A 72,089-nucleotide genomic window follows, 5' to 3' on the forward strand; every position below is an offset into this window, starting at 1 on the left:
CAACAAGCTTATCGTATCGCCACGCTTAACCTCAACACGATACGAACGGCAGTGAAGATCCAGTTGCTGCGTGAGATGCTTCGTTCTTCGGATGATGACATTGCCCTGTTGCAAGAAGTGTATATAGCGGCTCTCCCCGTTTTCTACGGTTATGTGATATATGTGTCACTGGCGGACCGGAATGGCAGCGGTACGGCAATACTAGTGCGCGACGGAATTGCCATCGAAGAAGTGACTTACCTTCCGTCAGGAAGGGGGCTGCCGATCACAGCACTGGGAACGCGCATCATTAACATTTACGCTCCATCAGGAACTGACCAACGCCGCGAACGATCGCTGTTCTACTCGGAGGATATCGCCCCCCTCTTTATCAGCCGCTTCGATCAATATATCTTCGGCGGCGACTTTAACTGTGTGCTCCACCCCAAAGACCAAGTCCCACATTTCTCGACTTGTCAAGAACTTCGGCTCCTGGTTCGAGATCTGCTTCTCACCGACAAGTGGGAGACAGTGCACGGTGACCGTCCCGGGCCGACATACCTTACCAGTCACTCAGCCAGTCGCTTAGACCGCATTTATGTCTCACGAGCTCTAGCGCCGGGAGTATTGGACGCCGAACGTTGGCCGCTTGCCTTCTCCGATCATAGCGCTTTCATATGCACACTCACTCTACAACAGCAGCGGATATGGCGCAGCCGAGGACCCTGGAAGCTGAATGTGGCACATCTTCAAGCCCCGGAATGCCGTCAGATTATCGCCAACACATGGCTGGATTGCGAACGTCGCCTTCCCCGATACCCATCGACTCTAGCATGGTGGGTGGACTGTGCAAAACCAGCGTTTCTTTGCGTGTGCTAACACAATTCGGAAAAGATATCGCAGCTTGGCATCGTAACACATTGGACTTTTACTACACGATGCTTCGCGAACTCGACAGCCAACCACCATCTCCAAACAGACAAATGGAAAGCCGCCGAATTAAAGGTAAAATATTGTCTCTTACGAGGAAACGTTTGGAGGGGGTCGTAGTGCGATCGCGACGTCAAGACCGAGTGGAAGGAGAAAACTCGTCTATGCATCACATCGTGCTCGACAGCCGCCGACGCCGACAGCAGCTGATCACGGACCTCGTATTGCCAGGTGGTAGGGTCGTAATGAATCAGGCGGCGGTTACAGAAGCCTTCGCAGATCACTAGGTGAGGAGGTGAATACAGAGGACGAGGAAGCGGACGATCACGACATACTGCAGCACGTGTCGCACACCCTCGATAATGCAGCAGCGGCGACGCTGTTAGGTGGAATTACAAGGGACGACATCGAGGACGCGCTTAACAAGGGAGCATTCAACAAATCTCCCGGGCCAGACGGACTACCGCTCGAGTTTTATCGGACTTTCCGCGATGATGCCCCAATGGATCATCATGTACCAAGAACTGATGACCCCCGGTTCCCACGTGCCACCTGCATTCGTGGAAGGTCTCCTTATACCGATACACAAGCCTTCCAGAGGTCGGACGGTCGAGGACTACAGGCCAATTACAATGCTCAACTCGGACTATAAAATCTTCGCCCGACTACTCGCCAGCCACGTAAAGAAGGTTCTGCCCCTACTCCTCTCAATGGAGCAAACGACACAGGTCGGAGTGACCAACATGCAAACGGCAACCAGTGAATGCAGGGATTTAATAGCCATCGCGACATCCTGTCGCCTTCGAGCTGCTCTGATCTCCATTGATTTCGACCACGACTTCGACAGAGTTCACCACTAGTTCCTTCTGTCCGTTATGGTCCGCATGGGCTTCCCGCCTGACTTTCTCGACATCTTTCAGCGCCTCTTCCGTGGAGCTGCATCCCGTGTACTGGTGAATGGACGGATCCGACGATCAGTTCGCCAAGGATGCCCACTCTCCATGATCCTTTACGCGATCGCACTCGAACCACTTGTCGGAGGGTTGAAAAACAGGCTCTCGGGCATGTCATTGAGGGATCACACCTTTCACTGCAGGATATATGCTGATGACCTTCTATTACTTGTCCGATCTGGTGACGAGGTACGCTCGGTGATACAATGGATCAATCGCTATGGATTGGTAGCGGGCAGCCTCATGAATGTGGCCAAGTCGGCAGCGATGCCCATTGGGAGAGATCTACAGGACGACGCTTTAGCCCCACTCCCACTAGTTAACAAGATCCGGTTCTTGGGCATAACATTTACACAGGATGTGCGCCGCACGGCTGCCATGAACTATGCACGATTACTACAGGCAATACGCACAGAAGTTCGCCGGAACTTACTTCGACGGATGGACCTCCTACAGCGTGTGGAATACCTCAACCTTCACGTGGCGACTAAGATGATCCACATGGCCCAGGTTTACCGATATCGACAGCGATGGCACACAGACTGCAAGCAGCGTTTGGATATTACCTTACGCTGGACACCTATTCAAAGTCCGCTGCGAAACACTCACCCTCCCACCGCTTGATGGCGGACTGGGACTTATAAATGTAAGAGCGAGGGCTACAGCGTTATACTTGTGCACAATGATGAAATTGTGGACCCACAAAGATGCTTCCCTTACGGGACGTCTGTTAGAGGAATTGCTGCCGGCGTCTCTTCTGCCACCTGTCACGGTTGCGCACATTACACCCTCACTCTCGCACCTCTCGGCATTTATTCTTGAGTATAGTTACGTGCACCCAGACCTTCCCAACACTCGCACTCCCAAGGCGAGAGACGTTTACAGACTGCTGCTAAGGTCCATCCCTCGCAATGTGATTGAGAGGAAGAGCCTTAAGACCCTATGGTCTGCAGTGTGGAGAGCGGTCCAGAAGCCGTTCCTCCCCACGCGAGTAAGAGCCGCGTGGTACCATGTGGTGAATGGGAAGGTTGTAACACGACAAAGGCTGCACGCTATTGGGATGACGGATTCCCCCCTTTGCCCACGTTGCCACCTCGTGGATACTGACGAACACCTTTTAACATGTGGATCGGCGTTTGAGGTATGGCTGCTAGTGCAGCAGATCCTCGCCTGCTACCTACGTATCGCGCCTCGCACAATTGAGCCACGGCTCCTCCTTTGTCCAGAGGATACTTATTTCCCACCTGCCAAGACTCACGCTCTCACATGGTTTAAAGACATGTCCATATACTACCTCTTTCGAGATGATGAGAAGATGGTACTTGATTACTGGCAATTTCTCCAGGACAGTCACAGCACACTTGAGTGTACACCCCGATACCGACAACTATTTGTGAACTATTTGCGCAGTGTCTTCGATAACCCCCCTCACAGTTGGGGAGTACCGGGCAGAGGATGACCGCCTTCATGGGGCTCCACACGCTGCGAAATGTTGTACCAATTTGGAAAATGGAATCTGTACGCAGATGGGCCATGCACATGGAATGGCGTGCGGGATTTGGTTACATTTTTCTTTCTTTATTATCTATCATCACACTATTAGTTTCAAATTCTATTTCATAGTTTAGAAGGAACTCTTGTTCTGTTGTTGCTACGGATGTACATTCTAATTTTGTTTGTCGTAACTGAAAGACGCCTTTTTCCATATATAAAAAAAGGCTGGCAGAGGAAATCATTTACAATTTAAAAAAATTAAAAAAACAACAAAAATAAAGAACAAATAAAAAAAGTTGGTAAAAAAAATGGTCAGCGCGACAAAATGTCAATCCAAAGGGTGCGGGTTCGATTCCCGGCTGGGTCGGAGATTTTCGCCGCTCAGGGACTGGGAGTAGTGTTGTCCTAATCATCGTCATTTCATCCCAATCGACGCGCAAGTCGCGCTAAAGTGGCGTCAAATCGAAAGACTTGCACCCGGCGAACGGTCTACCCGACGAGAGCCCTAGTCACACGACATTATTATAATGTTCGAATACAGTATATGTTCCAAAACCCTACTGTAAACGACGTTAATGATATGGGCCAGTAACTCAACAGATTACTCCTACTTCCCTTTTTGGGTATTGGTGTGACTTGAGCAATTTTCCAGTCTTTAGGTACGGATCTTTCTGTGAGGGGCCGGTTGTATATATTTGCTAAATATGGAGCTATTGTATCAGCGTACTCTGAGAGAAAGCTGACTTGTATACAATCTGGACCGGAGGTCTTGCTTTTATTAAGTGATTTAAGGTGCTTTGCTACACCGAGGATATCTACTTCTATGTGTTTCATCTTGGCAGTTGTTCTTTATTGGAATTCAGGAATAATTACTTTGTCATATTTGGTGAAGGAATTTCGGAAAGATGCGTTTAATAACTCTGCTTTAGTGGCCCTGTCATCAGTTACTTCACCGTTGTTATCGCGCTGTGAAGGTATTGATTGCGTCTTGCCACTGGTGTGCTTTATGTATGACCAGAATCTCTTTGGGTTTTCTGCCAGATTTCGAGACAGAGTTTCGTTGTGGAAATTACTGAAAGCATCTCGCACTGAAGTACGCGCTGTATTTCTAATTTATGTAAAACTTTGCCAGTGTTGGGGATTTTGCGTCCATTAAAATTTGGCATGCCTTTCTCGATGCTTCTGCAACAGCGATCTGACCAGTTCCGCGTACCGTAGGGAATCAGTACCATCACTTATTAATTTATGTGGTAAATATCTGTCAATTCCTGTCGATACTATCTGTCTGAAATCATTCCAAAACTTTTCTACGTTTACATATAAACAGTTCACTTACTTTTCTCACTTATATATATATATATATATATATACCCAGCTCCAGTTGCAGATTGTCGGCCGAGGTGGCCGAGCGTTTCTAGGCGCTACAGTCTGGAAACGCGCGACCGCTACGGTCGCAAAAAATGGTTGAAATGGCTCTGAGCACTATGGGACTTAACATCTGTGGTCATCAGTCCCCTAGAACTTAGAACTACTTAAACCTAAGGACATCACACACATCCATGCCTGGGGCAGGATTCAAACCTGCGACAGTAACAGTCGCGCAGTTCCGGACTGAGCGCCTAGAACCGCTAGACCACCGCGGCCGGCTACGGTCGCAGGTTCGAATCCTGCCTCGGGCATGGATGTTTGTGATGTCCTTAGGTTAGTTAGGTTTAAGTAGATCTAAGTTCTAGGGGACTGATGACATCAGATGTTAAGTCCCATAGTGCTCAGAGCCATTTGAACCATTTGAACCAATTGCAGGTTGCCTGCGTAATGGCTTCCAGAGGAAACGAAAAATTGATTTTCAGTACTTTGCCTATTAGTTGACCTGATTTAAAAATTTAAAATCGTTTCAGAAACTACACGTTAAGGGCTGTATTCTCTTATGTTAAAGGACTAACACAATGAGTCATTTAATAAAGTTAGAAACTGTGTATTTTTCTTTAAGCAGCTAACTGACGGCTCGCAAATACCCGGACTACATTTATCCAGTAGTTGGGGAATGGGAACACTTGTCGAATTCCTACAAATTTTACACATAATTTAGAAGCTCTGTGAAACTTTTTCTCGCAAAGACAGCGCACAAAATGATAAAAGGAAAAAATCTTATTGCTAACTACATTTTCGCTATTCCTGCAGTGAAACCAGCATCAGGCATGACGTTTTAATTAATTACTTCTTTACCTTTGTTCGTAACACATTTTGCACACAATATCTCTGTTGAAAGTACCTGCAAAATTACATCCTTGTACGACGATATGACGTTATAAAATTAGAGATTGGTGAAAAACTAGCTTTTGCTTAAAGTCGAGCTCAAATTACAGAGACCATATTCACTCACTGTATCATAACGGGACCATTCACCGACTTCCAGCCAACTTAGATTATAATTTCAAACCTTTCCTAAATTTTTCCCGGCCGGCCCAAGTGGCCGTGCGGTTAAAGGCGCTGCAGTCTGGAACCGCAAGACCGCTACGGTCGCAGGTTCGAATCCTGCCTCGGGCATGGATGTTTGTGATGTCCTTAGGTTAGTTAGGTTTAACTAGTTCTAAGTTCTAGGGGACTAATGACCTCAGCAGTTGAGTCCCATAGTGCTCAGAGCCATTTGAACCATTTGAACCATAAACTTTTCCCGTTACATATTTAAATATTTAACACATTAACCAATCTGCAAAGTAATCAAGTGTTTGAGGCTGATGTATATGTGACAGTTCCATTCTTTAAAGAATCGGGGGGTTTGCTGATAGTTTGTAAGCTACATTTCTTACTCTTGCACCACTCTCCCTTTTATTGTGCTAAAAAATGCACACTAATGTCAAAAACATTTTTTCTAAATCATTCGTCAGTAGTTTGGTTCATCCATATCTCTCGGAATTTACAAGTCCTGTGTTCTGTTTGGGAATCTGTTCCGCCGCTCTCACCAGTGCAATGACATCGGGGTCACCAGGGTACCCTTGGGAAAAGGATTTTCCCCCTGTGTTTTTTCTAGCCCGTACATCGACGTACTATATCATACATGTCATTTCGTTTGCTGACTTTCTTACCTGAAGAACAAATGCCTTTCTTTATATGAATTCAACATGTTTTTGTGAGCTACGCGAACGACCAAAAACTAAACATCGGATTAGTATATGGCTACCTACGTCTTCCTCATTACTTTTGTTTTATCTTCGTTACTGTTCATCTAAAAAACAAAAAAAGCGTAGTGGAGTGTAGCCGAATTGAATCAGAGGACGGTGATGGAATTACATTTTAAACGGAAATGCCGTGTGGCTAGGGCCTCCCGTCGGGTAGACCGTTTGCCTGGTGCAAGTCTTACGAGCTGACGCCACTTCGGCGACTTGCGTGTCGATGGGGATGCAAGGATGATGATAAGGACAACACTAGACCCAGGCCCTGAGCGGAGAAAATCTCCGACCCAGCTGGGAATCGAACCCGGGCCGTTAGGTATGACATTCCGTCGCGTTGACCACCCAGCTACCAGGGGCGGACAATTGAGACAGTAAAAGTGGTAGATGTGTTTTGTTATTTGGACAGCAAAATCCACTCTCAGAAAAAAAATGCACCACGAAGGAATTTCCCGAATGGTACGAAAATCGGTAGATGTTCTGTATACAGGGTGTTACAGAAAGGTACGGCCAAACTTTTAGGAAACATTCCTCACACACAAAGAAAGAAAATATGTTATGTGGACATGTGTCCGGAAACGCTTGCTTTCCATGTTAGAGCTTATTTTATTACTTCTCTTCAAATCACATTAATCATGGAATGGAAACACACAACAACAGAACGTGCCAGCGTGACTTCAAACACTTTGTTACAGGAAATGCTAAAAATGTCCTCCGTTAGCGAGGATACATGCATCCACCCTCCGTCCCATGGAATCCCTGATGCGCTGATGCAACCCTGGAGAATGGCGTATTGTATCACAGCCGTCCACAATACGAGCACGAAGAGTCTCTACATTTAGTATCGGGGTTGCGTAGACAAGAGCTTTCAAATGCCCACATAAATGAAAGTCAAGAGGGTTGAGGTCAGGAGAGCGTGGAGGCCATGGAATTGGTCCGCCTCTACCAATCCATCGGTCACCGAATCTGTTGTTGAGAAGCGTACGAACACTTGGACTGAAATGTGCAGGAGCTACATCGTGTATGAACCACATGTTGTGTCGTACTTGTAAAGGCACATATTCTAGCAGCACAGGTAGAGTATCCTGTATGAAATCATGATAACGTGCTCCATTGAGCGTAGGTGGAAGAACATGGGGCCCAATCAAGACATCACCAACAATGCCTGCCCAAACGTTCACAGAAAATCTGTGTTGATGACGTGATTGCACAATTGCGCGCGGATTCTCGTCAGCCCACACATGTTGATTGTGAAAATTTACAATTTGATCACGTTGGAATGAAGCCTCATCCGTAAAGAGAACATTTGCACTGAAATGAGGATTGACACATTGTTGGATGAACCATTCGCAGAAGTGTACCCGTGGACGCCAATCAGCTGCTGATAGTGCCTGCACACGCTGTACATGGTACGGAAACAACTGGTTCTCCCGTAGTACTCTCCATACCGTGACGTGGTCAACATTACCTTGTACAGCAGCAACTTCTCTGGCGCTGACATTAGGGTTATCGTCAACTGTACGAAGAATTGCCTCGTCCATTGCAGGTGTCCTCGTCGTTATAGGTCTTCCCCAGTCGCGAGTCATTGGTTGGAATGTTCCGTGCTCCCTAAGACGCCGATCAATTGCTTCGAACGTCTTCCCGTCGGGACACCTTCGTTCTGGAAATCTGTCTCCATACAAACGTACCGCGCCACGGCTATTGCCCCGTGCTAATCTATACATCAAATGGGCCTCTGCCAACTCCGCATTTGTAAACATTGCACTGACTGCAAAACCACGTTCGTGATGAACACTAACCTGTTGATGCGACGTACTGATGTGCTCGATGCTAGTACTGTAGAGCAATGTCAACACAAGCACCGAAGTCAACATTACCTTCCTTCAATTGGGCCAACTGGCGGTGAATCGAGGAAGTACAGTACATACTGACGAAACTAAAATAAGCTCTAACATGGAAATTAAGCGTTTCCGGACACATGTCCACATAACATCTTTTCTTTATTTGTGTGTGAGGAATGTTTCCTGAAAGTTTGGCCGTACCATTTTGTAACACCCTGTATGTGCAGATAAACGAATGATTATAATTTCAGTAAAATTTGATGGTTTATTCGAGATAAAGAGATCTACAAATTGAGGAAGCAGTTAACGCGTTGGTCCACATCTAGCCATTATGCAAGCGGTTATTCGGATTGGTACTGATTGACAGAGTTGTTGGATATCCTCCTGATGAATATCGTGACAAAATTCTGCCCAATTGGCATTACTCTGCAGATGAGTTAATGTGTTAAATATTTAAATATGTAAGGGAAAAAAGTTTAAAAAGGTTTGAAACTATAATCTAAGGTGGCTGGAAGTCGCAGTGGTCCCATTATGATCTTCAAAATCCCGAGCTGGTTGGAGAGCCCTGCCCATAATGCTCAAAACGTTCTCGGTTGGGGAGAGATCTGGCGAGCTTGTTGGCCACGGTAGGATTTGGCAAGCATGAAGACAGAGAGTAGAAACTCTCACCACGTGCAGGCGGGCATTATGCTGCTGAAATACAATACCCGTGATAGCTTGCCACTAAGGGCAACAAAACATGGCGTAGGATATCGCAGACGTACCGCTACGATTTAAGGGTGTCTCGGATGACAACTACAGGGGTCCTGTTATGAAGCGAAATGGCAGCCAGACCATCACTCATGCTTGTTGGGTGGTATGGCGGGCGACAGTCAGGTACATATCCCACCATTGTCCAGGGCACCTCCAGAAACATCTTACGACTGGAATCTCATTGACTGGAGTAGAATGACCTTCAGTGATGAGTTACGCTTCGAAATGTTTCCCAATGGCCAGCGAAGACCGGTCTGTTGATGCCCCGGACAGCAGTGGGATGCCGACTGAGCCGTGTTGTGGCTCGCGTTGGTGCTGTGTGTAGGTTTCCGTCCTCTGTTGGAGGCCAGACCTTATCGTTTAGTTGACATGGTTGCGGTTGTTTCTCTTCTTCTCGTGTTGACTGGCGCCACTTGGTTTCGCAAGCGCTGCCTGTCCACCAGTGGCAGCGGCGGCTGTTATCGATATGTAGTAACTGTGGTCCTATCCTTGGAGCGACGTAGTTGTTCTTCTGGTGGAGTCAGTGTGCAGTTGGATTGGGGACTCAGGAGGAGCCAGGTTCGCGCAGTGTGTGAACACGCCGGGACCGCTGGCAGTGCGTATGGACTGCCCGATGGAAGGGCTGTGGTCACGAGGGTGCACGACCTCGTCGTAAACCGGATCCTGCAAGTTTTAAGTTGAGTGCATTTGGATTCAAGTAGAGAAACCTCCACCATTGTGATATCTTGCGATTCTCCAGTGACTTGAGTTCGTGTTGCTGCTCATAGTGCTGCCGAGGCGAAGAGCAGCGAGTGGAGTGCTTGGGGAAGGCGGATCTGATTAGCCTTCCTGAACTTCTAATTACTATTTATTGCGTTCAGTTTGTTACTATTTAAGTTCAGCCAGCGGTATTTTTCCTGCCTCGTGGCCGCTTACGCCCCAGTTACCTGCCCTGGCGGTTAGTGTATGTAACGGCAGTGTACGTTTCCTCGCCTGCCGCTGCTGTCCCGTGAGGCGTGTAGTTTGGACAGCTTCCTTGATTGTAGTTTGGTTGGAGATTCGTCTACTCTGATGGCAGTGATTCCTTTCTCGTTCCGGGCGCTCTAAGCACAGGATTCTGCGGGCTGTCCAGACCACCGGTTCGGGCTTTGGCGTACTTTTACATCTTTGCATTTGGTTTATTGGACGTCAGGTAGCCTTGGCAAGATTATCATTATTCATTCGTTAGACTGCCACTAGTCTGAGTTACCGTCTTGAGAAGTGACTGCAACTCTTAGCTGCCTATCTCATCGCTCGCGAAAGTGTTTTTTGCCGGACCTACTCAGTGGTCAATCCCTGGAGCACCGTCTGTGAATGTCCCTTGTGTTTTATTATTGTATGTTCAAAAATTTTTATATAATTGCCATTCTTGGCGTTACAGCAGATTTAAATGGTTGTGCTACCAAGTTTATTATCATTTTATCTCACCCGTTTGGTGATCAGTTGCCTGTCTTTTTAAAATAACCATTGCTACTGCATTGCTGTTAAACAATATGTTTGTTAAATTTTTTATAAGTGCCGTTCTTGGTGTTAAAGGCCTTCAGCCGCGACTGTAGTTACTTGCCTTAAAATTCTAACTGGGATCACATTGGCTTGTTTTTAATACATTATTTGCTGTGGTTTTATTTTGTGCTCATTAGTGAATTGTAACGCACCGAAAGCACTATTAAATATACAGTTGTTTATTCCTTCATTAATAACATGTGATAGCTTTATTTATTGCTGAGTCTGGAATTACCGTTTTAAAATAAATGTGTGTAATTGCAAAAGGGAACCAATAGTAACTGATTACGGCCCTGTCCACAATCGTAACCGAATCCTGACTTCCTTGATTATCAGGTGTCACCAACCTAACTGTCGCCCGATATACTGCTCGACAACCAGGATGATGGTCTGGGGTGGCTGTCATATGCGACACCCTTACAGCGCAGCGGTACGTCAACGATGTTCTGCACTCCGTTTCGTTGACGTTCATGACAAACCATCTTGGCTTACATTTCAGTAATATAATGTCCACCTGCACACAGCGACAGTTTTTACTTGTCTTGGTGCTTGCCGAACGTTGGCCAGCAAGGTTCGCCGATCTCTCCCCAACTGAGAATGTTTGGGGCATAATGCACAGTGCCATCCAAGCAGCTCGGGATTTTGTTGATCTAACGTGCCAGTAGGACAAAATGTTGTCACGATATTCCTCAGGCGGACATTCCAACAACTCTGCCACTCAATGCCAACTGCTTGTGTGCGGGTCAGAGGTGACCCAATGTGTTATTGAGTTGTTCAGTTATCGTAGCTCTTTCTCTTGAATAAATCGTCCAATTTTTCTGAAATTAACTTGCATTCGGTCTCTACTACAAGGCCATAGCTAACACAAACGTAGTATAAAACAGGTTACGTTCTGTCTCTGATGATAGGGTTATAACGCGGGAAAAAATAAAAAGAAGTCTTCATATCATTCCGCTACGCTTGTGATCTAAGTTTTCCGGATAAGCGCAGACGATTTTCTACACTACATTTCGTCTTCTCCCTTTTCCCGTTCTCACTTCCTTGTAACGAAGCAAACAAATGCGCACCGCTCTGGAAAAGTAGCTCCTTGGTCATGCACATGACATCTGATATATACTTCACAAATTCAGGGAAACCCAATGAGAACCCAGCCCCATTAAGATCTTAGCGAGAAAACTCAGCGTTCACTAGTGAGACGGGACTCGTCTCCTGTATGCGAGGGTTTCGGTTCCGGGCAGAAAGAACCATACTCTCCTTTTCCAGCTGGCCGCAGCGGAGCATAAATCGTGTATCACCTCTGTAGCCGGCTGGCCGGCGGTCGCGTACGAGGCGCAGTGCCGTTTGTTCTGCACATTACACAGCGGCGATAAATCTTGCCAGTGTCGGCGGAAGAATAAGGCACTTACGAGGAACGGCGATAGTTAATCACGGGGCAGCTGGAGGACTGGTCTGCGCGGTGCTGTCGATGTATCGATACCTATATGGCCTGTTGGAAAATCTCTCTCTCCCTCTCCCTCCCTCTCTCTCTCTCCCTCCCTACATACTTAAGGGGAAGTTGATTCATTTGGTGCTTAAAGTAATGACGCAGGTTTAGTTAACCTGACACTTATATTAATGCCGAACTTGGGATATTAATCTCATCAGTAGTCTGATCTCAAATTTCAAACGGTCGATAGCCAATACACTATCGATGTTTCATCGATTGCATCTACATCTCGCATATTGGAAGTTGTGTCTAGTGTACGAGGGGTGTTCAATGAGTGATGCAACTCATTTTTTCCTCGGCCAGTTTCGGTTGAAAAAAGAATGGGAAATTTGCTGTGGGACATCGTGGAATATTCCTTCTTCAAGTTCTGTTAAGTGGTGCCGCTATACGTAGCGTTCAGAGTGGCGTCTGTAACGGAGGTGCATTCCAAGCAGAGAGACGTCACTGAACTTCTTTTGGAGGAAAACCAGGTCATCGCAGATATTCACAAGCTCCTGCAGAATGTCTACGGAGACCTGGCAGTCAACCAAATCACGGTGAACCATTGGACGAGGCGTCTGTCGTCACCGCAAAAAGTCGCGAAGAACCGTGTGCCACCCGGCCGCTCACAGCTCCTACAATTCTGGAACGTGCGGACATTCTCGATGTGATCGACGGACCACAATCAAACACCTTGCTGCTTCATTGGTAGTGATGACACACTCGTCCACCAGTGGGGCTAGACGGCCAGGGTGGCGGAGCATTTCTAGGCGCTACAGTCGCAGGTTCGAATCCTGCCTCGGGCATGGATGTGTGTGATGTCCTTAGGTTATTTAGGTTTAAGTAGTTCTAAGTTCTAGGGAACTGATGACCTCAGAAGTTAAATACCATAGCGCTCAGAGCCATTTGAACCATTTTTGAACCAGTGGGGATACTCAGATGCGTGTGCCCACTGGCTTCCTCGTCGCCTAATAGAAGACCATAAAAAGCAACGAAGGACACCCTGTGCTCGTCACGAGGCTGATCGTGACATATTTTTGCCGAACATCGTCACAAGCGATGAAACATGGGATCACCACTTCGATAAGGAAACAAAACGGCAAGCCATGGAGTGGCATCACACCACCGCGCCTCCGAAGACAAACTTCAAAGCCGCACCCCCAGCCAGTAAAGTGATGGCGACGGTCTTCTGGGACTCTGAAGAGTATATTCTGTTTGATTTCCTCCATCATGGTCTAACGATCACTCCACTCTGAAGTATACTGTGCTGCCATCACGAAAAAGAAGAAACGAATTCATAGTGGTTGTTTCCACAAAATGCAATCGGAATTCTCCTTCTCCATGACAATGCAAGGCACACAAAAGTCTGTGCACTAGAAAGGAGACCACAAACCTTCATTGGACTGTTCTTCCTCATACACCCTACAGCCCTGATCTCGCACCTTCCGACTTGGCCCAATGAAGGATGCATCCCTCGGGAAGTAGAACATGGATGATGGGGAGATTATTCATGCAGCAAGACAGTGGCTCCGACGTCGACCAATAGAGTGATAACATGGTGGCAAACAGGCTCTCCCAGTGAGGTGGCGTAAGGCCGTCACTTTGAACGCAGATCATGACGAAAAATAGGGTTTTGTAGCCAAAAGAGTAGAGAATAACGTGGTGTATTGGAATCCTGAATTAAACCAACCGGCCTTCAGAAAAAAAAGTGTTGCATAACCTATTGAACCCGCCTACTGATAAAATGGAGTACGAATGAGTTTTAACTGTCACTTTGAAATAAAAAAGATGTGTAATTATTTGGTTATTTCAAATGGCTCTGAGCTCTATGTGACTTAACAGCTGTGGTCATCAGTCCCCTAGAACTTAGAACTACTTAAACCTAACTAACCTAAGGACATCACACACATCCATGCCCGAGGCAGGATTCGAACCTGCGACCGTAGCAGTCGTGCGGTTCCGGACTGAGCGCCTAGAGCCGCTCGGCCACCACGGCCAGCTTTGGTTGTTTGTTTGGTTACATGTACTTAGTGGTGTCGGCACGGTACCCTAGCGTGTCTGGTCAGAGGGCTCGCTACTCTCTCTAATGAAAACACTGAGTGAAGTATTCAACGATGAACTTGAACGTGCGTCATATGACGTCCACCACGACCAAATGCAACGAACACCACGAAAACAACGAAAAAAAGTGCTCAGAGCGTCTGCATAATAAGCAGGAGGCGCGGGTTCTAATCCCAGTTCGGCAAAAACTTTCAACTGTTCCCATTCATTTCAGTCAATGCCTGCTAGCGGCCAGTGTCTGTAATTTCTTTGTGTCTTGTACAAAAATATTCGATCTTCTTAAAAATAAAAATTTACGCAACAGAAAAGTATGAATAATATAATTATCACACAAAACATTAATTACAGTTATAGATCAAATAATAAAATAACAAATACCTAAATGAAAATGTGTCCTCCATTTTTGTGTGATAGTGTACTTGCGTTACAAGCTCTTCTCATATAAAAATTTGTGTATGTATTCTGAAACAACCTTTCGTGCAGAATTAGCCTGAATTCGAAGCTTTCAGTACTGACATACCGGCAAATCGAAATCTTTTGCAGTCCTGTTCGCATAGATCCTAGCCACATGTCTCATGGGATTTTATAAACGCTAAAAACTTTCACCAGTATGTAAGTCTCGTGACACACAAATGCCAACGTGTTGCTTTTTAGCCCAATGCAATTTATTTGCTAACTACTGAAATTCAGTCGGGTATTCTGTATTGATGGAAGATGAAATAGAAGTTTGTTTGGTAGACATAGGGGATCCAAGACTACGGAGTTTAACAAAGCTTTGGAAGAATTGTGATCAAATAAGGCAGAAAGTATAGATAATTTCTAACCCCAGTGGAGGAAGTGGAAACAGCGATTATTCAAGTTGGTTTGTAGTTATGTTCTGTGAGAATGTAGACATAGCAAAAAATAACTTCCCCATAATTCCTAATATATCAAGAGCAGATAAGTGCGAGAATTACCGCATAATCAGCTCAACAGTAAATAAGTCCAAGCTGTTAAAAAAATAATATATAGAAGAATTGTAAAGAAAATCTGGAATCTCCAAGGCGACGATAAGGTTGGTTGAAGGAACGATAACCGCACCAGAGAGGCAGTACTGTCGTTCCGCTTTATAACGGAAACAAGACTTCAGAGAAATCAAACATCTTCACAGGATTTGCTGACCTAAAAGAGCGTTAGACATCGTAAAATGGTGCAAGATGTTCTAAATTCAAGGAAAACAAGTGTAAGCGATAGGGAAACATTATGTACAAGCATCAAGGAGGAACAATAAGAATGGAAATCAAGGATGCGGTGCTCGCATTAAAAAGTGTGCAATCTTCCCTTCCCCCCCCCCCCCCACCCCCCACCCCTCCACCTCTTCATCGCACACATACCTCCACACCTCCCTCCTACTGATCGATCTGTACCTCGAAGAAGCAGTGATGAAAATGAGGCGTTCAGAAGTACGATTCTGGGTGAAAGAATATCAGCACTAACATCCGCTTATGACATTGCTAATCTCAATAAAGGCGAGGAAAAATTAAGATATACTGAATAAATACCGAATGGATTGAGCAGTGTACTGAAAGAAAAATGACTAAGTTATCATTCATTCCGACTAAATATCTTAACATATTATTTTTCTTCATTTTTTAATTAATTTTCGATGGGTTTTTGTGTAGCTTCAACATAATTTGCCGTCATCTTATTCTGCTTTAAATGATTTTCTGCGTAATATTAATAATTTAAGCACACTCGTTGCAGACAATATAAGTGGGTGATAATCTTCGGTGTTAAGAGTTATGACACAAACAATTTACATCGTGCAAAAATTGGTGTTAGAATAACCAGTACTAAGAGAAATTTAGCGAAAAACAAGAAGATCAATAAGAAACCAAATAGCAAAATTCAGTAAAATTCGTGAAAGTGGAAGATAGAACATATCTGTTTAGAAAGTTGGATTCCATAAGAAGGGAAATACAATGCACTTTGTGTAGGGTGTCCCTGACAAAGGTAGTGTTAACGCCAATTATAGTGCACAAGTAGTATTTAAAGAGTTAGAGAAAGTATATGAGGATGTTGAACATGTAATTCAGTATATCAAGTAATAATGGCACTATGGGAAGGAATGGAAGAATGAATATGGAAAAATATGGCCTTGGTAGTAGGAAGGAGACAGTAGAGAGACTAATTGAATTCTGGAATAAAAGTCAGTTACTAACTGTTCAAAACTCGCAAGAGGAGGAGGTACACTTGGAAAAGGCCTGGAGATACAGAAAGATTCCAGACGGGTTACATTATGGTCGGACAGAGATTCCGATATCAGATATTGGATTCTGTGACGAACCCAGTACCAGATACGGAGTTGGATCACAATTGAGTATGATGAAGAGGAGAGTGAAGGTTAAGAGACACGCCTAGAAGAATCAATGTGGATGGAAATGGTACACTGATGTACTGAGGAATGATGAGGTACGTTTAAAACTCGCTAAGGTTGTGGATACTGTGATAAGAAATACCAGAGTTAGCAGTTCAATTGAAAGAGAATGTACATCTATACAATGGACAATGACAAATGTTGGACGGTCAAAAATTGGTGCAAGGAAGGTATCTGCAAAGAAACCTTGGGGAACAGAAAAAATACATCAAGTAATCTACGAAAGAAGCAAATACAAAAATTTTCAGAGGGTGTAGGAATACAGCAATGTAAATCCATTAGGAATGAAATAATAGGAGGGGCAGGGCTGCGAAGGCTAGTAAAGATGTGAATAAGTCGAGAAAGAAATAACCATCGAGAGTACTGGCTCAGCACATATACAAGTCAAAACAAGTGTCGGTGAAATTAAAAGCAAGGACAGTAACAATAAAAGTGAAACTGTAATTCCACTTTTTGGCGCAGAGGAGAGAGAAGATAAGCGGAAAGAACACTGAAGGTGGAATTTAATTATTTGTTCCTAAGTTTATCCCGATAAAAGGCACGCTGTGAAAATCAGTTGGTTGGTTCCTGGGAAGATCTCCGCAATGAAAAATCAAGCGCTACTCATTAAGTGAAATGAGTTATGCATGAATGTCATCAATGAAACAAAGCAGATAATTAGCTATGATTAAGTGAGTGAGAAAATTGAACAGTAAGTGTGCAAATGTTGTGTTACAGATCGCATGACCCATGGCACAGTAAGTAATAGCACAATAATAGACCCGGAAGAGGTAGAAATATGGCTCTACAGATCTTCCACAAATTAATACCACTATAAAACGCGAGAGTGCCATTCATTCACTTTCACCTCCGCATATCTAATGAATCAGAATGTAATGCTCGGCCACTCCATACAGTAGAAACTCATTGCAGTGAAGCAACATTTTATAAAAGCAACTGGTTATCTTTATCACTTAAGGGTCACCTAACCATTTGGAAGTTGCAGGAAAATAGCGATCTCAAAACTCAGAATTGTGAATACAAAACTTTCATTTTCTCTGCTATATTTAAGAACTGACAACAAATGACGTAGAGCAATGTACTGAAAAATTGAGTAAACTCAAGCAAAATGACGCCCAGCACTGTGGGAACTGTATTTAATTGAAAACTGCAGGGAGAAAAAGGAATAAGACGTTCACTTCTGGGCAACTCATATGTTAAAGATAAACAAGACAAATAGTAAGTACAAGGGAATGGGCACAGAACATACGTAACAGAATTAGTTAACTGCGAGCTATTCAGAGAATGGATTGCGCTAAATTTTCCAAGTACACTGAAAGGGCACTAGTCGTGATGAAACGAGAGCCGGAAGTGAACAGATACCAAAGTTCTCCTTATTAGACTTGTAGCACTCCTGTCCGCTACTGCTGTACCATAACCTTAAAGTTGTAGGCAGGTCGTGAAATAAAAGTATCTTGTTAAAGCAATTATGGTATAAAGCAACAGAGCAGTGTTACCCTCTGAGAGGAATTTTGTTATATTGACCGTGTTGCACCTAACGGAGGTGGCTTATCGGAAATGAAAGTCAGAATTACGTAAATATTTGAACAGTAACAAACAAAATTTTGCCTCTCTGCACTGTTTAACTGATAAAGAAAACGGTCGCTAGCCTAACTAGGCAAGAGAATGATTAACATTCTCGTTCAAGAAAATAGTTATTGGTAACTTTAATGGATAAACACAACCTATACTTTGTCACACGCGAGAGCAATGAACTCTGACACATACGTTTACGGTAAGATTGAAACTAACAGTTAGAGCAGCACAAACTTTTTGCAAAATTATAACAGGTACCGAAAAACACTATTACTTTCAGGGCTTATACAAACCGAATGGATATAGGTTAAGTCTCTCTCAGTTAAATACTTTACTATTTAAAATGAAAGTTAATTGGAATACACTAACAGGTTGCTTCTCACTATCATTTGAATAAAGAAATTATGGTTTTCATAATTAGTGGTCTCCCCATTACTTGTTACCCAGCATTAACACAATAGACAAACTGTGGATCCTGTTATATTATTAATATGCACTTCCAATACACAAGAGAGACAAACACTTAGCAAACATGAGTATATAACTTTTCAAAACTGCAGTTTTCCACTTTTACTACATTGAGAGACAAAATTAACATATGTAAGATACTGACTCACCTTCTGCGATTTACAACAGGCAGTAATGTGATCATTTACTAAACAAAACTTTATAAGCCTCAGTCTTAAGAACTTTTAATTTGAAGTTGGCAACAACACATTAATAAGCAGTTTTACTAGGAAAATTATTTTCATCAAGCATCATTAACTTTAACTCACTCTCTTGCCACATTGATTTTAACTTTCTTTTTACTATGTTCAATAGGCATTAATTAGCAAAACACTGGCTTTTAATGTTCTTTCCGTAAGGACGCTCGGATATCACTTTAGCCGGCCGAAGTGGCCGTGCGGTTAAAGGCGCTGCAGTCTGGAACCGCAAGACCGCTACGGTCGCAGGTTCGAATCCTGCCTCGGGCATGGATGTTTGTGATGTCCTTAGGTTAGTTAGGTTTAACTAGTTCTAAGTTCTAGGGGACTAATAACCTCAGCAGTTGAGTCCCATAGTGCTCAGAGCCATATCACTTTAGTTCAAACGGAGAGGAACCTGAGAGGTGTTATTATGAGGAGAAAAATTAAGGTAGGTACATAAATTCAGATATAAATTACCTTATATTTGAGCACACTAACACATCCATTGTAGCATTCTGATGCAATGATTGCGCAATGTGGTGGCAACTGCATGTTGGTAGGTGGAATTGCAGGTAGAATTGCTGGACTCTGTCAGTTCTCGGGGGTGATGATAGATACTAATTCCAGAATAGTTCCAGCTGTTTATCCATCCATCCGAGGCATTGGAAAGTAGCAGAAAAAGCCTCTCTCGGAACCAGCACAATATGCATCTTTTACATGGCAGTGTACAGTTTGGTAGCTCGTCCCCGACTCGTAGCTCGTCCCAGACTGACTGTCAGTTCCACCTTTTCTACTTAGGCCAACCACAATTCGCGCACGCTACACAGTTCCGTTCCTAAGGGGAACCACAACACCTTTTACATACAAACTAACTAAGAACCCTAAGTGAGGATCAGCAGTTTACATAACAGCAACCAAATTCATTCAATAAAACAGAACATTTGCACATATTGACATTTCTACAAAAAAATATTCACACAGAAATTATAATTATATAGAGTAAGTTTTGTTCCCTCCAAATGGTACAAAGAATTTAAATGACAGATATACCACACAGCATAGAATCAAATCATGACATCAAAGTTTTAACAAAGAAACGATATACAATTTTGTGTTATCTATTCAATCAAATACATTTACAGAAGCTTAACGATGTAATATTAAATGAAAGCAAAAGGCAAAATAAATCAGTAGAGTATTAGAGATATGGTGTTACAGACTGTCCACAGTTCCCGAACTACACCTGGACGTGTGACTGAATGCTACTGACAATGTGATGAATGAGAATGTGCCTCCATACACATAAAAACAGGGCAATGCAACAGAAACTTCCCACTCAAGCAGTTCAAATATACGACGAGGGCGTTTGAAAAGTCTGTGCAAGAATAAAACCTGCTGACGTGTTTGGGGCAAACCTTTTTTATTTTTCGACAGTCTCCTTTTAGACTTACACACTTCGCCCAACGCTGTTCTAATTTGTTGATCCCTTCCGAATAATAGGAATTGTCCCAAGTCTGCAAAATAGCTATTAGTTGCTGCAATCACCTCCTCTCTTGAATAAAATCTTTGTCCGCCAGCCATTTATTCAAATTGGGGAACAAATACTAGTCCGAGGGAGCCAAGTCTGGAGAATAGGGGGGATGTGAAACGAGTTGAAATCCTACTTCTATTAATTTTGCGACCACAATTGCTGAGGTGTGTGCTGGTGCATTGTCGTGATGGAAAAGGATTTTTTTGTGGTCCAATCGCCGGCGTTTTTCTTACAGCTCCGTTTTCAAACGGTCCAATAACGATGAATAATATGCACCTGTAATATTTTTACCCTTTTCCAGGTAGTCGATGAGGATTATCCTTGCGAATCCCAAAAGACAGTCGCCATAACCTTTCCGGCCGAAGGAACGGTCTTCGCCTTTTTTGGTGCAGATTCTCCGTTGGTAGCCCATTGTTTAGATTGTTGTTTGGTCTCAGGAGTATAGTAATGCATCTATGTTTCATCCACAGTGACGAAACGACATTTAAAGTCCTGCAGATTCTTCCTAAACAGCTGCAGACCATCCTTGCAACACTTCACACGATTCCGTTTTAGGTCAAGCGTGAGCAATCGCGGAACCCACCTTGCGGATAACTTTCTCACATCCAAATTTTTATGCAAAATATCATGTACCCATTCATTAGAGATGCCCACAGCACTATCAATCTCACGCACCTTAACGTTTCTGTCATCCATCAATGATTTCTGGAGTCGTAACCTCCACAAGGCGTCCAGAACATTCAGCATCACTTGCGCCCATGTGGCCACTCCGAAAATTTTGAAACCACTTATAAACTGTTCTGATCGAAGGTTCAGAGTCACCGTAATTTTTATCAAGCTTCTCTTTAGTTTTCTGAAGCGTTTTGCGTCTCATAAAGTAATGTATAATCACCGCACGCAGTTCTTTTTCGTCGATTTTTTTACAATCACTCGACTTCCTTGATTCACACGAATGCCAAACACAAAGAAATAGACCAATATGGCTGAAACTTGGTGTGCGTTCTTTCCAGAGATGCTATTAACTAAACATGACCTCGATACTCGCCGGTGGTGCCATCTCACGGACTTTGCAAACGCCCCTCGTATAACAATTCAATACGTTGTACTGGTTTCTCTCCGTTCGTTAGCATCGTTTGCGCCACTTATGGTGTTGTGCGCAATATTTGGGATAGGACAATCCATTAATTGGAGGGAAAGCAAGGTTCTGACATGGCAAAGATAGCGCCGGTAGGCACCGTTTTTAGGCGTGCGTACAGAAGAATTTCGCACTCAAGTACTCACAGAGCTACGCTGTGACGACCGGCGGCACTGCGCCTTTTGCAACGGTATAGCGCCAGGAACTGACCATAGTAACATTTCAGGGAACATGACCTTGACCTTCCGCGAAAATTGGGTGCCTCTCTTGAGGCAGGGAAAATCTTCTGCTCACCGAACGGTACACTGCTGAGCACCCCGGATCTGCGAGAAACTGTTTAAATTTCCTATCCCAGCAAAAGTACCAAGTTCACACAATAAATTGTCAAATAACCATAACTGAGCCAAAATAAAAAACGTGAAGCTAGCTGTGACCGTCATGTTACACCATTATCAGACGTTTTCAAAGATCTGGAGAACACGTGGACCAGTGCAACATTCGAACATCCTTTCTATAATGGCAGGTCGTGACAGTGTATCATACAGTTTAGAGTTATCTTGTTGAAAAATAATATCACAAAGATCTTGAAATAGGGTACAGCCACTGGCGTTAACATGGCAGGAAAGTAATCTATGATGTGCAAATTGTCGGCTATGTGAGCCACTGATGACTGCGTCATTTATTCACTGGTGCCCTGCACCGTTACGGTAGGTGTTGGGCCCATAGGATGACGTCGAATGTAATCTAGTAACGTTTGTTCTCCTAGGGCCCTCACAGATGGATACGTCAACCGTTAAACTGCATGCGAAACCGCAGCTAATCAGAAAAGTCTCCGGGGTTGACACGGGGTCCACCATTGTCAGCTCACCTTTCTGTGCTGCCACATCACGGGAAGCCGCATCATTGCCAGCCATACTGTCACTTTGCAATGCTCTGACATCATTTCCCTGCCTGTGTGGATAATTTCTCAAACAAGCCGAATTCCTGAATCAAGGTGTGTGACGTGAATGCATGCTCCCGCAAGGCCAAGCAAACTGTATGCCTCTCCTCTCAGTCGGTAATCACATGGAACCACTGAGATTTTGAAAGGCGCAGAGTGTGGTCTTCCTAAACCCATGCCGGCCGCTGTCGCCGAGCGGTTCTAGGTGCTTCAGTCCGGAACCGCGCGACCGCTACGGTCGCAGGTTCGAATCCTGCCTCGGGCATGGTCCTTAGGTTAGTTAGGTTTAAGTAGTTCTAAGTTCTAGGGGACTGATGACCTCAGATTTTAAGTCTCATAGTGCTCAGAACCATTTGAACCTAAACCCATCAATTCTACGTTTACGTAACAGTCGTGGATCCCAACCAAAGCGTGCAGCAATATTGTTATGATCAACCACAGTCTTTATATGCATGAAATATATTCGCAGTCGCAAGTATGGACAAACATTCGTAATTTAACGAAAGTTGTTTAGTAATCATGTGGAGTATCTCATAATTTTCATTGTATAGTATCTGTTACCACTTTACGTATCATGCAAATATCTTGTCTACATTCTGCAACTGGTTTTGATCTTCTGATGACTTTAATTCTCAGTAAACGACAGCATTATCTACAATCAATCTAAGAGGATGGTTTAGATTGTCTCCTATATCGCTAGTATAGATTAACAACAGCGAAGGTCCTAATAAACTTCCTTTTGAAACATCACACATCATTTCTGTTTTACTCGATGAATTTCCGTCAGTTACCATGAACTGGACCTTTCTGACATGAATTCACGAATCCAGTCGCACAACCAAGACGGTGCTCCATAGGTACGCAGTTTGATTAGGAGATGCGTGAGAGGAATGATGTCAAAAGCCCTCTGGAAACCTAGATGACCCGTTTCGAGTCGATAGGTCGCGGTACGTCTTCCGCATGCCATCTTTACCTCTTGCGGAGGGCGAGCCGTTTTGAGGTAAATTCAAATGGTTCTGAGCACTATAAGACTTAACAAAAAAATGGTTCAAATGGCTCTGAGCACTATGGGATTTAACATCTGAGATCATCAGTCCCCTAGAACTTAGAATTACTTAAACCTAACTAACCTAAGGACATCACACACATCCATGCCCGAGGCAGGATTTGAACCTGCGACCGTAGCGGTCGCGCGGTTCCAGACTGAAGCGCCTAGAACCGCTCGGCTACCACGGTCAGCTTTTTGAGGTAAACAAGTGGAGGGTCAGAAGTGAGTCGGACAGCAACAGACAGCGGCGCAGGAATGACTCTTCAGGCACCGCGTGTTGTGATTTGCGCCTTGCGATTTCTCTATCGAACGACTGCCAGTATTTCTCTTGATGGCGCATGTCCGAGAATAAGTTTTCATCCTGGCGGCTCTGGAGGACAGGAGGCGGGCGAAGTTATATCTACCGCGGAAGTCCGTGGTTAAGACGCCTTGGCTAAGATGCAAGAGTGGCGTCTTAGAACTATGGTGAAGTAACTTACTTCTGTGAGTGAGTTTGGGGACAGCGTGAGGTTCGTAAAGCGTTCCCTTCTATTGTCTTCCCCAGTGCGTAGTTGTCTGCTTTTGCACCTTTCTCGCCTTCATGGCTATTAGAACTCTTAAGAATACCAGCTCAATCTTATTGTTTGCTTAATCCCGGTCGTGGGAACGTTGAGTGCGAGTTCAAAAGGCGTCCGCGTCTTTATACCAACTGCTTATTGTACCACCAGTAAATTTGTGACTGTCTGTAATCTAGACGTACTGATTTTTACCTTGCTATATTGTTAGCTTTGTGGAGGTTGGTTCAAGTTACCTCGTTTATTGCTGTGAAATAGTTTTGATGCTTGCTGATTAGCTTGATAATTCCGGAAGGAAAGGATTAGTGCCAGTTATTTGGTATTTAAGGTACTCTCTGCTAAGGTAATCGAAGTTCGTTTGCCAACCGTGTGCATCCATTCAAATCTTGTTGATTTTTCGTCCCGCGTGGCGGCTCCTTGCTACCGTTACGCCATCGGGCCTTATTCTGAAACTGAATTACGATTAAGGGGTGAACCCTCTTATGTCCTTGCTTAGATTTTGGTGCGTATTTAGTAATAGGGCCCGATTGTTTTTTTTTTTTTTTTTTTGCTATTAATACTGGAGTGCTTGGTTCCTTCCCCTTTATTGATATGTAGGTGTGTAATTACACTCTTAGCCATATTGCGACCATTTTCATTATTGAGAGGTTAAAGATTATTTATGACTTAATTGTTTGTTGAACTTAAAGATCCATATTTGTGCCAGGTAGCCTAGCAGTTACTAGCGACATGCTCAGAATTGTCTCGATTATCCTGGAGGCGTCTACATGTGACTTACGCTGTGATTTATGTCATTTACTACCTGCATGCAGTCGGTTGGATTCTGAGGTCACAGGTTGGGTTGCCTCTCGATCAACAGTACTCGCGTGGACAAAAAAAGAAGTGCTTAACGCAGCGTTGTACCTTTCTTGGCTCTCTTTTTTAATTATGTATTTTTTATTTTTTGAAATGCGTGTGGGTGCTTTTGGGGAATTAAATGTAAATTTTAAGGTCATTGTTTTCGTAAATTTTCATTTCTTTGTTAAGTGGTATTGTGGGACATTCTGTGATACGAAGCAAATTGTAAATCAGTAAACTGGCTGTCAGAAAATACGATAAGCTGAATTGTCATGTTGTTTGCCATAAAATTTTTCTTGTTGTTGCTGTCGTGTTGAAGCATAGGTACTGTATAAAATTTTTGCATCGTTCTGTCACTAAGCTTGTACCAAAAATTTTTGGTGTCCTAATAATTACATGGCATCCGATTATAGGAATTGAAACCTAGTGAGAAGTAATTAATTCTCAAGGAACTGCAACAAATTTCCTTACCTCTGTGATTTGCGTTGTTGAAATTATTCGCTTCCATAAATGTGACAGTTAAGTGCAAAGCCCATATGTTGTCTTTGAACATAGCTATTTTCATAACCATATGCAACATTTTGGGTTTCCTATGTTTTTAAAAGTTTAATGTGGCCGCTGTGACAGTGTATTTAAGTCCTAGTTGCAGGGAAGTAAACACTGCAACACGTTTTGGGGAAGTACATATTTATGAAATTCTCTCAAGATTTGTTGTTGTTGCTCTTAACGTGTTCTTATTAGTTAATTGTTAAAAGCTTACAAGTAAATTTCTCTTAATTGCTTTGATTGATCCTTTAAGTGCAAAAAATTAAATAAATTAAAGCAACAAACTGCTATTGCCCCGTTCTGTGTCTAATTCATGACATAATCATACAAACTGTCAATAGATGCCGTTACGATCGTGTTCTGAACAGAAGATGTCATTCCGGTCAACGGACAAGCACACCAGCAATGACGTCAGGGAACCTATCAAGGGGGGTAATGTATGCCGGGTAGTCCCACATCCACAGGCGCTGTGTACATAATTACAGACGGTGCAGTATGACACAGAGAAGACGCTTACAGACTCTCTGCTGTAGAGGGCCATAGGAAGAATAGAGAGCGGTTCTAGGCGCTAGAGTCTGGAACCGCGCGACTGCTACGGTCGCAGGTTCGAATCCTGTCTCTGGCATGGATGTGTGTGATGTCCTTAGGTTACTTAGGTTTAAGTAGTTCTAAGTTCTAGGGGACTGATGACCTCAGATGTTAAGTCCCATAGTGCTCAGAGTCATTTGAACGATTTTTAGGAAGAATGGAAACAGGAGAGCCGCAAACTTATGGCTTAAGTTAGCCGTTCTGTGGTTTCTTGGATGAGGCAGCAGTTTATAGGGACCGAAACTGTATCACGAGGACCAGGGTAGGCTTCAAATGGCTCTGAGCCCTATGGGACTCAATATCTGTGGTCATAAGTTCCCTATAACTTAGAACTACTTAAACCTAACTAACCTAAGGACATCACACACATCCATGCCCGAGGCGCGATTCCCAACTGAGCGCCTAGAACTGCGAGACCACCGCGGCCGGCTGTGGCGTGTCTTCAAGGAAGGGAACGTCTACAGTGGAGCCGTCAACATGCCACCTGGACGGTCGAACAGTGGTTCAATGTTCTATTGACAGATGAGTCCCGATTTGGTCTGGAGAGTGATTCTCGACGGATTCACTTCTGGTGGGCACGTGGGACACGATTTCGGGACCCAAACATTGTGGAAAGAGACCAATATCGAGGGACCCCTAATGGTGTGGCCAGAGATTACATTGATCACTCGAACACCTCTTCATGGAATTGTGTGGGTGAATCAGCAAGGTACCGTGAGGAGATCTTGGGATCTCATGAGCAGTTGTGCTGTGCGCCCAGACTTCTTATTGATGGACGATAATGCTCGACCTCATAGAGTACCGGTGGTTGGACGGCCTTTGTGGCCGAGCGGTTCTAGGCGCTTCAGTCCGGAACCACGCCGCTGCTACGGTTGCAGGTTCAAATCCTGCCTCGGGCATGGATGTGTGTGATGTCCTTAGGTTAGCTAGGTTTAAGTACTTCTAAGTCTAGGGGACTGGTGACCTCAGATGTTAAGTCCCATAGTTCTCAGAGACATTTGAACCATTTGAACCAAGTACCGGTGGTTGATGTTTTTATAGAAACGGAAAATACTGCACGCATGACGTAGCCTGCTCACTCTCTCTATTTGAATCCCATAGAGCATGTCTGCCATGCACTATGGAGACGAGTTGCATCACGTTAGCATCCACCAACCACTCTCAACGACTTGTGAGAAGTTCTGCAGGAAAAATGGGAGTTATTGCCTCAACATGAGATTGATGATATCATTCACAGCTAGTCCCCTCGTTGTTAGGCCTACACTGGGGTCAGAGGTGGTCACATCCAATACTGAGCACATTAATCAGTTGTCATTGTGTGCAAATCCGTTAAGCTGGAGAAAAAAAATGAAGAACATTTTTGTCTATCGTTTCGTATGTTGCAGTTGATTACGTTCTGTATTCCTTACATTGTTTCTACTTTACTGTCACGCTTTTGTACTGTTTTGTGACAAAATAAACGCAACATTGCAAAATTTCCGTTTGTCACTTTAATTTTGGACACTGGTGTGTTTTGGTCCGAATGATTTTCAATCCTTACTTGGACCTTGTCCTCCCCCTCCTAGACAACCTCACGCAGTAACTGTATACCACTAGAAGTGTGGAATCATTTCCTCGCACTATCCGTGAATGAAACTTGTAACAGGAATAAGGAGAAAGACAGTTGCAAAAGAAGCACCTTCGGCCGCACCGTAACGTGGCTTACGGATAATAGATGTAAATGTAGAATCTGTGTTGTGAAATCTAAATCTAGATCGCTTCACGTTCAGCCCTTCCGAATCGCGAGTTTTTTGCTTTAACATGCTCACTCTATGGTATGTGTATTATTTCTAGCTCCTATTTTTGGAGTCGTCTGTCTTCTGCCTGGTTTGATGCGACCCGCCATGAATTACTACCCAGTGCCAACCTTTTCATCTCAGAGTAGCACTTGGAACCTACATCCTCAATTATTTTCTGGAGGTATATCAATTTCTATCCTCCTCCACAACTGCTGCCTTCTACAGCTCCCATTAGTACCTCGAAAGTTATTCCCTCATGTCTTAACAGATGTACTATAATCCTGTCCCTGATTCTTGTCATTGTTTTTCATATATTAATTTCCTTGCCTTATCTGCAGAGAACCTCCTCATTCCTTACCAGCCCACCTAATTTTCAACATTATGCTGTAGCACCACGTCTCAAATACTGTACTTCTGTTCTCTTCTGTTCATGTTCTTCCACAGTCCATGTCTCAGTCTCACCGCCACACAAATCTGTGCTCCAGACGTATATTCTCAGAAATTTTTTCCTCAAATAAGGTCTATGTTTGATACTAGTAGACATCTCTTGGCTAGTCGGCTTTTTATGTCCTCCTCGCTCCGTCAGTCATGTTATTTTGCTGCCGATGTAGCTGAATTCCTTTATTTTATGTACTTCGTAAACATCAATTAAGATGTTAAGTTTCTAGCTGTACTCATTTCTGTTAATTCTCATTACTGGTTTTCATAACCTTAATTTAACAACAGTGGTGTTCTAAAAACGCAGCCAATAGGAAAACTTAATGAACGTTCTCTTTTCTTCTCGGCTGACAGAATAGCTGATCAGCAGGTAGAGAAATCTCGGCTCGCGCCGTCTGAGAAATGGATATCTTACCATGAAACATTAGCCCCATTAAGTGCTGATGTCGGAATTTAACAAACGAGAGTGCTGCCGGTGTCAGATTTCCGACCAGGATAGACGATAGTCATAAATTAAGTCCAAAAATGTCACCATCGAGGCAGATAACGGGCGACAATGCCAGCACTGTCCCCCACAGGTGCGGCAGTTTAAAGTGACGGAGACATCAGTCTCGTCCGCGTTTAACGAAACAACATTTGCTGGAAAGCAAAAGCGGTCGGAGGAGGTACGCTCGGACGCAGAGGCACTTACCAATGGCCACTGCGATCTAAAATTATCTCCTCGCCCAGAAGCCGACCGGTCATTTAAAACCGGAGCAGCTCTCTTTGTTTTCGTATCTTGTTGGCGGGCACAGGGAAAGGAAAAGCGAGACCCCGGCTGCTGGCACGGGCGGCTTGTCAATAGCTTATCCGGCGCGGTCTGGTCCGCTTATAAATTCGCCCATTGTTGCGTTGATTCACGAGAGGCTCTCGGAACGAGGACAAAGGGTGAAGGGAGGGGGGCGGGTGGAGGGAGGCAATGGACGACGTGCCCGAGGACGCGTGTACACAGCGCATTGTCCGGCGGCGCGCGTACACTACTGGCGACAGAGATACCTGCAGCGCGGCTGTAGTGGCTAGACAGAGATACCTGCAGCGCGGCTGTAGTGGCTACCTGTTCTGCAAGCAAACACTTTCGTTTCACCGAGGCGGACGCCGTCAAAGTCCTATCAGGAAGTACACCGAGGCGACAGAAGTCATGGAATACCTCCTAATATCGTAACGGGCTTCATGTGGCTGACGAAGTTCAGCAACTCGACGTGGTGTGGATTTAACAAGTCGTTGAAAGCCTTTATAGACGCCCTTCATTGCGAAAGTGTAGCCGGTCCAGGATTTTGTGCACGAATTGACTTCTAGATTGTGTCCAGTAAATGTTCTATCGGAATCAATTAGAGCAATATGGATGCCACATCATTCGCTTGAATTAATTGGAATGTTCTTCAGATCAGTCACGAACAGTTGTAGCAGCCTTAATCATAACAACTCCGTCGCTGTTTGGGAACATGAAGTCCATGCATGGCTGCAAGTGGTCTCAGCGTAGCCGAAAATAATCACTTCCAGTTTACGATCGTTTCAGTTTTTACCAGATGAGGTAGTCCATTCCACGTAAACACAGCTCACACCATTCTGGAGCCACCACCAGCTTGCACAAAGCGATGTTGACAACTTGGATCCATGGCTTCGTACGGTCTGCGCCACACTCGCAACCTACCATCGGCTCTTACCAGCTGAAATCGGGATTCATCTGGCCAGGCCACAGTTTTCAACCGATATGATCACGAGAAGAGGCATTGCAGGTGGTGTCGTGATGTTAGGAAAGCCACTCGCATTGGTCATGTGCTCTCATAGCTGGCTAACGCCGAATGTCGCCGCACTGTACTAGTGGATACGCTCGTTGTAGGCCTCACATTGTTTTCTGCGGTTATTCCACGCCGCTACTCTCGGTCGTTAAGTGAAGCTGTCTGCCATTGCGTTGTTCGTGGTGAGAGGTAATGCCTGAATTTGGTATTCTCGGCACTCTCTTTGACACTTGGATCTCGGAATATGGAATACCCTAACGTTTTCCGAAATGTAAAGTCCCATGCGTCTAACTCTAATTACGATTCCGCATTCAAAGTAGCTCAATTGCCGTCGTGCGGCCATAATCACGTCGGAAACCTTTTTTCATGATTCACCCGAGTACAAATGACAACTCCGTCAATGCACTGCCCTTTTATACATTGTGTGTGTGTGACTCTACAGCCGTCTGTATATGAGTATGTCGCTACTGAGTGACTTTTATCTCCTCAGTGGAGAATACGCTACGTGAAAAAGTATTCGGACTCCAATTAGGGAAGACTGATACGAGGTGTGTCCACCTTTCGTCTTTGTGACGGCTTGAACTTTGCTGGGAACACTTTCAATGAGGTGTCTGAATGCTTGTGGGCCGCGCGGGATTAACCGGGCGGTCTAGGGCGCTGCAGTCATGGACTGTGCGGCTAGTCCCGGCGGAGGTTCGAGTCCTCCCTCGGGCATGAGTGTGTGTGTGTTTGTCCTTAGGATACCTTAGGTTAAGTAGTGTGTAAGCTTAGGGCTGATGACCTTAGTAGTTAAGTCCCGTAAGATTTCACACACATTTGAACATTTTTGAATGCTTGTGGAGAAATGGCAGCCCATTCTTCCTCAAGAGCCGATACCAGAAGAGGTAGTGATGCATGCTGGTGTCTCGAGCGAAGTCAACATGCAGACTCATTCCAAAAGTGTTCCATTGGGTTCATATCGGGATTTCTGGCAAGCTAGTCCATTTCAGGAATGTTACTGTCCACAGACTATTGCCGCACAGATAGTGCTTTACGAAAGAGTGCACTGTCATGACGACACGAGGGGCGTTCAATAAATAATATGACACTTAAAAAAAAAAGTTAGTTTTATTCAGTATTCCAACACACCGTTTTATTCCCAATTCTTTTAGCCAGAATGTGACGGCTTACACCACCTTACTCAGAGGGCCTACCTGCCAGCATGGTGCCTCTCTACCGGTTGGCGTCGGAGACAACGTCTTGCATCTTCAATAAGCTCCCCATCATCCACGTACTGCTTTCCAAGGAGTGAAACCTTCAGTGGGCAAAACAGAAGGAAGTGCGAGATACGGGCTGTAGAGTGGATGCCGAAGAACAGTCCGATGAACTTTTGTGAGGTCCTCTCGGGTGCGCAGACCTGTGTGAGGCCTTGCGTTGTTTTGGAGCGGTCAGGTATTTGACTGTGATTCGTCGATCACGTTCCAACTTTGAGGGATTCACAACTTTGTGCTGCCGACTGGCAGGCGTGACTTTATTGCGATGCACCCCTGGTATCGGGGTAGTGTCTTTGATTAGTAATCAAAACGTTCTCGGTTCTGGGCTCGAAACCCGCCACCCCTTACATTTTGATTAATAATCAGCATTGGCAGCCGAAGACTTTCAACATAACAAGTCATCCTCGTTCTGCACCCGGCCTTGTCAAAGAGGGCGGAGGAGTGGACCGAGGTTGAGGCCACTTTCTTGTCCTTGGGGTGGGAAACAGCCCTAAAGACGAAAAAACCACCAATGTTTATCAGTATCAGGATGCACAAGGCAAGGAATTGGTAAGAGATGGAACTGATCCCCCATGGTACACAAAACAGGTCTGGACGCTGTTGCAGAGGCAACGGAAAAAGCATGCGAAGTTCAGAAGAACGCGAAATCCCGAAGATTGGCTAAAATTTACAGACGCGTGAAATTTGGCACGGACTTCAATGCGAGATGCCTTTAATAGGTTCCACAACGAAACATTGTCTCGAAATTTGGTAGAAAATCCGAAGAAATTCTGGTCGTATGTAAAGTACACAAGCGGCAAGACGCAGTCTATACCTTCGCTGCGCAGTGCCCATGGTACTGTTACCGACGACTGTGCCGCTAAAGCGGAGTTATTGAACGCAGTTTTCCGAAATTCCTTCACCAGGGAAGACGAATGGCATATTCCAGAATTTGAAACACGAACAGCTGCTAGCATGAGTTTCTAAGAAGTAGATACCTTAGGGGTTGCGAAGCAACTCAAATCGCTTGATACGGGCAAGTCTTCAGGTCCAGATTGTATACCGATTAGGTTCCTTTCAGATTACGCTGATACAATAGCTCCCAACTTAGCAATCATATACAACCGCTCGCTCACCGATAGATCTGTACCTACAGATTGGAAAATTGCGCAGGTCGCACCAGTGTTTAAGAAGGGTAGTAGGAGTAATCCATCGAACTACAGACCCATATAATTGACGTCGGTTTGCAGTAGGGTTTTGGAGCATATACTGTATTCAAACATTATGAATCACCTCGAAGGAAACGATCTATTGATACGCAATCAGCATGGTTTCAGAAAACATCGTTCTTGTGCAACGCTGCTAGCTCTTTATTCGCACGAAGTAATGGCCGCTATCGACAGGGGATCTCAAGTTGATTCCGTATTTCTAGATTTCCGGAAAGCTGTTGACACCGTTCCTCACAAGCGACTTCTAATCAAGCTGCGGGCCTACGGGATATCGTCTCAGTTGTGTGACTGGATTCGTAATTTCCTGTCAGGAAGGTCGCAGTTCGTAGTAATAGACGGAAAATCATCGAGTAAAACTCAAGTGATATCAGGCGTTCCCCAGGGAAGCGTCCTGGGACCTCTGCTGTTCCTGATCTATATAAATGACCTGGGTGACAATTTGAGCAGTTCTGTTAGGTTGTTCGCAAATGATGCTGTAATTTACCGTCTAGTAAGGTCATCCGAAGACCAGTATCGGTTGCAAAGCGATTTAGAAAAGACTGCTGTATGGTGTGGCAGGTGGCAGCTGACGCTAAATAACGAAAAGAGTGAAGTGATCCACATGAGTTCCAAAAGAAATCCGTTGGAATTCGATTACCCGGTAAATAGTACAATTATCAGGGCTGGCAATTCAACTAAGTACCTGGGTGTTAAAATTACGAACAACTTGAGTTGGAAAGACCACATAGATGATATTGTGGGGAAGGCGAGACAAAGGTTGCGTTTCGTTGGCAGGACACTTAGAAGATGCAACAAGTCCACTAAAGAGACAGCTTACACACTCGTTCATCCTATGTCAGAATATTGCTGCGCGGTGTGGGATCCTTACCAGGTGGGATTGACGGAGGACATCGAAAGGGTGCAAAAAAGGGCAGCTCGTTTTGTATTATCACGGAATAGGGGAGAGAGTGTGGCAGATATGATACGCGAGTTGGGATGGAAGTCATTAAAGCAAAGACGCTTTTGTCGTGGCAAGATCTATTTACGAAATTTCAGTCACCAACTTTCTCTTCCGAATGCGAAAATATTTTGTCGAGCCCAGCCTACATAGGTAGGAATGATCATCAAAATAAAATAAGAGAAATCAGAGCTCGAACAGAAAGGTATAGGTGTTCGTTTTTCCCGCGCGCTGTTCGGGAGTGGAATGGTAGAGAGATAGTATGATTGTGGTTCGATGAACCCTGTGCCAAGCACTTAAATGTGAATTGCAGAGTAATCATGTAGATGTAGATGTAAATGCAGAAAACCACTGCACTAAATACACATAACGTGTATCCACAGAACATGTGGCCCATAATTGAAAAAGTGTCATGATATATCCCCTCACTGGCAAAAGATTCTGGAATAGACTCCCATTCGAATATCTGGGAAGGGACCATGAGAAAAAGATTGAATAATCAACGAAAGGATAACGTTCTACAAGACGGGGCGTGGAATGTCGGAAGCTTTAACGTAGCAGGGAAGCCAGCAAATCTGTAAAGGGAAATACAAAGGCTCAATCTAGATATAGTAGGTGTCAGTGAAGTGAAAACGAAAGAATAAAAGGATTTCTGGTTAGATGAGTGTAGCGTAGTATCATCAGCAGCAGAAAATGGTATAACGGGAGTAGGACTCGTTATGGGTAGAAAGGTAGGGCAGAGCGTGTGTTACTGTGAACAATTCAGTTTTAGGATTGTTCTTATCAGAACTGACAGCAAAGCAATACCGACAATCATAGTTCAGGTATACATGCCGACGTCGCAAGCTGAAGATGAAGTGTATGAGGATACTGAAAGGGTAATACAGTACGTAAAAGGAGTTGAAAATCTAATAGTCATGGGGAACTGGAGTGCAGGTGTAGGGGAAGGAACCGAAGAAAAGGTTACAGGAGAATATGGGCTTGGGACAAGGAATGAGAGGGGAGAAAGACTAATTGAGTTCTGTAACAAATTTCAGCTAGTAATAGCGAATACTCTGTTCATGAATCACAAGAGGAGGTGGTACACTTGGAAAGGGCCAGATGATACAGGAAGGTTTCAGTTACACTACATCATGCTCGGACAGAGATTTCGAAATCAGGTACTGAATTGTAAGGCGTACCGAGGAGCAGATATAGACTCAGATCACACTGTAGTAGTGGTGAAGAGTAGGCTGAAGTTTAAGAGAGTAGTCAGGAAGAATCAATACGCAAAGAACTGGAACACGGAAGTACCAAGGAATGACAAGATCCGCTTGGAGGTCTCTAAGGCTATAGATATAGCAGCAAGGAGAACCTCAGTACGCAGTAAAGTTGAAGAGGAAAGGACATCTCCAAAAAGGGCAAGCAAGAAGTTGGAAAGAAAAACATAGGTACAAAGAAGGTAACTGCAAAGAAACCATTGGTAACAAAAGAAATACTTGAGCTGATCAATGAAAGAAGGAAGTACAATAATGTTCAGATACATTCGGAAATACAGAAATACAAGTCTCTGAGGAATAAAATAAGCAAGAAGTGCAAGTAAGCTACGACGGAATGGCTGCATGAAAAATTGAAGAAATCGAAAAATAAATGACTGTACCTAAAAAATGGCTCTGAGCACTATGGGACTTAACATCTGTGGTCATCAATCCCCTAGAACTTAGAACTACTTAAACCTAACTAACCCAAGGACATCACACACACCCATGCCCGACGCAGGATTCGAACCTGCGACCGTAGCGCCTAGAACCGCTTGGCCACCAACGGCCGGCTGACTGTAACTCAGCAGATTGGAAAGTCAAAGTAATCTTCGGTGAAATTAAAAACGCAAGGGTGGTAACATTAAGAGTGTAACGGGAATTCCACTGTTAAATGCAGAGGAGGAAGCGGATAGGATGAAAGAGTACATTGAAGGTGTCTATGACGGAGAAGATTTGTCCGATGTCATAGAAGATGAAACAGGTGTCGATTTATAAGGTATGGGGGATGCAGTATTAGAATCAGAATTTAAGAGAGCTTTGGAGGACTTAAAATCAAATAAGGCAGAAGGGATGGAAAACATTGCATCGGAATTTCTAAAATCATTGATGGAAGTGGCAACAAAACCACTCTTCTCGTTAGCGTGTAGAGTTATAAGTATGCCGACATACCATCTACCTACAGAAAAATATTTCAACATAATTCCGAAGACCTCAAGAGATGACAAGTGTGAGAATTATCGCATAATCAGCTTAACAGTTCACGTGTCCAAGTTGCTGACAAGAATAATATACAGAACAATGGAAAAAAACTGAGGATGTGTTACATGACAACCAGTTTGACTTTTGGAAAGGTAAAGGCACCAGAGAGGCAATTGAGAAGTTGTGGTTGATAATGGAAGCAAGACTAAGGAAAAATCGAGACATTTTCATAGGATTTGTCGATATGGAAAAACCATTCGACAATGTAAATTGGTGTAAGATGTTCGAAATTCTGAGAAAAATAGGGGAAAGCTTTAGGGAGAGACGAGAAATATGCAACGTGTACAAGAGCCAAGAGGAAATAATAAGACCGGACGACCAATAACGAAGCTCTCGGATTAAAAAGAGTGTAAGACAGGGATGTAGTCTTTCACCCCTACTGTTGAATCTGTACACCGAAGAAACGATGATGGAAATAAAAGAAAGGTTCAGGAGTGGAATTAGAATTTAAGGTGAAAGGATATCAATGATACAATTCGCTGATGACATGGCTATACTGAATGAAAATGAAGAGGAATTGCAGGATCTCCTTAATGGAATGAACATACTAATGAGTAGAGAGTACAGATTGAGAGTAAATCGAAGAAAGAGGAAAGTTATGAGACGTAGCACAAATGAGAAAAGCGAGAAACTGAACATCAGGATTGACGGCCACGAAGTAAGGAATGTCGCTATCTAGGCAGCAAAATAACCCATGACGGACGGAGAAGGAGAACATCGAAAGCAGACTAGCACTGGAGAAAAGGGTATTCCTGGCTAAGGGGAGTCTACTGGTATCAAACGAAGGCCTTGATTTGAGGAAGAAGTTTCTGAGGATGTGCGTTTGGAAAACAGCATTTTATGGTAGTGAAACATGGACTGTGGGAAAACCGTAACAGAAGAGAATCGAAGCATTTGAGTAGTGGAGTTACAGACGAATTTTGAAAATTGGTTTGACTGATAAGGTAAGGAAAGAATAGGTTCTGCGCAGAATCGGAGAGGAATGGAATATGTGGAAAAGGGACAGGATGATAGGACATCTCTTAAGACATCAGGGAATGACTTCCACGGTATTAGGGGGAGATGTAGAGGGCAAAAACAGTATAGGAAGGCAGAGTCTGGAATACATCCAGCAAATAATTCAGGACGTAGGTTGCAAGTGCTACTCTGAGATGAAGACGTTGGCACAAGATAGGAATTCGTAGCAGGATTCATCGAACCAGTCAGAAGACTGATGACTAAAAAGAAAGACTTACCGTGCTTCTGTTTGCTGCCAGGTATCCATAGAAATTCTGCAAGCGCCTCTGAATATCTGCTACGCCCTGGTTTTCTGCAGAAAGAAACTCAATGACAGCTTCAAATGGTTCAAATGGCTCTGAGCACTATGCGACTTAACTTCTGAGGTCATCAGTCACCTAGATCTTAGAACTAATTAAACCTAACTAACCTAAGGACATCACACAAATCCATGCCCGAGGCAGGATTCGAACCTGCGACCGTAGCGGTCGCTCGATTCCAGACTGTAGCGCCTAGAACCGCATGGCCACTCCGGCCGGCTCAATGACAGCTCTATTCCTGGAGCGCATCTGCGTTACAGGCCCATTTTGGAGGCTACGTATGGCGCCCTTGCCTATTGTAACTTCATGAAACTATAGGAGCTCAAGCAGAAATATTCCACGAATCCCCATAAAAAAATCTGCGTTTTGTCATCTGAAACTGACCGAGGAAAAAAAAGTGTTGCTTTACTTACTGAACGTTGCTTGTACAAACAATCATTGTCTCCGTCCCTGTGCTATATCCTGTACGCAATTCTGCAAAATGTGTTCACACCCTTCCACATTTAGCATTTCCTTCAGCGCAATAAGGGGCTACACGGTAACCACGAAAAACACTCCATACTGTAATGCCACCTCGTCTGTTCTTCACTGTTGGCGCTACACACCGTGCTAGCTAATATTAACCAGGCACTCGCCAAACCCAAACCTCGGCATCACATTGCCAAAGCGTATAGCGTCATTCATCACTCAGAATCCCTCATTTCTAGTCAGGCACTGGGCAGTGGCGTCGCTCATTCAAGCCTCGCTTCTCATTGCCAACAGAAATGTCTGACTTATGAGCAGCTGCTCAACTATTGCAACCCACTCTTTTCAACTCTCTACACACTATCAGAAGAATGGAAAAGAAAATTGAGAATGCGCTAGGTGACGATCAGTTTGGCTTTAGGAAAAGTAAAGGGACGAGTGAGGCAATTCTGACGTTACGGCTAATAATGGAAGCAAGGCTAAAGAAAAATCAAGACACTTTCATAGGATTTGTCGACCTGGAAAAAGCGTTCGACAATATAAAATGGTGCAAGCTGTTCGAGATTCTGAAAAAATTAGGGGTAAGCTATAGCGAGAGACGGGTCATATACAATATGTACAACAACCAAGAGCGAATAATAAGAGTGGACGATCAAGAACGAAGTGCTCGTATTAAGAAGGGTGTAAGACAAGGCTGTAGCCTTTCGCCCCTACTCTTCAATCTGTACATCGAGGAAGCAATGATGGAAATAAAAGAAAGGTTCAGGAGTGGAATTAAAATACAAGGTGAAAGGATATCAATGATACGATTCGCTGATGACATTGTTATCCTGAGTGAAAGTGAAGAAGAATTAAATGATGTGCTGAACGGAATGAACAGTCTAATGAGTACACAGTATGGTTTGAGAGTAAATCGGAGAAAGACGAAGGTAATGAGAAGTAGTAGAAATGAGAACAGCGAGAAACTTAACATCGGGATTGATGGTCACGAAGTCAATGAAGTTAAGGAATTCTGCTATCAAGGCAGTAAAATAACCAATGACGGACGGAGCAAGGAGGACATCAAAAGCAGACTCGCTATGGCAAAAAAGGCATTTCTGGCCAAGAGAAGTCTACTAATATCAAATACCGGCCTTAATTTGAGGAAGAAACTTCTGAGGATGTACGTCTGGAGTACAGCATTGTATGGTAGTGAAACATGGACTGTGGGAAAACCGGAACAGAAGAGAATCGAAGCATTTGAGATGTGGTGCTATAGACGAATGTTGAAAATTAGGTGGACTGATAAGGCAAGGAATGAGGAGGTTCTACGCAGAATCGGAGAGGAAAGGAATATGTGGAAAACACTGATAAGGAGAATGGACAGGATGATAGGACATCTGCTAAGACATGAGGGAATGACTTCCATGGTACTAGAGGGAGCCGTAGAGGGCAAAAACTGTAGAGGAAGACAGAGATTGGAATACGTCAAGCAAATAATTGAGGACGTAGGTTGCAAGTGCCACTCTGAGATGAAGAGGTTAGCACAGGAAAGGAATTCGTGGCGGGCCGCTTCAAACCAGTCAGTAGACTGATGACCAAAAAAGATGATAGCACAGATGATAGCACTTTGGAGCTCACTGGCAATCCCTTCAGCTGATTTCGTGCGATTTTTTTATGTCCATCGGCCAACGGCCTTGCTGCAGTGGTAACACCGGTTCCCGTCAGATCACCGAAGTTAAGCGCTGTCGGGCTGGGATAACACTTGGATGGGTGACCATCCGTTCTACCGAGCACTGTTGGCGAGCGGGGTGCGCTCAGCCCTTGAGAGGCAAACTGAGGAGCTACTTGATTGAAAAGTAGCGGCTCCGGCCTCGGAAACTGACACACGGCCGGGAGAGCGGTGTGCTGACCACATGCCCCTCCATTTCCTTATCCAGTGACGACTATGGGTGAGGATGACACGGCGGCCGGTCGGTTCCGTTGGGGCTTCATGGCCTCTGCGGGAGGAGAGTTTTATATCCATCCTCCGCAAATCTCGACGGTCCCTGTCCATCAATCCAGGTTTTGGTTTAGCTACGGTTTTTCCTTCTTGTTTCCACTACACAACCACAGTGACAGTTCACTTGCTCCGTTCAGATGGATTCAAATGTTCCTGATGAATTTGTTACTCAGGTGACATGCAATGACCAGCCCGCATTCCAGATCACTGAGTTCTCTACTGACAACACTATTCTCCCCGCCTCCTTTCACGCCGGTGTGCCTGCCTCTCGAGACAACTGTTGATGAATGCCCCTTTACATGGCGGAGTCCGTATACTTTTCATCAGATTATGTAGGCTGTTCGGAGTGGAGGGAGGGGAAAGAAGAGGGGGGAAGGGAACAGTGGCTATACTCCGTGCAACAGACATAATGTCGTTTCAACGCCTCTCTAAACTTCTTATGGAACCCATAGAAATTTCTGGCGTTGAAAAGCATCTGAAAGGCCCGAGACAAATTTTCAGATCTGTAAATAATCCCGGTTTGTTATTAAACAGAGTACTCTTTCGTATGGATTCGTTACTTAGCTTCTGTTTATCGCAAATTGCTCGCCCAATGCAAAATTCCAAGCTATTGGGAAAAAACCGCGATAGTCTCCGTATACAGGGTGTTACAAAAAGGCACGGCCAAACTTTCAGGAAAACACACAAAGAAAGAAAATATGTTATGTAGACATGTGTCCGGAAACGCTTACTTTCCATATTAGAGCTCATTTTATTACTTCTCTTCAAATCACATTAATCATGGAATGGAAACACACAACAACAGAACGTACCAGCGTGACTTCAAACACTTTGTTACAGGAAATGTTCAAAATGTCCTCCGTTAGCGAGGTTACATACATCCACCCTCCGTCGCATGGAATCCATGATGCGCTGATGCAGCCCTGGAGAGTGGCGTATTGTATCACAGCCGTCCACAATACGAGCACGAAAAGTCTCTACATTTGGTACCGGGGTTGCGTAGACAAGAGCTTTCAAATGCCCCCATAAATAAAAGTCAAGAGGGTTGAGGTCAGGAGAGCGTGGAGGCCATGGAATTGGTCCGCCTCTACCAATCCATCGGTCACCGAATCTGTTGTTGAGAAGCGTACGAACACTTCGACTGAAATGTGCAGGAGCTCCATCGTGCATGAACCACATGTTGTGTCGTATTTGTAAAGGCACATGTTCCAGCAGCACAGGTAGAGTATCCTGTATGAAATCATGATAACGTGCTCCATTGAGCGTAGGTGGAAGAACATGGGGCCCAATCAAGACATCACCAACAATCTCTGCCCAAACGTTCACAGAAAATCTGTGTTGATGACGTGATTGAACAACTGCGTGCGGATTCTCGTCAGCCCACACATGTTGATTGTGAAAATTTACAATTTGATCACGTTGGAATGAAGCCTCATCCGTAAAGAGAACATTTGCACTGAAATGAGGATTGACACATTGTTGGATGAACCATTCGCAGAAGTGTATCCGTGGAGGCCAATCAGCTGCTGATAGTGCCTGCACACGCTGTACATGGTACGGAAACAACTGGTTCTCCAGTAGCAATCTCCATACAGTGACGTGGTCAACGTTACCTCGTACAGCAGCAACTTCTCTGACGCTGACATTAGGGTTATCGTCAACTGCACGAAGAAGCCGGCCACAGTGGCCGAGCGGTACTAGGCGCTACAGTCTGGAACCGCGCGACCGCTACGGTCGCAGGTTCGAATCCTGCCTCAGGCATGGACGTGCGTGGTGTCCTTAGGTTAGTTAGGTTTAAGTAGTTCTAAGTTCTAGGGGACTGATGACCACAGCAGTTAAGTCCCATACTGCTCAGAGCCATTTGAACCATTTTTTTGCACGAAGAACTGCCTCGTCCATTGCAGGTGTCCTCGTCGTTCTACGTCTTATCCAGTCGCGAGTCATAGGCTGGAATGTTCCGTGCTCCCTAAGACGCCGATCAATTGCTTCGAACGTCTTCCTGTCGGGGCACCTTCGTTCTGGAAATCTGTCTCGATACAAACGTACCGCGCCACGGCTATTGCCCCGTGCTAATCCATGCATCAAATGGGCATCTGCCAACTCCGCATTTGTAAACATTGCACTGACTGCAAAACCACGTTCGTGATGAACACTAACCTGTTGATGCTACGTACTGATGTGCTTTATGCTAGTACTGTAGAGCAATGAGTCGCACGTCAACACAAGCACCGAAGTCAACATTACCTTCCTTCAATTGGGCCAACTGGCGGTGAATCGAGGAAGTACAGTACATACTGACGAAACTAAAATGAGCTCTAACATGGAAATTGAGCGTTTCCGGACACATGTCCACATAACATCTTTTCTTTATTTGTGTGTGAGGAATGTTTCCTGAAAGTTTGGCCGTACCTTTTTGTAACACCCTGTATAAGAAAGTTGCTGCTAGTACATCGGACAACCTGAACGTGGTGCTCAGCCGGTTTTCCACGCTCTCTTAGGAAAATGTTGAACTGATCTTCAACTTCATCTTTAGAGAAAACGATGCAGAAGCAGTTACAATACGATTACGAACAGATAAAAATTCACAGACAAATTTTTTATTTTTTAATAGTAGACCCTATGCCGTGAAGCAGTTGAGCAGGAAATCAATAGAATGTGCGAATGGGGAATCATTCTCCATATTGCAGCCCAATACTACCAGTTAGCAAACCTGATGGATCAGTACGACTAGTTTTAGATGCGAGGGTATAAACAAAATTCTATTACCAGTGAGAACAAAACCAGATAATTTAGATGAACAATTGCTAAAGTTCCATAACACCAAATATTTCAGAACCCTTGACCTTAAAAAATCTTACTTTCAAATAAAGTTACATGAGGAGAGTAGAAAATACACACCATTTGTCTGCAATGGCAGGAGTTATGAATTTCAAGTTCTACACTTTGGCTTAAACATTAGCGAAGGCGTATTTACACTCCTGGAAATTGAAATAAGAACACCGTGAATTCATTGTCCCAGGAAGGGGAAACTTTATTGACACATTCCTGGGGTCAGATACATCACATGATCACACTGACAGAACCACAGGCACATAGACACAGGCAACAGAGCATGCACAATGTCGGCACTAGTACAGTGTATATCCACCTTTCGCAGCAATGCAGGCTGCTATTCTCCCATGGAGACGATCGTAGAGATGCTGGATGTAGTCCTGTGGAACGGCTTGCCATGCCATTTCCACCTGGCGCCTCAGTTGGACCAGCGTTCGTGCTGGACGTGCAGACCGCGTGAGACGACGCTTCATCCAGTCCCAAACATGCTCAATGGGGGACAGATCCGGAGATCTTGCTGGCCAGGGTAGTTGACTTACACCTTCTAGAGCACGTTGGGTGGCACGGGATACATGCGGACGTGCATTGTCCTGTTGGAACAGCAAGTTCCCTTGCCGGTCTAGGAATGGTAGAACGATGGGTTCGATGACGGTTTGGATGTACCGTGCACTATTCAGTGTCCCCTCGACGATCACCAGTGGTGTACGGCCAGTGTAGGAGATCGCTCCCCACACCATGATGCCGGGTGTTGGCCCTGTGTGCCTCGGTCGTATGCAGTCCTGATTGTGGCGCTCACCTGCACGGCGCCAAACACGCATACGACCATCATTGGCACCAAGGCAGAAGCGACTCTCATCGCTGAAGACGACACATCTCCATTCGTCCCTCCATTCACGCCTGTCGCGACACTACTGGAGGCGGGCTGCACGACGTTGGGGCGTGAGCGGAAGACGGCCTAACGGTGTGCGGGACCGTAGCCCAGCTTCATGGAGACGGTTGCGAATGGTCCTCGCCGATACCCCAGGAGCAACAGTGTCCCTAATTTGCTGGGAAGTGGCGGTGCGGTCCCCTACGGCACTGCGTAGGATCCTACGGTCTTGGCGTGCATCCGTGCGTCGCTGCGGTCCGGTCCCAGGTACTGTGGAGACCTCACGCCCCACGTGTTGAGCAATTCGGCGGTACGTCCACCCGGCCTCCCGCATGCCCACTATACGCCCTCGCTCAAAGTCCGTCAACCGCACATACGGTTCACGTCCACGCTGTCGCGGCATGCTACCAGTGTTAAAGACTGCGATGGAGCTCCGTATGCCACGGCAAACTGGCTGACACTGATGGCGGCGGTGCACAAATGCTGCGCAGCTAGCGCCATTCGACGGCCAACACCGCGGTTCCTGGTGTGTCCGCTGTGCCGTGCGTGTGATCATTGCTTGTACAGCCCTCTCGCAGTGTCCGGAGCAAGTATGGTGGGTCTGACACACCGGTGTCAATGTGTTCTTTTTTCCATTTCCAGGAGTGTATATCAGCCTTGTAGAAGGTCTTAGAACCTTAATTGCTCAGTAAAATTACAATTTACGTTGACGATATGTTAATAGCCACATCATCTTGGGCAGAACACATCAGTATAATAGAAAAGGTATTTCAGAGATTTACAAATTACGGAGTAACAGCAAATCTAAAGAAATCTAACCATGGCAAAGAACAAGTGAAATTTTTGGGATATATCGTATCAGAACAGGGTAAATTACCAGACCCAAAGAAACTAGATGCCATACGTAATTGCCCACCCCCGAGGAACAGAAACAATTGAAGCATATCTAGGACTAACTTCGTTCTTCCGAAAATTTATACCACAGCAGCTTATGAATAGCGATGCCCTAATAACCTGTTGAGAAAGAATAAGCCTTGGCTATGGGATGAGAGATGCCAGGAGGAATTAACCAAAATTAAAAATGCATTAATGTTAGCAAACATTGTGAGTCATCCTGACATGTCCAAAGACTTTTGTTCAAGAACGGACGCCTCGTCTCAAGAACCGGGGGCATGTTTGTTCCAGATACAAGAAGAAGAAGGAAAAACAGTACCCAAAGTCATCAGCTTTGCCAGCAGAACTTTATCAGAGGTGGTGAGATCATATTCCGTATCAGAACTGGAAAGCATAGCAGTAATTTGGGCATTTAAGAAATTTGAGTATTTTCTTTGGGGTAAATACACTAAAGTCTATTGTGATCACCAATCATTATCTTTTCTCTTAACATGTAAACTGTTACACCGAAAACTAGTGTTTGTACCTGTAGGAATTCCATTTTGAAATAATATACATAAAGGGCAGTCAGAATGTTTTTGCAAATGCACTATCCAGATTACCGCAGGGACTAAACGAGTTCAGTGAACTGTCTGAACACGATTCAGAAATCCGTACATTATTGATGCGAAGTAGTTCACAAAAATCAGACTGCAAAAATTTTTGTAAACGAATGGGAATAATACAACAGCAAGACAACGACAACAGGTGGAAAAAGGTAATACAAAATCTTAACCGGAATGCAAACCACAGGGCAAGTAAATGGCATCAGTTATACAAAGGTGTTTTGTTCCACCGGAAGCACGACAGTTCTAACCATTGGTGTGTGTGCCTTCCAGAGGAATATATCGACGAATTTATCAAACACACACACGAAGAATGGGGACACTATGGAGTAACAAAATGTACAGTAAAGATTTCCAAACTTTGTTACTTTCCTAAGTTACGACGACGTGTTTCACAAATATTGAAAAAGTGTGCTATTTGCCAAAGAATAAAACCATTCAATATGTCAAAGTTTACAGAACTACACCCCTTATTAACCAACGCTCCACTGGAAATGGTTTCTCTGTATATATCCTAGAGCAAAAAGTGGTGTCAAATACATACTAACTCTTTATGATATTTCCACAAAATACATCAAACTTTATGCTATCAAAACCATTACAGCGAGTAGCATCATAAGGAGAATTGGATTATTTACGAAGAGTAGGGAAACCCAATGTCATATTAACAGACAATGCAGCCTATTTCGTAGGATGCAAATGGAAACAATTCATGGGCACACAGGGTATTAAACACATCTTGGTAAGTTTTTTTCCATCCAGAAGCAAGTCCCGTGGACAGGAAGAATTCAGTAGCTTCTTCATGAGGACTTACGCCCATAATAAACATTCACGATGGATTGAATACGTGACTCCATTTATGTAAATAGTAAACAATCTCCTCCACTCTTCCACAGGTTTCGCTACTAATGAACTTAGGTTTAACACAAAGCAAACTGACGAATGGGAATCACCCATACCAAAATTACCTACTAAACAGTTAACTTTGCAGGTAAAAACACAGCATCTCACGAAGCGAAGTGCAAACTGGAGCAGCGTACGACTCAGCTGTGCGAGCTCAACAATACATTTTTATGTCAGCACTAAGGAAGAGACATTGACCTTGCGCAAACGCAACAGGCTAACTCGCGGCGCAACCAAATGGAAACGTAAAGCTGCACAAGTATTAAGCCCAATTTCAAAATAAATAATAACAAGTAACAAATATATTTACTATCAGGGAACAATATTACATTTAGATCAACATGCGAAGTTTCGTCAATACTAAAATACATACATTGTAAGTAGAATTAAAAGAAATCATTACAACGAGACATACAGGACGTGTTAGCTAACAAAAGGATAAGATACGGTAGGAGACGTCAAAGTAACTTTCTTTGCAGGGTAAATGAATAAAAGGAATACAAATGCAAGTAGATAAATATATAAACAAATAAGAATGAAATATGAAAAAAGTCTGCAAACGAATGTGATGACCGAGTATATGCGTGGCCTATGAGCTACGAAACGCAATTAGTTTTTAAGTTAGTTATAAGTTTTTATATTGCAGCGACCAGTGCATCGATACGGCGCAGAAGAAGAAATGAAACCAAAGGAAAAACGGGCCGCAGCTAAAAAAATCATTTAGTTATTAGTATGTCTATGTGTATATTTTGGTTATCAAGCAAATGAAGAATAAGAAAGACATCGTCGCAGTGCAACTACAAAACATTTACCTGTTCTTACTGACTACAAAGTGCAGATAAACACGGAGGCATGTGACTTCCAATAAAACTAATCAACTCATATCGCGTCACATGCGAATATAAACGACGACATTTCCACATAATCGTTAAGAGGTAAGCATGACGTAATGCAAAAATTTTGCGTTACGAACACGAAGCTACACGTAAACAATTATAAGCAACACAATGGCATATAGTACATGAGTCGTTAATACGTTTCGGCTCCATGAAAAGGGAGTTCCCTGATAAGTGACTTAAGAAAGGACGAATAGCACTTCCTTAGTAATCCATAAACCAGTAGAATAGTATTCCTTACTCCCTCCCCAACGCAGTTAAGCCAGCAACGCGTAAAGTAAAATCCTGATGTAAATGTTTTTCTCTGTTTCTCCCTAGGAAAATATTAAACTCTCATAATTGACGTATGCATTACTGGAAAATAAAATGCAGATGCATTAAATGCACATATGGTAACACGATGTAAAGGAATGTAAATAAGTTACTTGTATTTATGTACAAAGGATTTTTTTTAAGTTAACAAACAAACTGTACCAACCAGTAACTCTAATTGGAGAAGGAATTTTGTAATGTTTTACTATTTAAAAATTGTCTACATTTGATACAAATAATGAGTGCAGTGTCAGCCTTAGATATACGCCATTGTAATATGGATTGTTATGTCAAAATGTTTATGTGAATTTTAAGTTATATCGAGCCATATGTAAAAGATGAACTTGAAAAACTAACAGAAAGGGAAGAAAACCTCGAGGACTAAAAACAATTCTCACACCAAAGTGAACAACAAAATAGAGAGTGGTGTCCAAATGCGTGTGCAATAGGGTAACGAATCAATGAAGGTAATATCATGCTACGCAACATCTGATATACTAATCAGCAAACTATAATTGTGCAAGCATCACTTACTTTGACGTCGGGTGTTGATGTGCAGTATTCACCCCACTGAAAATGTGGATACGATAGAGAAGATCCTTCTCGGGCCGAATGAAAGCTGAATTATCTACCGCAGCATCGGTTCTTGAAGAGTAAACGCACATGCATCGCACTCACGTTGGAAAACCACGCCACAACGACCTATTCGACGGATAGTACGGCACTCAGAGTGACAATGACATTAAAAGTGCGAGTGGAATCGCGGAAAATATTATGTGGAAAATTTAACGGTTGTTGCGCAGTCAACAACATATTTAGCGCACATGCGCACAGAGACTAGCAATGTTGGTAAGGAGACGAGTAACCGCTCTCGGAGCGCCCTCATGTAAATACTTTGTAAATTATCATTCCATATGTAAGTTGTGTATTTCCTGTCAGATAATGTGTAAGCAAGACAAGCTGACATATCCAACTCAAAAATACAAAGAGAAATACACCGACAAATAAAAGTCATTGTACTCCCTTCGGCACAAACTTAAATAAGCTGTACGAGTGTATACAAAACACTGTGCGCCTCCATTACATGTCACTGCACAGTGTGGGGGCAATTGTATAGGTACATAAGGAAAAGCCCCAACAAGCTATGACAAAAATTTACATCTACATCTACATGATTACTCTGCAATTCACATTTAAGTGCTTGGCACAGGGTTCATCGAACCACAATCATACTATCTCTCTACCATTCCACTCCCGAACAGCGCGCGGGAAAAACGAACACCTAAACCTTTCTGTTCGAGCTCTGATTTCTCTTATTTTATTTTGATGATCATTCCTACCTATGTAGGGTGGGCTGAACAAAATATTTTCGCATTCGGAAGAGAAAGTTGGTGACTGAAATTTCGTAAGTAGATCTTGCCACGACAAAAGCGTCTTTGCTTTAATGACTTCCAACCCAACTCGCGTATCATATCTGCCACACTCTCTCCCCTATTCCGTGATAATACAAAACGAGCTGCCCTTTTTTGCACCCTTTCGATGTCCTCCGTCAATCCCACCTGGTAAGGATCCCACACCGCGCAGCAGTATGCTGACAGAGGACGAACGAGTGTAGTGTAAGCTGTCTCTTTAATGGACTTGTTGCATCTTCTGAGTGTCCTGCCAATGAAACGCAGCCTTTGGCTCGCCTTCCCCACAATATTATCTATGTGGTCTTTCCAATTGAAGTTGTTCATAATTTTAACCCTCAGGTACTTAGTTGAATTGACAGCCTTGATAATTTTACTATTTACCGAGTAATCGAATTCCAAAGGATTTCTTTTGGAACTCATGTGGATCACTTCACACTTTTCGTTATTTAGCGTCAGCTGCCACCTGCCACACCATACAGCAATCTTTTCTAAATCGCTTTGCAACTGATACTGGTCTTCGGATGACCCTACTAGACGGTAAATTACAGCATCATCTGCGAACAACCTAAGAGAACTGCTCAGATTGTCACCCAGGTCATTTACATAGATCAGGAACAGCAGAGGTCCCAGGACGCTTCCCTGGGGAACACCTGATATCACTTCAGCTTTACTCGATGATTTGCCGTCTATTACTACGAACTGCGACCTTCCTGACAGGAAATCACGAATCCAGTCGCACAACTGAGACGATACCAACGATAATAATTATTAGCGCGGCCGCAGTAAGCGCCGATAAAGATATATTTTGCTACGCTGGAAGGAGGATAATAAATGATAAAAAATTCCATTTTTTTTTTTTTTTTTTTGTTAATAGAGAGACTCTGACTTTAGTTGTCGAATGGAGAAGACGTATTTTTTGCAAGATGTGTGTGGCAGCCATTTGTGTTGTCTGAATAATAATGATTATTTGTGCAAAACCACGAAAGTTTTCCTTTCTTCAGCGCAATACGTAAATGCCATGTCACTAATGCAGCCTGCATATATATATATAGAAGAAGTCCGATAAATGAAATTTACATTACCTGCACGGTCAAGAAGAATAAATTTTGCGGCGTCAGAAGAAGAAGCACATAACATGGAGTGTGTGGATCTCTACTACAAGGACGTAAGTTCAGTTTAATACGGACTTAAAGAGGAGAAACTCTAAAAACTAAAATTTGGGCATTAATTGAAAATAACTTATAAACTCATTATATCTTAATCAAAAAGTTTTAGTTAAAGTCAGAGGGGAAAGTACAAACTGGATCAAACTAGGAAAAGGAGTAAGACTAGGATGCTGTCTATTACCTACTCTTTTCAACCTCTACTTGGAAAATATGATTGACCAATGATCATTAGATGACAAAGGAGTAGAAATTGGAGGAAGAAGAGTATGGTGTTTGAGGTTTGCTGATGACATGGTCCTTTTAGCCACGGGGGAAAAAGAATTACAGGATTTGGTGGACACCATTGCAACTAACGGAAAAAAATTTGGAATGAAAATTGACACAAATAAAACAGAAGTATTGGCACTAGGAGGAAATAAGGAAATAAAAATTATGCTGAATGGAGAAATACCAGAACAGGCGCAAAATTTTAAGTATCTTGGAAGCAGGATATACACCGACTGGAAGTGCACCACAGAAATTAAAACAAGGATATCAATGGCGAAAGAGGCGTTTTATAAGAAAAGGAGAATTTTCTGTAGCGGTCTGGACAGAGACCTCAGAAAGAGACTCATAAAATGTCTTGTATGGAATGTTCTTCTATATGGCGCTGAAACATGGACTATGAGGAAAAAAGACAGAGAAAGGCTGGAGGCTTTTGAGATCTGGACATGTAGTAGGATGGAAAGAATAAGTTGGATGGACAGATTAAAAAATAAAGAGGTACTGAGAAAAGTGGGAGAGAAAAGACAGTTACTAGATGTAATAAAGAGAAGAAAAAGAAATTGGATTGGGCATATATTAAGAAAGAATGACGGACTGATAAAAACAGTTTTAGAAGGTTATGTAGAAGGGAAAAGGAAGCGAGGAAGGAAGATATTCCAGATACTGGATGTGTGATGGGCGGCACAACATACAGCAGCCTTAAGAAGGGAGCAATGGATCGCAGAAAATGGAGAGGCAAAGGACCTGCTAATATAGCAGATAACTGATGAAGATGATGATAAATAAATTTGCACAAGGGTTAGCATAAATTACTCATCAGTTTTCAAAGCACTGTTTATTGACAGCTATACGACATATAGAGGTGGGTGGTACCTCAAAAGATTCTTAACTTTAAAAGGCTTATTTCGTGGTTCGCGTGTACGCTAGATGGCAGGCCTGTGACGGTACTCTACAAGACGGCGACATATCACGAAAAGACATATCTCTGTTAGAATATGCAAAGCGTCCGCTGGTTACGAGCACTCAGCGTGCATTCGGGCGTAGATACGGAAAAGCAACTTCTGGTCACTAGAGAATTTTGCGTTAGTTTCGCCAATTTCGTGGTAGCGCGCAAAGGGAAAAGCAGAGAGAGGCTGCATCTTTGTATGACGTGTACTTGTAAACAGACACGGCTCTGATTCGCGATGAATCATTTAAACTAACACCGTATTGAACACTAGTTTCTCTGAATGGTTTTGCCTAAGGAGACCAAATGGACAAGCGTATCCATTCGATATTCGTCCATCTGCAACTGTTTCGGATTTGGCTACCCTGTTACAAATGGAAGCGAGAGTAAGATCTCGTGGCAGACGATATTTTATGAGGATAATTTGTATATTTAATGGCAGGATGCTGTGTGGTATTCTATTGTTTGGCATAGTCAATAACCATGTGAAGATAGATTCCCTTTATACCCATCTCCCCCCCCCCCCCCCCCCCCGCCTCCACACGAACACCAGCGATTACATCCTTCGAACTGTTAGTAGAAATGTATTGATGATGTAATAACTCCTTGTTTAGACAGAAACGAGCAAAGTAATTTGAACCTTGCAAGTGTTTTCCCTTGGAATCACAGTAACATCTCATCACTGTCCATTACCGGAGACTGTCTTAAACCTTTACCTCGCACTGAGGAGTCTGGGAATAATTTATTCTACAATCATCTCTCTACTACAAACTTCTGGAGCAGCAAAACGCTGTTTATATTTTTGTAATTTTCAACTTCATTGAGTTCAGCAATCTGTGACTACGAGCAGGACGACGCTTTGTGCGAGTTAGATTCTGAATTTAGTTGAGGCATATGAAGGCAATCAAAATGTTTCGCGTTTCTTTGGGTTCGTAAGTAAAGCAGAGGAGACACTATTGACGTCAAATGCATGTATATTTTTTAAAACTATTCATCTATGTAGTCTTTTGGCATAAATCAAACAATGAAAAATCCAGGATGGAATGTAACTATACCAGAAAAGGAAAGTTGCTACTCACCATATAGCGGAGATGCCGAGTCGCGATAGGCACAATAAAAAAAATTCACACACTCATAGCTTTCGGCCGTTAAGGCCTTTGTCAGCAGTAGACACATACACACACACGCACACACACACACACTCACGCAAACGCAAACGCAACTTGCACACATGTCTGTAATCTCAGAGAGCTGAAACTACACTGCCTCTCTGAGACTGCAGATGTGTGTGGAAGTTGCGTTTGCATGAGTGTGTGTGTGTGTGTGTGTGTGTTCTGCTGACAAAGGCCTTAATGGCCGAAAGCTATGAGTGTGTGAATTTTTTTATTGTGCCTATCGCGACTCAGCATCTCCGCTATATAGTGAGTAGCAACTTTCCTTCTGTGGTATAGTCTTTTGGCATGTTAGAGATGGCAAAAACATGACCACAGAAATGATGTGAAGTGCAGCCATGTCGTAGATGTTGCTAGGATTTAACTTCTTAACTTAGGCAGATGATGGTTGCAGGTATCGCTATAGCAAGCAGAAATCTATTAATACCAGTATTGCTGACCCCGTTTTGGTCAAAACCGAGGTCAGGGACCTGAAGATGGCGTAGTTTATTTATTTCTCGTTCGATCTTCCAGATACATTTTACAAAGAACAGATAAGTTTGATATAAATCACAATAAACGTTTGGAACTTACAATGTGGAAACAAATTATATCAGTTATTACATTATAATTGTGTCAGAGAAACTACATTATTACATTAAATGGAACAAAAATCACATAAATTGAAGACAATTACTTACACAGTAACATTAAGATTATGGAGCCATTGACATTGTCCGTTAACTTGTGGAGCGACATCAGAGAGCCGTCTCTGAAACCATGAATGTTACAAACCAGAAGATAGTCCATTGTTTGTACCTCGCCACTGTTACAACACGAATCATCTGTATAGCCCCATTTGGTTGTCTGCTGTCTGCATCGTCCAACTCCCGTGCGAAACCTGTTGAGATTGAAGCCTTCAACCCTTCTGGTTGGGTCGTGGATTAGGTGATGGTTTTCCACGACGCCTCTTCTCAGACCCTGCCATGCATTCTTCCATTCAGCATCGAGACACTCTGTGCCCAATGTTCTGCTCCAGACGATAGGTTTCCTGGACTCGAGTCTCGTAGTCCTCCCATGTCGGCATGTATGGGTAGCCTTGGGTTAGCTTCAATTTTTTCTACTATGTCCTGGGTTGCCTTCTCTCTACGTATGGAAGCAGGAGGGATGTTTGCCAGCATCGGAAGCCACTCAACGTGGGTTGGCCTGAGAGTGGCGGTGACGGCTCTCAGAGTGGCATTTAGTTGTACATCTACTTTTTTGGCGTGCGGGCTTCTGCTCCAGAGTGGGTCACAGTATTCTGCAGCGCTATACACCAGTGCCAGTGCGTAGTAAGTCGCCAAAACTGGTAGCCCAAAAAAAAAGTTTGGAATCTAGACGGCTGAAAGGTGCTTAACTTGACATCCTGTATCGACAAGCTGAGTCCCGCAACCATATCTACAAGGTGGATGGCTCTGAGCACTATGGGACTTAACATATATGGTCATCAGTCCCCTAGAACTTAGAACTACTTAAACCTAACTAACCTAAGGACATCACACAACACCCAGTCATCACGAGGCAGAGAAAATCCCTGACCTCGCCGGGAATCGAACCCGGGAACCCGGGCGCGGGAAGCGAGAACGCTACCGCACGACCACGAGCTGCGGACTCTACAAGGTGGACATACAGTCTTAAATTATGTGTTCAACTTCCAATCCGCTAAACGCAAGGCCAGTTCTGTTATTAAACAACCTAGCTAGCAACAATAGTGTTTCATTTGGCAACAGCTGCCAGAATAGTTCAGTTATCAATTCAGACACGTATCTTTCGTTTTGGTAATTTCTTCCAATATTTAAATTAATTAAGACATATGCACTAAACTTAGTCTTTCACTGAGAACCTGATTTTATGACATACCAAATCGCGATTCTAAGTGTGTGGTCGTGATGGCAGGTCCGGTGAGCGGCGGTAAATTATTCCAAAGGTGCCTTCCAGTTTCCTTGGAGAGCTCCGGAAATGGAAGTGGAGCGGGAAGGACGGACAATGTTTTTGCGGCGGAAAGCGTGTCAGCGCCTGGGAGGTCGGGTCGCGGTGCGACTCCATTGCCTCTCCAATCGCCGCGGCGCTGCGCTGCGCTGGTCTTCGGCCTCCACAGACACAGCTGCAGTTCTTCTGGCAGCCGAGACGAGGATGGCGCGCCGAGGTCGCGCCGACTGCCAGCCAATAGGGAGCCTGCAACTGCTCACCTGTGGGGAAACGCGCCACTCAGGAGTAGGAATCTCAGACAAAAACTGCAGTTTATAATTTTCTGACCGTATGCCGTCGTGTCACCACCAGACCTTCATCTGATACTTGATACAAACTGATAATATATCGTTAGCTGCTTGTACATTCGGAAGTTCGCAGCTTTTCAGGAAGAATATGATAAAGAAAGGAAAAATTCAAGTCTCCTCCTGCAAAATGTTAAACATTCATATGATTTTAGTTAAATTTTTAGAAAATATTCTGTCTGTCGGGACAATACACATTACCAGCAACAACAAGGCCGCGCGGAATCAGCCGATCGGTCTCAGGGGCTACAGTTATGGACTGTGCGGCTGCTCCCGGCGGAGGTTCGAGTCCTCCCTCGGGCATGGGTGTGTGTGTCTGTCCTTAGGATAATTCAGGTTAAGTAGTGTGTAAGCTTAGGGACTGATGACCTTAGCAGTTATGTCCCATAAGATTTCACACACATTTGAACATTTGAGCAACAACAAGTACACACCACTAGTGTCTTTAACTGTCTGCAACATCAGTTTACATCCCGCCGTCCTACGGAGAGAATATTGAGCCGTGGCTGCTCATATCGATAGTGCCACTCTGGTGGTTTATCTTCCCTGCCACGGTCAGGGCCGTAAGCAGCGCCTTCTGGGGCCTACGAGAGAAGTAACGAGGCGAGGTCCTGTGGGGGGTGTGCTCTGGGACGTGGTGGAAGACGGTTGTCGGGTTGACGCAGCGAGAGTGGGACCGGACCTACCGAATGGAGTTATACAAGTTGGCTCTGAACAGAAGGCTCCGTAGCAAGCAGCGGAAAGCGGGCGTCCTGTAATTTGTGTGAAGGAGTAACGATTTTTGCATTGGATGTCCCAGTGGTTCCAGAGGGTTGCGGTGGCTGCTTTCGGAGAAGAGAATTGGTAAGAGCTTGTGTCTACGCTCTTTCCGTAAGATGTCGCTGCCTGCCGTTATAAACGGGTGAAAATCAGACGCTTGTATTGACTATACGGGAACTGGTGATGTAAAATTACATTTGTGATCGAGTCTCACTAGTACTGTGACAATTTAGAGGCGAAAACTGTGGTGGTTTCATTAGGTCTGGTTCTTTGCTGTGCAACTAAGGGAGTCTGTTATTTGGGGTAACTGAGGGAGCGCCATTATGTTGGTCTAAGTGATACGTTCTCCACATTTTGTCTATGGCTTTGCGAATCGAAATCGTGGGGGAGTACACGTGTTAGTAATTTGCTATTGTACTGATGGTTATGTTGTAAAGACTGTTCTCTGGTGTGTTAAATAACGCGCTGATTTGTAGCCAATCTAAGCAGAGGTTACCATTGGTACTTGCTTATGTGCTACTGTCCTTATGATTGGCGTTGTTTGTCTTTTGATTGTGGGTGTGCTCACGTTTAAAAAAAAATTACGGCTACTATTCATAGGGGCTGTCTAGTAAGGAAATTGCTTAAGCTTTTATCATATGCTGGTCTGTTTGCCTATCATATTGGCTTTCTATGCAGTAACTGAAGGAATGTGTATGGTGGTTCAAGATTGTAGGCTGACTAGTATTTGAACTGGTGTTGAGGTTAAGGGCGAGATCAGCATCCCGCAAACCCGCACGCTCCGCGTGGTTAAATGTTCCGCTATTGGGGGGCCGGCTCTCTGTTCTCGGATTTTGTAAGGATACGTGATGAGTGCATCGCTGTAGTTTTTCGCGTGCTAAATTGCGGGGTGTCGGTGCCGTCCTAGGGCTAGACTTGTGATGTATGTCATGTTGAAAGGGAATTAACTGTACCAAACTTAAGAGAGCTTTTAGTATTAGGTCTGTACATGGAATGATGTTGATATTTTGTCGATTGCGGCAGTAACTTCCCGTGTGGGGAGATCCTCTGAGATCCTCTGAAACGTGCTGCTTAAAACTTGGGACTGCAGCTCTTTGATATTATATATTACTGTTTAATCGTAAATGTCTTGGATGTAATATGGATGTTGAGGATTATGTAATTAATTTTGATCGCTGGTTCCTTAAAGGAAGTATTTCGTTTTAAAATATGTGCTCGGTCAGAGCCTATTCAAATATGATTTTAACTCATCATTCAAATTTTCTAGTCTTGCTTTCTTAAAAGGCTTTCAGTTAAATGATTGCTATTTGCCTGTTTAAATGTTTGAGTGACTTAAAGGAAAAGAATATTATTTTGTAATTTGTACTGATTGTTCCTTTTGGGTAACACCTGACTTATGTGTTCAATAAATAAGTGTCTAGTCAATGGTCTATTGCTAGCCTACCCCTTCGACTCCACAGCCTATTAAACTGCTTTGTGTCGAAATTGTGTTCAGAACACCCCTATGACCTGACACCTCAAATATAATTCAGCGCCAGGTTCTGTGCGACATGTTTCGTAGCTTCCTTCACCATCAGCCGTTGCGTCCCGTTGCTCTGCAACAATGCTCTTGATCGTAGCGAATTTTCGCACGTGATTTTAGGCCTGCGATATGGTCATACAATTGGAGCTTGTAATGCGGGCGATTCGATGCCAATCCGGCGTTCTGTGAAAACATTATTCAGATAACAGCGATTTACCTGGGTATAAATATGAAAGTAGTCGTTTTTTTTTTTTTTGTTTTTTGGATTTTTGATACAACTTGTTGTACCATTAGCTGGTTATCGAGCCACTGCAGGCTCATCAGATGAAGGCATTGCAGGAAGGTTATATCGCGGACCAAGTGTAGCTGGACGCTGTGGTGATGGAACTGGCGAAAATGATGGAAATTAATTAGTAATCGGTAACGAAAAGTTTATGAAACGAATATGTTGTTACAATTTTGGTACTTACAGTGCACTGCACCTTGGTATCCATAGTAAATCCATTCCCATACTGTACATTATCATATGTACACACAAATATACACAGTATTTAGCTACGCTTGGTTTCACACTTACTCACAGAATGCCAATACAGTATGCAAATACGAAGAATATGTATACGACAAATAAAACGTTTTGTCACATTATGACCTTTGGCCTGAGATTTGTCATTCAGCTATTCCCACACCGAAACAGCAAAATGAGCAGGCGTACGACATTACTAAAACCAGCGGTCGTCTCTAATTCCTTGGAATTCCAAGAGGAGTGTCATCCAGGCCCATAACAACTCAAGGTACTGATGTTAATCGATGGCACCATAAAAAAACTTTGTATGGTAAATCTACGTGTTTTCCAATCCAGCGCATAACTTAATGTGGGAAGGGTTATTCTCCACGTCCTCACAAAAATATGGATTCTCCTTTGACGAAACCATGGCCTTCTGTTTCTGATAACTCCAGTTAATGACATATTCATCGCTAAAAATAACTTCGCCACGCTTCGAAATTGCGTCAGGGACCTGCAGCAGTGCATCCATCACACGCATCCTTCCCTCGCCTTAAATCATTGTCTGACAATTCTTGAACATCCTATCGTCGGTATGAACGTAATTTTGAGTCTTCTTTCACACGCTCCCGCAGACTTGACCAGCGCACACCCAGTACCGCTGAACATTTTCGTGTCAACTTCGTAGTTGAGTATTCCAAAGATACTGTGACGTGTCTACATTGTTCCTTTCTTGTTGAACGTTTCTCCTTCACACTAACGTTAGTAAAGAGTTTGGCTCCCAACTCAGAATTGTTATCTTTAGTGGAGACTGACACCCGAATCGTAAATGGAATTTCGTACGCACTCCTTCCAATGACTGTCCAGTTCTTGGCCTTTGACGAACCTAGGTGTTCGGAATTTTGTACCCGTTAATATTGTTGTCACTTGTATCCCCATTGTTTCTGTAATCTGCAACAGACACCAGAGAACTGTGTGATCTGTACGCACTGAATATAAACTTCTTATCCTTGAAATATATTTGTCATATAAGAATTATAAAACCAAACACATACTCCTGACTTCTAGCGCTGTTCATCGTTACACAATTTTACTATTAACCAGTTGGTAATTTTTTTTTATTTATTTATTTCTTGTCAGTAATCAGTCTTCTGACAGGCTTGATGTGGCCCGCCACGAATTCCTCTCCCGTGCCAAACTTTTAATCTCAGAGCATCTCTTGCAATCTAGTCCTCACTTATGTGTTGGCCAATCTCTGTCTTCCTCTACAGCTTTTACCTTCTACAGCTCCCTGTAGTACCATGGACATCATTCCCTGATGTATTAACAGATGTCCTATCATATTGCCCCTTCTTCTTGTGCTTCGACATATTCCTTTCTTCGCCGATTATGCGAACCTTTTGATTCCTTACCTTAGAGGCCACCTAACTTTCAGCATTTTTCAGTAGTTACATTCTTCTCAAGTACTTGCGATTCTCTTTTGTTCCGGTTTTCCCATATTTCATGTTTCACTACCATACAACACTGTGTTATTGGTACATTCTCAGAAATTTCTTCTTCAAATTAAAGCCTGTATTTGTTACTAGTAGATTTCTCTTGGCCACTAAAGCCCTTTTCGCCAGTGCTAGTATGCTCTTTGTGTCCTTGTTCGTTCGTCATGAATTATTTTGCTGCGTAGGTAGCAGAATTAATTAACTTCATCTACTTCAGCTAGATGTTGTCTTTTTGAGATGGTTCACATTCGAATCGCTTGTGGAAGTTCGTACGTAATAGCAGGCTACGTAATAAAAAGTCTTCAGTAATTCCACAAAAATGTACTTGATTCTACAGTGGCCAAGAAAAAACTGAATATATTTTAGAAGAGATACACAACGGTGAGTAGTGAATCTTTCATTTCACTATAAGATCATGACCGTCTCAGGCTGCATGTGTATGTTGGGTGTTCGGTCATTGGCCGGCTGGGGTTTGTATCCGGCAACGTACTAACCCATGCCGCGCGAAGTATAGCCGCTGAGCGAGTGGCCGCCTGGTTTGAGGCGCCATGTTACGCCGGAAGCTCGGATCCTTCCTCGGGCATTGGTGAGTGTGTTGTCCTTAGCGTGAGTTAGTTTCAATTAGTTTAAGTAATGTGTAAGTCTAGCGACCGATGACCTCAGCAGTTTGGTCCCTTAGGAATTCACTCACATTTGAATACATTTTTTGAAGTACAGCCGTCAGCACTCGCCAGATAACAGCGAAGGTCGCATAACAAGTTAAAACAAACAGAACGCTTTGTACATTAATTACATATAGTACTACGCAATGTGTAGGCGGCTAAATTCTCTGTGAGACTGCGCAACTTCTGCATCACTACACACAGCACGAGAGTACTGAATTTGCCTCATCGAGTTCTGTCCTGTTATTTTTTTTTTATGTTGTGTGGGACTATACTCATCCCTGCAGTTTGCAGAATACTAATTAGTAGGAACAAATTAAAAGCGTCCACTCATTATTCTTATGTTAGATGAGACACTCGGTGAGGAGATCCTCGAAGATATGGAATGTGTCACAAAAATGCGTAATAGATATGTACAAAAGAACTGGCATGCTAAAGTTCCTTCTAGGGGTAATAAGTGAAATTAGCCTCAAGACTATTGAGGAAGGTAAAAATTTTATACATTTTTCGTTTAGATATTTATTGCAGCAGTAAACATTTAATTGAATATATGCAAACCTTATAAGTTAATTCCAAGCCTAGTTAAGCCATGCATCTTTGAAAAACGTTTGCAATGCCTGACTATCGGAATGAAGCCGAGCAGACGTAGGATTTTCATTCCACAGCATGCATGTTTAGGGTCACGTTTAGTCGTAAATAGATAGAACGGTTTTCCAAATATATGGAAACACTATGCAACACATTACCATGTCTAATACGCTGTGGGGCAACCGTTGGGCATTCAAAACAGCTTCCAGTCGTGTCGTAATGGATAAATACAGGTCCTGCACGGTTTTCAAGGGAAACTTGTGCCATTCTTCCTATACAGTAGTAGCAACTTCATGTAACGATGGTAGAGATGGACAGCCATCGCACACCCTTCTCCCCTAAGTGTTCGACAAAGACTCAATAATGTTGAGGTCTGACGACTGTGTTGGCCAGGGGAGATGCGACAGTTCATCGCCGTGCTCGTAAAACCAGTCCAGGACGATGCGTGAGCAGGGGCCCTATCGTCCCGGAACACGGCATCACCATTGGGGAACACATAATGTATGTTGGGGTAGATCTGATCAGCCAAAGTGGTCACATAATCTTTGACAGTAATGCGTCCTTGCAGAGTAACGGTAAGGTCCACGGAATACCGTAATATGGCTGCCGAAAGCGTCACCGAAACGCCGCCGTGTTTCACTCTTGACAGCAAGCAGTCTACATCCCATGGTTGGAACGGCGTACGTCAGAGCTAACTCGGCTTGAAGTTGGAAACAAGACTTATTTAACCAAATAACTTTCTTCCTCTGCTCCAGGTTTTCCGGCCGCGCCGCCACGTTTTCAAGTTACGTGCATTTGCATCACTGATGGGTGGTTTTGGAATTCCAAAGCGACCTGGAACTCCCAGCTTATGGAGCTTCATTCATGTTGTTTTGCTGTTGAAAGGGTTTGCGAGTGCGACAGTCAATTATACAGTAACTTTTGCAGCTGTCGTTTTATTTGCCGTCACTATCCTCTTCAAGGAGCGTCTGTCATAATCACTCAGAACACTCTTCCATCCGCTTTGTGAGTTAGCGTATGATGTTTATCCGCTCTCCCTGTTCAAAAAAAAAAAAAAAAAAAAAAAAAAAAATGGTTCAAATGGCTCTGAGCACTATGGGACTCAACTGCTGAGGTCATTAGTCCCCTAGAACTTAGAACTAGTTAAGCCTAACTAACCTAAGGACATCACAAACATCCATGCCCGAGGCAGGATTCGAACCTGCGACCGTAGCGGTCTTGCGGTTCCATACTGCAGCGCCTTTAACCGCACGGCCACTTCGGCCGGCCGCTCTCCCTGTGTATGGTATAAACCTTAGATACAGTATCTCTTGAAAACACCAAATACACTACTGGCCAATAAAATTGCTACAGACGCGAGTCCGCAGCTCGTGGTCGTGCGGTAGCGTTCTCGCTTACCGCGCCCGGGTTCCCGGGTTCGATTCCCGGCGGGGTCAAGGATTTTCTCTGCCTCGTGATGACTGGGTGTTGTGTGATGTCCTTAGGTTAGTTAGGTTTAACTAGTTCTAAGTTCTAGGGGACCGATGACCATAGATGTTAAGTCCCATAGTGCTCAGAGCCACAGCCAGACGCGAAATTTAACCGACAGGAAGAAGATGCTGTGATATGCAAATGATTAGCTTCTCAGAGCATTCACACAAGGTTGGCGCCGGTGGCGACACCTACAACGTGCTGACATGAGGAAAGTTTTCAACCGATTTCTCATACACCAACAGCAGTTGACCGGCGTTGCCTGGTGAAACGTTGGTGTGATGCCTCGTGTAAGGAGGAGAAATGCGTACCATCACGTTTCCGACTTTGATAAAGGTCGGATTGTAGCCTATCGCGATTGCGGTTTATCGTATCGCGAGATTACCGCTCGCGTTAGTCGAGATCCAATGACTGTTAGCAGAATATGGAATCGGTGGGTTCAGGAGGGTAATACGGAACGCCTTGCTGGCTACCAAAGGCCTCGTATCACTAGCAGTCGAGATGATAGGCACCTTATCCGCATGGCTGTAGCGGATCGTGCAGCCACGTCTCGATCCCTAAGTCAACAGATGGGGACGTTTGCAAGACAACAACCATCTGCACCAACAGTTCGACAACGTTCGCAGCAGCATGGACTATCAGCTCGGAGACTACGGCTGCGGTTACCGTTAATGCTGCATCAGAGACAGGAGCACCTGCGATGGTGTACTCAACGACGAAGCTGGGTGCACGAATGGCAAAACGTAATTTTTTGGATGAATCCAGGTTCTGTTTACAGCATCATGATGGTCGCATCCGTGTTTGGCGACATCGCGGTGAACGCACATTAGAAGCGTGTATTCGTCATCGACATACTGGCGTGATGGTATGGGGTGCCATTGGTTACACGTCTCGGTCACCTCCTGTTCGCATTGACAGCACTTTGAACAGTGGACGTTACATTTCAGATGTGTTACGACCCGTGGCTCTACCCTTCATTCGATCCCTGCGAAACCCTACACTTCGGCAGGATAATGCACGTCCGCATGTTGCAGGTCCTGTACGGGCCTTTCTGGAAACAGAAAATGTTAGACTGCTGCCCTGGCCAGCACATTCTCCAGATCTCACCAATTGAAAACGTCTGGTCAATGGTGGCCGAGCAACTGGCTCGTCACAATACGCCAGTCACTACTCTTGATGAACTGTGGTATCGTGTTGAAGCTGCATGGGCAGCTGTACCTGTACACGCCATCCAAGCTCTGTTTGACTCAATGCCCAGGCGTATCAAAGCCGTTATTGCGGCCAGAGGTGGTTGTTCTAGGTACTGATTTCTCAGGATGTATGGACCCAAATTGCGTGAAAATGCAATCACATGTCAGTTATAGTATAATATATTTGTCCAATGAACACCCGTTTATCATCTGCATTTCTTCTTGGTATAGCAATTTTAATGGCCAGTAGTGTACTTCTGCTATCTTGGGTTATGAAAGCTCCCACCATCGAGCACCAACAAGTTGCCCAAGTTCGAATTCACTTAGATCGGACGTAATGCTTTCACAACTACACAGAACCGCTACTGACACTTGCAAAGTATTGAGGACTTTGCAGATGTGCCGTTCGTGGTTAAATACAACAGCGTATCCTGCAGGGTTGCCTTGCACCTGCATTTATGTTCAACCACGTATTTCTGAAGGTGTTCCCATATTTTTGACCAACACGTGTAATTGATTCTTCTGAGACAAATGTCTGCGGGATGGGAGTTTGTCCCCAACTAGTCCTTTACGCTTTTCCGAACGATAAGAGGTGCAGAACAGGAGAAGTTCCAAGAGAATTTTTGAATACGATTCTGATAACCATCCAAAAAACGAAGGACCCAAAAAGTGAAGAGTTCCATTCTCTAATAATAGTAACCCATGCTTCGAAAATATTAACGAATATAACTATCCACAACTCAGGAAGAAAAGGATTGCACCTGTTAGAAGACCTCTTGGGGGTCAGAAGAAACAGATGAACAATAGAAGCTGTTCTAAGCCACATCATAATCACTGAGAGAACGCTAACTGTGAACAGACAACTATTAATCAAATCAAACGGCTCTGAACACTGTGGGACTTGACATCTGGGGTCATCAGTCCCATAGAACCTTGAACTACTTAAACCTAACTAACCTAACGACATGCCAGAGGTAGGACTCGAACCTGCGACCGTAGCGGTTGCGCAGTTCCAGACTGTAGCGCCTAGAACCGCTCTGCCACTCCGGCCGGCAACTATTAATCGCTTTGACACCGAGGAACCATTTGATAATGGACCTTCGAATTTCCTCTTCCAGACCCTTAAAATGACTGACGTGCACTGCAGAAAAACAAAAGTATGGAAGTACACAAAATAAATTCAAAGATATGGAATGGAGTTAAGACAAGGACGTGGGCAGTCGCCTCCGGCATTCAGTATCTACACAGAGAAAGTAGTTAACGAGTTCCAGACTAATGGAGGCAGCAGCTTTTTCCGAATATTGATAAATATTATAAAGTGGTGGCTTCCAAGGAGCAAGATATTTTTATATTAATCTGTTCGACTGAGTGAGCATAGGATGGGTAAAATTACGTAAATAGTGGATTTTTGGAAGTACTAAGTAACTGACTTTTACGCTACTTCACATGATATGCTATTTCAGGAATAAAAACGGGAAGTTTTGTTGTCAAGTAAAATGCGTTCTTCGTTCTAGATATAAAAACTATTTTCTAAATAAAATTTGTGTTCTTGACGTCATCGTACCTCAGTCCATGATCGTAATTAACGACAGATAAAATGTTACTGGTCAACAAAAGGACTCGTAAAGTCACCGGTTTTGATAAGCAGAAACTCTTTACTTTCCATTTGGTGTCATTGAATATTTTTACCAAACTACAAAGCAATTACTGAATTAATTTTTCAATCATTCTCTTAGCTTGGGAGTTTTACAAATAAAATAATAGCTCTTCATGGTAATATGGAGGTACCGTGAAATAAAAATCCCCAGGAAAGCTATCTTCTCAAGCGGCAAGAGCAAGGATCTAATGGAAAATTAGTTTTTCCACGTCCCATTGACGACGGGATCGTCAGAGACACAGGTACAAGCAGGGAATACAAGAAGGATGGAGAAGGAAATCAGCCGTGTCCTTACCGTAACAACCATCGCAGTTTAGCGATTTAGGGAAATCATAAGCAAGTAAAACCGTATTGTCAAATGGGGATTTGAACGACCGGTATTCAGAAAGAGAGTTAAATAACTGCGCTACTCGGTCGGTCCAAAATTCTGAATAATTGTCTACATGCGTCATTGGTTCACGGGCGTCGCGTCGGATAATGTCGTGGCAGCTGCACGGTATTTCAACGAGACAGCTGCTCGTCATCAGGTGCTTGCTGACGTGTTTCTGCAGTGTGTTCCCAATATATGAGTTGATTCGCTAGAAATGTATATATTGGCGAGCCACTTCAACAACACGTCGGTAAGCACCTGGAGATGGCGAGCAGCTGTCTCGTTTAAATATTGTGCAGCTTCCACAACTTAATCCGACGCGACGCCCGTAAGCCTATGAAACAGTTATTACGTCGGGAAAGTCTCAAAACAGCACAACTCTCTACATGATCGATAACTAATCAAAATCAAAATATGATCGAATACGTTAATACTTTTCCTTTCTGTGATTTTCATCGGGCTATCAGTTTCGGTCCGTAATGGTCATCTTCATACATCTGAGGAAGAGAGAATCCAAATACAACTGCTGGACAGATTGCATCTTGTAAGTTTTCAAATAATGAAAGGGTTTTAATTTCTTTTGCATAGAAACCAACCACGAGCTCAAAAATGGGATGGAGCATATATGTATTAAAACACACTTTCTGTTATCCCAGTATAGTGAAGCAAAATTGCATCGTCAAAAGATATAAACGAAATTAGCTTGGTTTTTGCTCATAAGTAGCACACGTCCACCACAGCGCTCGGGGACCACAGCATATTTGCGACATCTGAGGATGGGCGAAACCGGTCGTAATAATAAAAGAAATTTACGACTGAAGCGGTATTTTCAACCTCTGGTAGCTCGGCGTCGTCGAAAAATTATAGTAACATAATCCAATAATACTTTAATACTTATTACGGTGTTCGACATATTTAATTTAAAGGAAGCATTTTACAGCACAATCTGAAAATGTTTAAACGGGAAACCAAGGTCGTTGCTTATTAATTCAAGCACCAGCTGCTTTTTTAAACTCAATTTTCACCAAGACAACTTTCGTGTTGTAACCATTTTTACTTGGCTTAATAAAGCTATATTTTTGCATTAGAAGTTTCGAATGCATGAGCTGCAGAAGGCAGTCAATTCTCGAATTAACAAATACTATAGACCGCATTAAAACCTTTGTGGTATAATTTAAGCTAGCCACCAGCAGCAGAATAACATTTAAGTCTGAGTTTAAACTGTACGTAAATGCCAGGTAGGTCAACATGTTGTCCCAGCATGATCTGACGATTGAATTCGTGTGACAATATTTTGAACAGTTGTTATGAATTTATGACTGGAAAATTGATCACTTGATAATTACTGAAGATCTAAATTCGATTGGTGGTAATTTAACAACTAGTACAGTCGATTTGAACATGTCATTAAAAAAAGTTAAACGAGACTATAACCCCAAAACAAAAATAATCGTGTCAACCAATTCTTTCATTTATATAATTTGCATAAACTTCGTTGCCCATATCAGAAAAAAAATGCATCACAACACGGCAGCGAAAACCGAGTGTCTGTACGCAAGTGAATTCATAGAACCGAATTATAAATTTAACAAAGTACAAATATTAGGTGACCTTAGTGGTCCAGCAGGTAGGGAACTAGCTTCCACCTTGCTTCAATCCCGGGTACGAATAAGGATTTTTCCTCGTTCCCGCCCGCCAAGTGAGACTGTATGAAGTGAGTATCTTTCGCTGGGGTAAAAGGCGGCCGGAGAAATGAGACACCTTCCTTCCCCCTTCTACATCTACATCTACATCTGCATGGATACTCTGCAAATCACATTTAAGTGCCTGGCAGAGGGTTCATCGAACCACCTTCACAATTCTCTATGATTCCAATCTCGTACAGTGCGCGGAAAGAGTGAACACCTATATCTTTCCGTACGAGCTCGGATTTCCCTTATTTTATCGTGGTGATCGTTCCGCCCTATGTGGGTCAGTGTCAACAACATATTTTCGCATTCGGAGGAGAAAGTTGGTGATTGGAATTTCGTGAGAAGATTCCGTTGCAACGAAAAACGCCTTTCTTTTAATGATTTGTAGCCCAAATCCTGTATCATTTCTGACACTCTCTCCCATATTTCGCGATAATGCAAAACGTGCTGCCTTTTTTTTTTTTTTTTTTTTTGAACTTTTTCGATGTATTCCGTCAGTCCTACCTGGTAAGGATCCCACACCGCGCAGCAGTATTCTAAAAGAGGACAGACAAGCGTCCATACATTTTCTAAGTGTTTTGCATTTTCTAGTGCTGCAGTGAAGAGAGGCTGTACCCAACACATAGTCAGGCCAATAGCCAAGGCTGTGTGCCACAGATTTTATATTAAAAATCCATGATAAATTTTAAGTCGAATGGGGAGCACAGGAGCCTGGAAATTAAGATGCAATGATAAATATCTCAAAATTTAGAAAAAAATAACACAAACAATGAAGAAAAAAAGACAGTTTTGGACATTTGTACATGATTAATGACAATAAGATACAAAACAGATCTACATGATCACTGTCAAAAGAAATTACTGACAAGCCGGATGCGAGAGGTTAAAAAAGAAATTTAGATATACACAAAATAAAAAGAGACGATGTAGCAGAAAAGATATTTTAGAAGTAAGGTCGTTAAATCTGGAGGTAATCCAAAGTGGCTCAAAAAAATGGTTCAAATGGCTCTGAGCACTACGCGACTTAACTTCTGAGGTCATCAGTCGCCTAGAACTTAGAACTAATTAAACCTAACTAACCTAAGGACATCACACACATCCATGCCTGAGGCAGGATTCGAACCTGCGACAGTAGCGGTCGCTCGGTTCCAGACTGTAGCGCCTAGAACCGCACGGCCACTCCGGCTGGCTTACAATCCAAAGTGGAAACAGTACGACATATGATGTGATATGAAGAACAGACGTGGTGAAAAGACGAAAGAATTTTGGACAGAAAGAATAAAGCAAATGAGGTCCGCAGTTCGTGGTCGTGCGGTAGCGTTCTCGCTTCCCACGCCCGGGTTCCCGGGTTCGATTCCCGGCGGGGTCAGGGATTTTCTCTGCCTTTTGATGACTGGGTGTTGTGTGATGTCCTTAGGTTAGTTAGGTTTAAGAAGTTCTAACTTCTAGGGGACTGATGACCATAGATGTTAAGTCCCATAGTGCTCAGAGCCATTTGAACAAATAAAGCAAATGAGAAGGAATTAAAGTCGGTCTAAACAGAAGGGGGAAAAACTCGTGTTCTGGTTATTGTCGCATGCAGCCTTGCTGAAGCTGATACGGAGAAGCATCAGGCAACAGGAAAGGTCGTAGCCAATCCCGCGTGTCTTTGGCTGAGACGGAGCAGCCCCGCCAACCTTGAGTCGCGGATAAGGAGTGAGCTCGTGATTAGCGCTATGTTCTTCGTCAGCCGGGAGAGAGACGCAGGGAGATTAGCAGCGATGGAGCCCGCGTCAGGCGCTGGCAAACCGGTCACCGGCCGACCTATGGGCAGCGCACCAGCTAATCGCCCTTGACTGGAGTGGAGTGGCCGTGACTGATGACTCGGCGGTGGCGCCGTGGCAGCCGGCTGCTGTCCCAACGCGACACTGCGTGAGCGCGAGGTCCGTTGGCACCTCCACGAGTTACCTGTTGTGACAAGTATCCGGCTTATTCAAATTACAGCTCATCTTCCTCCTCACTGTTTATCCCTGAGTTTGGTTTGCACCTGGTTCCAATCTTCTCTCTGCCTTATTCTCTAAATGGGTCTAGTGGCTCTAAGCACAATGGGTCTTAACATCTGAGGTCATCAGTCCCCTAGACTTGGAACTACTTAAACCTAACTAACCTAAGGACATCACAAACATCCATGCCCGAGGCAAGATTCGAACCTGCGACCGTAGCAGCAGCGCGGTTCCAGACTGAAGCGCCTAGAACCGCTCGGCCACAGCGGCCAACTGCCTTATTCTCGATTTCGTCGTAGTGAGCACACCCTCCCTGCTGTCTGTAGAACTCCCGTGATTCCTTCCATCAATAGAACTTTCTGCCATGTTTTCCGCCTGCTTAGCTGAGTGGAAACCTGTTTGCCTACCGTACAGCGGGCATGGGTACGATTCCTGGCCGAGTTGGAGATTTTCTCCACTAGTAGACTGGGTGTTATGCTGCCCTCATCATCACCGACGTGCAAGTCGCCCAATGTTGCGTCATCTGAAATAAGACTTGCACCCGGTGGCAGTACTCCCCAGGATGGGGAAGCTGCACGATCCTTTCAATTAATTTTTTCTGCCATGTTGCTGTTGTGCCTTAAAATGTGTCTTACGAGTTTGTCTTTTCTTTGTTGGATAGCCGGCCGAAGTGGCCGTGCGGGTCTAGGCGCTGCAGTCTTCAACCGCGAGACCGCTACGGTCGCAGGTTCCAATCCTGCCTCGGGCATGGATGTGTGTGATGTCCTTAGGTTAGTTACGTTTAACTAGTTCTAAGTTCTAGGGGCCTAATGACCTCAGAAGTTGAGTACCATAGTGCTCAGAGTCATTTGAACCATTTTTTTGTTGGATAGTCAAAGGGATCTCGTTGCCTGTTTTTTTTTCGCAACACCACTTGTTGGCCAACGCCAGTTTGAGTGACGCCTAAGACTGACAGGGACCGAAGGATGACAGGGGTAAGTTTGTTGTGCAGGGCATCCTTTGCCCTAAAATGAGAAATCATTTCAGAGGAACAACAACCAACTGATGGTCAACGACACAGGGTGTGGAACGCAAGGGGAAACCACCACGTCAAAGATCCATGGATGTCCCAAGCATCAGCAGTACACGATGTCAGTATAATATGCAAATTTCTTTAGAGAGCTGAAGAAAATAGGTATGAAATATAAAGCCATAGGGTGATCCTTAACTTTTATAAGAACGAAGTGGCTATGATTAGGGATACTCATAAAGAATAAGAAGCAAAAGTTAGGAAAGGCGTGAGGACTGTATCGAAGTTTACAGTCAGTCGTACAGTGAGAAGAGACTTTCATTCTACGTTTGTTTGGATGGCCATCTTCCGCTGCAGCTGTTAAAATCAGTTACTATTAGTTTTCCATCTTGAGCTTACTGCAATTTAATTAATGAGAAGTACAGCAGGCGAGTTTTGCTTTTATTTACAATGCATCATCCGTGGTTATTCTGCAAGCTGGATGCATTCGTTTGTACATATTTGCTTGTTGTAGGTTGAAAACAGCGTTTTGTTGATAAAGTTGGTGTGCAAGTTACTTACGGTGTTTCTTCATGTATTCTGCTTCTTCCCTTCTTGCTAGCAGCGGCTGATGTCGAACGACTTCGATTCACATATGCATTTGGCATTTTGAATTACTGAAACGCTCCCACTTACTAACTTGCAAGATAAATCTTATCAGAAAACTGCACATAAGAGAATAGAACTATAAGAAACACCACAGAATTGATTCATTATATAAAAGACGTACAGGTTCCAGACACAGCCGCCACCCTGTCATTTAATGTGGAGAATATGTAACCTAGTATATTCGGTCTACAACTTCCGCCGTTTTGCAATAGACGGCAGCAGCGGCAAGTGGGGTTCAGGTGGTTGGTCATAGGTGTAATGCAATAAGCTTGGGCATCTGTAAACATAATGCCATAAAAATATTAGTCGATTTGTGATTGCATCATAAGGTTATTCTCGATTAAGTACGCCAACTTACGTACCCATTTCTCGCCAACTGCGGGAAGTTTCAATTTTCTGCTTTAACACGAATAAATCTGTGGCTGTGGCTCTTAAAACGCTGGGTAAGACCAATGGTGAGGGAACTATTAGTGGAAGAACATGCAGAGAATGTTTTCAACGCCATAAGAACGGTGATTTTGATGTCGAAGACCGGGATGGCGGTGGAAGACAGAACGTCCCGTAGCTACTGAAATAGACGAATACAGTCACAGTACATCATTATCGAAAGCAATTGATGCGTTCGAGCCCAGCACTGAAACACAAACGGCCACAATACAGCGATAGACACGTAAAGGTAATTCTACAGCAGGTCAGTGCTCGACCCCATGTCGCAAAACCCATCAAAATATACATGGAAACGTTAAAATGAGAAGTCTTATCCCTCCCGCCGTATTTTCTCTGACTACCATCTTTTTCGATCAGTGGCATACAGTCTGGCTGACCAGCACTTCCGATCGTATGAACAAGCGCAAAATTGAATCGATTCATGGATGCCCACAAAAGACGCCCAGATCTTCCACCACGGGATTCGTATACTATCCGAAATATGGGAGAATGTAGTGGCCAGCGATGGGCAATACTATGAATCATAATTTTTTTGTAAGTTTTTCACAATAAAGCCCCATATTAGTCGCCGCCTACACCAGGTGAGTCGGGCGTGACGCTGCGAGATGTGAGGGGCAGGCGCTGTAACGATCGGCACGCGGTGAGCGCGGCGTCCTGCAACTGCCTGTCAGTGGTACTACCGCTTGCGGGATGCTGCATAGAAGGCAGAACAGACTGCTGAATGGCCTCTATCGTCGCCATGAAATCAGCTCGCGCGTCGGTCCTCCCTCGTTGTGGTGCATGCCGGATGTCCAGATACTGCATGTCGTCCATGCATGCTTTTATGTACTCATTGCCGCCAACAAAGAGCAATTCTGGGGCCCATACGAACGGACTGGCGCGCAGTATGACAATAGGAACACCCAGCCTCCCGCAGTCCCAGCATGCGGCCCTTCTAGATCTTGTCTAGCTGGACACAGTGCACTTTCAGGTGATGCTCTGGTGATGCCACCACCAATCGTATTGTCCGGGCGCGCGTTTGGGGTCGTCTTCCATCAACCGATAGGCAGAACGTCACGAATCAGGAAAACTAATCATTGGCGTAGCTGATGGTGTCCAGCATACCCATCTGACTACAGTGGACCGGTCAGGTTCTTTCGGGTAGAGCTCTTTTTATGACGACGAGTGTATTTACCTATTGTTCTCCATTTCAAGGACCTCAGGGAACATGAAGTATCTTCACTAACGGTAAGGTCTACTACACTGCTGGCCATTAAAATTGCTACACCACGAAGATGACGTACTACAGACGCGAAATTTAGCCGACAGGAAGAAGATGCTGTGATATGCAAATGATTAGCTTTTCAGAGCATTCACACAAGGTTGGCGCCGGTGGCGACACCTACAACGTGCTGACATGAGGAAAGTTTCCAACCGATTTCTCATACACCAACAGCAGTTGACCGGCGTTGCCTGGTGAAACGTTGGTGTGATGCCTCTTGTAAGCAGGAGAAATGCGTACGACTACGTTTCCGACTTTGATAAAGGTCGGAGTGTAGCCTTTCGCGATTGCGGTTTATCGTATCGCGACATTTCTGCTCGCGTTGGTCGAGATCCAATGACTGTTAGCAGAATATGGAATCGGTTTGTACAGGAGGGTAATACGAAACGCCGTGCTGGATCCCAACGGCCTCGTATCACTAGCAGTCGAGATGACAGGCATCTTATCCGCATGGCTGTAACGGATCGTGCAGCCGCGTCTCGATCCCTGAGTCAACACGTGGTGACGTTTGCAGGACAACAACCATCTGCACAAACAGTTCGACGACGTTTGCAGCAGCATGGACTATCAGCTCAGAGACCACGGCTGCGGTTACCCTTGACGCTGCATCGCACACAGGAGCGCCTGCGATGGTGTTCTCAGCGACGAACCTGGGTGCACGAATGGCAAAACGTCATTTTTCGGATGAATCCAGGTTCTGTTTACAGCATCATGATGTTCGCATCCGTATTTGGCGCCGTGCGGTGAACGCACATTGGAAGCGTGTATTTGTCATCGCTATACTGGCGTATCACCCGGCGTGATGGTATGGGGTGCCA

General features: G+C 44.0%; 1 pseudogene; it reads left to right on the top strand.

Annotated features, from left to right (window-relative positions):
- The first annotated feature begins 39,141 nt into the window (after positions 1 to 39,141).
- On the top strand, positions 39,142 to 39,259 carry LOC126476616 (5S ribosomal RNA; annotated as a pseudogene).
- The last annotated feature ends 32,830 nt before the right edge of the window (positions 39,260 to 72,089 follow it).

This window comes from Schistocerca serialis, chromosome 4 (assembly GCF_023864345.2).
Source record: "Schistocerca serialis cubense isolate TAMUIC-IGC-003099 chromosome 4, iqSchSeri2.2, whole genome shotgun sequence".
NCBI classification, from domain to species: domain Eukaryota; kingdom Metazoa; phylum Arthropoda; class Insecta; order Orthoptera; family Acrididae; genus Schistocerca; species Schistocerca serialis.